At 41.9% G+C, this 71,247-nt stretch overlaps 4 protein-coding genes across 14 annotated transcripts in view; 2 read left to right on the top strand and 2 right to left on the bottom strand.

Moving 5' to 3' along the window:
- The window catches only part of LOC102311160 (signal-induced proliferation-associated 1-like protein 2), an 88,096-nt gene extending 65,838 nt beyond the window's left edge, over positions 1-22,258 (bottom strand). For 2 of the 6 annotated variants that reach the window (XM_005927157.3, XM_005927160.3), the window contains exon 1: positions 21,993-22,258. The gene's annotated coding sequence lies outside the window, so the exon portion shown is untranslated. Of the gene's footprint in view, positions 1-3,047; positions 3,130-4,429; positions 8,687-21,992 lie in introns of those variants that run through there. The other 4 variants (XM_042222887.1, XM_005927159.3, XM_005927161.3 and 1 more) reach the window with 4 other exon arrangements.
- A 395-nt stretch (positions 22,259-22,653) lies between these two features.
- Positions 22,654-25,525, top strand: map10 (microtubule associated protein 10). Its single transcript, XM_005927156.3, has one exon. The coding sequence runs from the start codon at positions 22,771-22,773 to the stop codon at positions 25,252-25,254; it is 2,484 nt and encodes an 827-aa protein (XP_005927218.1). The 5' UTR covers positions 22,654-22,770; the 3' UTR covers positions 25,255-25,525.
- Positions 25,526-26,957: 1,432 nt separating this feature from the next.
- Positions 26,958-31,557, top strand: ntpcr (nucleoside-triphosphatase, cancer-related). The gene is made up of 5 exons (XM_005927155.3): positions 26,958-27,040; positions 27,446-27,608; positions 27,695-27,800; positions 28,439-28,654; positions 29,150-31,557. Exons 1-5 carry the CDS (start codon positions 27,007-27,009, stop codon positions 29,225-29,227), a joined length of 597 nt encoding a protein of 198 aa, XP_005927217.1. The 5' UTR covers positions 26,958-27,006; the 3' UTR covers positions 29,228-31,557.
- Positions 31,558-36,839: 5,282 nt separating this feature from the next.
- On the bottom strand, positions 36,840-63,440 carry LOC102310029 (spectrin beta chain, non-erythrocytic 5). Of its 6 annotated transcripts, none has more exons than XM_042222882.1 (34): positions 62,779-63,440; positions 62,164-62,253; positions 60,786-60,929; positions 58,070-58,216; positions 57,403-57,594; positions 56,391-56,477; positions 56,053-56,171; positions 55,835-55,949; positions 55,676-55,753; positions 55,459-55,574; positions 54,260-54,422; positions 50,683-50,828; positions 50,498-50,594; positions 50,029-50,178; positions 49,626-49,775; positions 48,869-49,125; positions 47,671-47,806; positions 46,811-47,005; positions 46,177-46,329; positions 45,089-45,306; positions 44,574-44,757; positions 44,334-44,489; positions 43,792-44,148; positions 43,416-43,535; positions 39,731-41,671; positions 39,171-39,305; positions 38,994-39,068; positions 38,827-38,913; positions 38,630-38,721; positions 38,441-38,526; positions 38,298-38,361; positions 37,996-38,210; positions 37,392-37,538; positions 36,840-37,289 (listed from the first exon to the last, which is right to left on the bottom strand). In XM_042222882.1, exons 1-34 carry the CDS (start codon positions 63,268-63,270, stop codon positions 37,024-37,026), a joined length of 7,170 nt encoding a protein of 2,389 aa, XP_042078816.1. In that variant the 5' UTR covers positions 63,271-63,440; the 3' UTR covers positions 36,840-37,023. The 6 variants fall into 6 exon arrangements, with proteins under 6 accessions (XP_042078816.1, XP_042078818.1, XP_042078819.1 ...); XM_042222884.1 differs by having other exon boundaries at positions 50,498-50,591; XM_042222885.1 differs by having other exon boundaries at positions 54,260-54,377.
- Positions 63,441-71,247: the final 7,807 nt, after the last annotated feature.

Genomic DNA, 71,247 nt, shown 5'->3' with positions numbered 1-71,247 from the left:
TTTACCCATTGGGTCGCTGTGAAAAAGAATGTTCCACTTACTTTCTTGTTACATATTTAGACATGTTTCCATTTCCTTTAATGCACTATTATCACCTAGGCACTGGCATATATACACAGCTGGTACACTGTGTCACCCCAAGCTTTCTGGAACCAACAGTTGCTGTCGTTTCTATGGAAAATACACAACCTGCTATACCAGATTTTCTCAACTTGACATTTACAGTTGATTTCACCAGTGTTTTCAAACACAGAAGTTGTCTTGACAGGCCAGCTATACTAATAATGTCAGAGTGCTACTCTCTTTGGCAAGTGTCATTTTTTAAATATGCGCCAGAAAGAATGACACCATCCATGAAGTGATTTTCTGAAGGACAGTCCCTGGACTCCTATTTTTCCGTGATCTAGCTCCACATTTAGACTGAATTCAGTCCAAGATTGTTGACTCACTTGGTAACTAAACTTTTTGTAGAGGAAACCTGATATTTACCCTTTTAGGTCATATCAGCTTAGAAGAAATGCATCTAAAAACACACATACACACAAAAACGTTCATTTTGAATTTGGGCTTTTTACAGTGCAAACCATCTACAGAAACAAGGGCATCACCGCTGAAAAGTCTGACAAAATCCAATATGCCTGGCACTGCCCATAATTACACAACCACACAAACACATGCAGTGACCTCATGAGAGAGTGATGATTGGCATGACAGCAGCAGCGGAGATTAAAGACATAAAATGTTACAAAAGAGTGGAGCCTGAGTTCATATGGGTGTGTGCTTGTGGAGAGAGAGGCTCTGAAGCGAAGCAACTTCCACAGGAGCATGAGAGACAATTAGAGGTTTGTTTTCTTTTTTATATCTCAGCGCATCCAGACCTTAGCTGAACCAACAGAAGACGAACAAGTAGGAAAGATTTAAAAGAAGAAGAAAAAAAAAGGAGGTCAGACAGCACAGAGTAAACTATACTCTCACCCACTCACCCTTCACCCAGCCTGACAATGCACTGTGGGAAATGCCCACATTTACTAATGCCCAGTCAGTGCCGCAGGTGCACAGGTTTTAGGAGTGAAGAAGTTATTGGAAAGGGGAAAAAAAAAAGACCAAAAAGCACCCACCAAAGTATCTGCAGGAATCTAACCTCTGGCATAAGTGCAGCTTCAAAAGAAGTCTCTTTATGCTCTGTCTGCATTTTGATCTATATAAAACTCAAGTAAAAATCCTTTCACCTGTTTCCCTTCTGGATCAAGTGGACTAGATGGGAAGCTTTTCAAAGAGGAAGTTGCTTCATACCAGAATCAGACTTTTATACTTCCACAGCATCCTAAAATTGAACGGCTTTCCACAGACACAAGACGGAAAACGGCTGGAATACAAGTGGCAGTAGAGACATTTTCCGAGCTGAGCCGAATCTGATAATCTGCTTCTGTGGCTGCAGCTCTAACCCGAGGTGACGGTCCTCCAGCAGTTACCGAGCCACACCTCATCTGTCAACAGCTATGCTCTCACAATGTACAATTAAACAAAAGATAGCCGTTTGCTTCGCTGTGGAGTTTGCGGTTTGGGCCGGTGGTTATTTGTAGCCTTAGTCTTATCAGGGAGGCGGCTTACATGAACATGAACACGCAGTCCGTTTTCCTACACCAGCGCGCCCTGAAGCCTGCTCTGCTTTGTGTTGGCTGTAGCTCCATCTGGAATGTGCTGGCTACAGCTGAGTCTGAGGCTCAGGGGTCAACCACGATGTGACTCTATTTCACTTGGTTGAGGGAACAGTGAGTATTTACCTTACAGAAACTACAAAAAAAAAAAAAAAAAAAAAAAGGGAATTCTTTTCATTTCCTGCACACTTTCAAATCCCGTAATATCTACCATATGCTCCACTATAGACAAAGAAAAAGGCTCCACCAGAGCAAAGTGGCCTAAATAATTGTGAGTCTGTAGAGTGAACTTTGGCTAAGGGGTAAATACAAAGACAACACAATTACAGCTGACATAAATGGAGTCTTAACGCTTTGGAATTACCAGCATTTGACTCTTACAGTGTCGCCTGATTTTCATCTCAGTCACAATTAAAGATAAAAATAGCGACACTAACAACACCCAAGCTTTTTAATGTCAGCACGTCAAGTAACCGCTTACAACCTGGCTGGAAATTTTTTAATAAGTCTTCTCTAAGGAGATGACAAAGAATCGAGAGCTAAAAAGTTTTGGTAGTTACAAATTTGGCTTTCTCTCTTACTCGTGGTTAAAAACCAAACACCTGTAACTCACTTTAAAAGAAATGAAGCTGAGGGGAGGTTGGGTGATGAACAATACAAAGACATAGAGAGTAAAAGTAAATCAAGACGTGAATGGTTTAAATAATTAAAAAAAAATAAAAAAATAAAAGGCTCAATAGAGAGTTTGCAGAAATATACAATGCAAGAGTCAAAAAAACAAAAACAAACCATGACTGCGCATTGATTTTTTTCATATAAACATGGCTTTAAAGTCACTGTCTGCATTGCAAAGTTATAAAGCATGTTTTAAATTGATGTACGTTAAGAGCCTCTAAAACAATCACTTAGTGTTTTTATACGCTGTGGGCTCATTAAACATCAAAACACATCCTCTTAAAGCACTTCAAAAGCTCTGAAGCTTGGTTGCAACTAAGCTGACAGTTCAACCCTCAAGTAATTTGTCATATTTCCAGTGCAAGTATAAAATACCCCATATGAATTTGCTGCATGGCTTTAAATTCCACTGCCAAGTACTGCATTACGGATGACAGCCATTGATAAAATTACCACTGCAGCACTAGAATGATGACCTTTACATGCCAAGATTAACATAATTACTAACAGCAATCCATCAAGGGGTAGCTTAAGCGCATCACATCGACAAGGTGTGGAGCTGAGCTATGCGTCAAAGCTATGTTCTGGAAAAGAGCCCCAGTTGCTCGGACTAAAGCTCATATAGAAGGAGCACAATAATCATGGTGCTGGCTATAAGCAGTGCAGGAGAGGCAAGCCTCCTCTTGGTTCTGCTTGAAAATGGGAGTCTCCTACCCCGTCGCTCTGCCAGCTGGCCGTCTGCCCAGCGCCTGCCGGGCAGCACACTGCCATTGTCCTTTAGTTGTTTCAGGGTGATCTGAGAATTAAAATAGACAGGACAACAGATTCTCCCTGTTTATTCGCATGGAAACAAAGAACAAGAACTGCAGGAAAGTGACAGAAAGCTCACAATGCACCAATTAAAAGATTAAAGCAATGTTGCAAACTTGGCTACGGACAAAGACAAAGTGTCCCCCGTTCTCTCCTCTGTTGCAATACTAAAGAATACTGACTAATATGACTAATTGAATGCAGTGTTATTGGAAATCTGACTAGCAGCGCATTCACAAAGCACTTATTTAAAGGTCATTCAAAATTATCAGCGTCACAGTCACACTCCTAACACGCATGCAAAGTTTTAGATGTCACTTCCTGAATCCATTAGGTCTCACAGACCGAAGCTCCTGAATGTTCCCAACAGAAGGAGACCGTGTTTGTTCTTGGCTGCTCTGGTGGAGCCCCACGAACAGAGACCTCTGTGCTGTGGCTCTTCTCCAAAAGGGACCATCTGTCCCCCGCAAACTGGGCCTAACCACAGCGGCCCTCTCTGCTATGGGGCGACAGAAAGGGACATGCAGGGTTGATGTGGCCCAGCAAGTCTCCAGAATAAACCACCACCTATTTCCATCAGCACACATCATCCCCCACCCCGCCACTTCCCAGCAGCCTGCTGCTTTCTTAGCTACAGCCATACCAATGGCAGCCTGTTCAGAAAAGTACACTCTCTCTGGGAGAGGAGAAGAAAAACGGTGAGAGGAGAACTCTCAGTTTGCAAAAGGAAAGTGTTCAGCTCGAAAGCTCTCAGAAGATCTGTGCTTCTGCTGTCAGGTCAGGCAGAGTCCACGCTGTCACATTATCACAGGCGAGAGAGGGGAAGTAGGTGTTTGACGCGGTTAAGACAGTCAACACACTGACGCAAACACATTCACACGCATCAGCTGGGCAGCAGCACTTATGCAGCCTGACAGCAGGGCGACCTCAGCACGCGTCGCCGCCATAGACCGTCTTTCCCTCCTTGTACTCAGTGCAGCAGCTTTTTATTTCCTTTTCAAAGTTTCTTCCTCACCGTCAGCCCGGTGCTGCTGACACAAAACCATGTTTAGTCAATCAGTGGATGTGAACGAAAGACAGGAGCAAGCACGGATATACAGATGAATCACTCACCTCACAAGAACTGTCTGAAACACAGAAAGGCCGTACTCCACTTTTTATGAAGCTGATGCTGCTCAAACAAAAGTTCATGTTAACTAACGTGCATTATTTAGCCTTTACACCATTTTCTTGTGTGAGGCCATTAAATGAAAAAGCAACAGTAGATAAATAGTTGCCATGCTTACCTGATTAATAGAGTCCTTTTTCATCAGAGCCATAAATTCTAAGAACAGAGACCTGTGAGCTACTGTGGTAATGAGCTCACTGTGGAGATGCTATCCAAGTGCATTAAATCCATCAGCCACTTGTTGAGCACAAGCCACCCAAAAGCACACAAAGAAAGAGAGGAACCCGACACACTCCACGGCAGAAAGCCTCGAAAAATAAACTGCAGCACCTTCCTTTTGCTCCTTTACTAACAGCTAGCTTGGAAAGAAAAATGGAGAAAGGTATAAAGAAGAGAAGGAGAGAGTAAAATCAGGACAAGTCTGGCAGCTATTTGGAGTCAATTTAGTGAAATGCATACAGCTGCCCCTTAATGCACACAGCCCTCCCCCCTGTGACAAAGCCACCAACAGCTGAATGAGGCTGCAGCATTAGCATATGTAAGGGAAAGTAGGTGGCTGTGTTGGCTAAGAGTTGGGGTGGGGAGCAATGCTGAGTGTTGGTGTTGGTGGTTGGGGGCAGGGAATGGACCGTGACATTCAGAGCTTCTCGGGCTGACAGGAAGGACAAGAATGGAAGGGAAAAAAGAAGAAAAGAAAAATTGGGGGGGTTAGCTATTGTTCCCAGGAAAAGATCCCCAGATCAAGCCTGTGACCTTCCAAGTTCCTCATGATGGCTGACATTTGGAGTGATGGGAGATGCAGGAATCCACTTATCCATTCTCTCTTATGAACTACAGCTTGGTACAAAGGTCTGTCTGGCAGACAGAGCTAGCAGCAACCACGACCACCTTAAACACAGAGATAAGCGGAGAAAGGCCCAGGAGGAGGCATGGTTTTTTCTTTTTTTCCAAAAATGATAATCCCTCTATCCACATGCCATATGCTAAGCACTGCATACTTTTTCCCATCAGCAGCAGAGACTGCAGCAACCAGACACGAGGGGAGGCAGGGAGGGGTGAGGTTATGATGGTCTTCAGAGCAAGAAAGGAAGAGAAATGTATGAAAACAGAACTCTGCAGGACACCCCTCTCTGGTGTTTTGAAGCAAACAGCTGTGGTTTTAAGGTTTACACACTCTCCCGTGCACAAACACACACACACCAACCAACAAAGATTAACTTATGTGCTGCTTCATATCATCTCATAAAAGTTGCACAGTGAACACTACAGATGATCACTTCTCTGTGCCTGCCAAGTTGGTAGTCCATTAAAAAAAAAAGTTGCATATGGCACTGTAATTTTCACTTTCGACATTAGGCTGCCATTAAGTGTTTGTTGATGAGAGTCACCCGTGGTCAGCTTGCTGTGTCAAGGCTCTAATATGGATTTAGTGAAGGAGGCTGGTTGGAAATCTGTAAAGGAGTGGCTGAAATATGGGTGTGGAGAGCAATAACTGTGACCTACACCACTGAGGACAGTACTGCTGCAGAAGAGTGGCTTAAAAACTGAACTTGTGCCTTTTTAGTAACTACAACCGACTATTTGTAAATATGTTTATGTAACTGAAACTATTATTTCTCAAAAAGTCAGCCTTCCCGAGACACAGGAAGGCTACAGAAAGAGCATATAATGTTACATAATTAAGCTTCAGGGGATTTAATTGAAAGGACCCAAACATAGTGACAACTCTAGCCACTTCCTGATAACGGCTTTGCTCAGTTTATGGTTGGAGGTAGGAACGTGTTAATAGCAGGAAATGACAGACTTTAATCAAGTTGAATGAATGGCAGAGGGTACAAGTCTTTGTGCCACAGTCTTCCTTTGATCCAGCCTCTGCAGGCAGGTTCTCAGCTTTGATTTGAGTTGAGGGGAAGGAAAGAGTTTTATTTGAAGAGTGGGAAGCCCACAGGAGGTAACACTTAAGAGTTCTTGTCACTGCATCCCAGCAAACAGACAAACTATTCATCAGCCTACACACATGTGCAAGCAGGGCCTGTGGAGAAACGCACAATCCCACAAACGCTGCTCGTTTGCACACTGACGGACGCGTTTGATGGGTAATTTACATAGTGAAGGTAGTCATTACACAAGCGGATACGCATGCAGAACAGCATACATTCACAAAACACTAAAATAACATCTTTTCTAAGCTCATGTTTCAAACACTCCAGAAAGAATTTGGACTCATTTAAGGAAATATACTGAAAATTGGGGTCTAAGCTAGTGGCCATCTGGTCCATTCTGAATGAGCTGAAATATAACGAAATAATGTAGTTTTAGTGGCAGAAGAGACACTTTTTTTTCCATCAATAAGGTGCAATATATTTTATTCAAACACTAATTCCTGTAGAAAATTGCAATCTGGTCGAAACTGTTGATTTCCTGAGTTAATCTCATAAACTTTTTCAACTCTTTACGTAGATTTAAAGACAAGCGAAGCATTCTTCCACTTGTAGCTAATAACTTAATATATTACACACCTAATGAAGTTTTAAAGGAAATAATTTTGCTAGCTTTTTCTCCAGAGAAGCTAAGAAAAAAAGGTGTTTTCCAGGTGTTACCACAGTGGTTGGAGCTGCACATTTGATTTGAAACAAAACATCCGATTTATTAGGGCGAACACTTGGAACACACCAGCTTGTGTATCCTTGAGTCTGGGCTTGTGTTTCCTTCTGGTCTCAGACAGGGCATCTACACCATGTATGCCACTTTACATAAAAGAAAGTGAATAAAAGCCAACTAAAAAATAAAATAAAATTTAAATAAAATAAAACAGCCCAGACTATATCATACCTATGGCAGAGCAAGGGTAGGATTTGTTTTGTTAAGCTAGGCGTGGTTAAAAATAAACAAAAAAGGTTGGGCTAAATAAAGCTGTCTATACAGCAGCAGCACTAACAACTTAATATCAACCCTTTTCGTCATATTGATGTCAAAAGCTTTGGAGCGTTCATAAAACGACTCGATGGATAAAAATACTAATTCGACACTGAGATTATTTGTGTCTGTGAAGCATTTTGATTCTCAGTAACCTTGAGTGTGACTCGTGTCATTCCACAGCCAACTTGCAGCTTTCCTCAGCATGGCCGTGAGGAACCCATTGAGCCTTGCTATATAATTACAGTAAACAAGTTAACAAAGGGGTTTGCCTGATTGCTTCCACCAGGGAACATTTAATAACCCATAGAGAATCAAAGGTACCTGTATCTGCTGAGATTGAGCCTCTTTTCATGAGCGTGTGACGATAGCCAGGCATGTGATACACTTGCTTCTCAGTATTTTTAGTCTGGCTGATAACAGCAGGCTGTGGGAGCACAAGTTTCTCTTTTAGTTATGTACAGAGGGTACTGTAAGGAAAATGGCCAGTTTCCCCTGCTGAGAGGAAGGCAGGAATAGCAGCTGGCAGGCAACAGGCAGACACATCATCTCTTGAATGTCACTACTCCCCTACCATCTCCCCGCCTCCTCTCCTTTCCCTCGCTCCACCTTCTCTCAGTTTATTCTGTATCTGTTGTCCAAATTCACCAAAGAGCCAGAGGCTGCGCTGCCGCCTCCACCATCCATAACACTCCATCTATACAACAGGGGAAGACAGCGAAAGAGAAGGGGGTAGTGGGCACATGAGGTGAGCGGGTGGAGAGTAAACAGCAGCTCTGCATCCCTCTATGTTGTTGCTAGGCAACTTTTTCTGCACATGACAGCCTTGAGTGACAGCAGACCTCCCTTCTGAACAAAGATGGAAACTTGAGGGAGGGAAAGGAGAAAGGAGGAGAGAGGGGCACAGAGATCAGCAGTGAGTCAGAGAATTCAGGGAAACACGCATTATTGCTTCAGGCAGTTTGAGGCAAAACAAACACAAATGAAACACAAAGAGAAAATCAATAGTCTATAAAAAGAGGGGAGCCAAAAAGATGCCAGATGTGCAAGAGAATATCAATGTAGCTGTGATGGTTTCAAAGCTCTCAAACAGTTGTAAGATGATTAACAGAAGAGGTAAATAAAAAATACACTAAAACGCTATTTTTTTTCAAAATAACTAGACAACTTTGCCATTTGGATGTCTAAATGATTGAAATACATCGCTAGATGGTCAATACTATAAGCTGTATATAAAATATGGACGCAGTTGCCATGGCGTCATCTCTGGTTTGTGAAGACCCAATTTGAAGCATCGAATTTCACCTTATGGCTTTAACCACTTTTAAACAAGACGGTGGAGTGCTAGCACTTATTGCGTGCTAGTTGGGGTGGCTGTAGCTCAGGTGGCAGAGCAGGTCAGCCACTAATCAGAAGGTCGGTGGTTCGATCCCAGGCTGCCTCCTGCCTGCATGCCAAATATCCTTGGGCAAGATACTAACCCCATGTTTGCCTACTGGTGGTGGTCAGAGGGCCCGGTGGCGCCTGTGTCCGGCAGCTGTGGCTACAATGTAGCTTGCTATCGCCAGTGTGTGAATGTGTGTGTGAATGGGTGAATGACTGAATGTAGTGTAAAGCGCTTTGGGGTCCTTAAGGACTAGAAAAGCACTATACAAATACAGGCCATTTACCAGTTGTGGTTATTAGCTTGTAGAATGCATCTTGTTAGCCAAGCTAGCTAGCTTGGTTAAAAGAGGAAAACTAGAACTTCACTTACACACACAGACTTCTTTTGTCTGCTAGTATGATCAGCCACACAGCCATCCATCTTCTTGTCAGATAACTGTATTCAAATGCTCCAAACAACAAGACAAAGGTCCAGTTCAGTGACTCAAATTAGCCTAGCAGACAGCTAGCTGTGCAACCCCCCCGTTCCTTTGACTCCCCCGTCACTCAAAATGGCCACAACTTTAATAATCAACATTAAATTTGCCTTTTAAACTTTTTAAAAGGATGAGTCAGACAACAACACACCCCTCTACATGTTGTCATGAGGAGGGAAATGCTCAGTTCAGCTGTAAATTGAGTGGTCGAGTGGTTGTTCAGGGAACTTTTGTTTTCAGCCTCTTAGGCAGTCCTTACAGCCCAATACATGGGAGACAACAAATAATGCTTCATTTAAAATCTGAGCACCACATTTCCCAAATCATTTGCTTTGCAACCGTATCTCTGTTTATACCAGATGAAGAAGACTTCATTCCCTGCTGCTATAATCACACTGCTGAGCAAACCCATAGATTAATTTTTGAACAGTACAACATTGCCACTGGCTTGCTGAACATATCTTATCTGAGCAAGTTGTTTTCATTTTTTGCACACAGTATATCATTACCAATAAACATATGACTGGGATCTCCTGAGGCGAGCACTCATCCTAACTTTAGTTTGGTAAAAAAAATTGGCCAACACCAGTGGTTCAGGTTCAGTGCATTTTGTGTGCAGCACAGATGACGTCCTTCATCCATAAGGGACATAATAAGGGTTTGTGACGAGTGCAGTGGTTAAAATTAGCAGGTGAATGATAATCACTGGCCAGAGAGCTGCTTTTCATTGGAAGTTTGGCAGGGGAAAGAGCGCAGATGCCAAATCAGAGGTGCTGCGCTACGGACGTGTGCAGAGGCATTAAAGTAGCAAAGGAAAGCTGACACTGGCAACTTTGCCGTGTTAACGATATGGTTTCCAGTGTTTTTAGAGGACCGCAGAAGATGCCAGATGCCTGCTTCACAGCTGGCTAGAGAAGTTGGGTGTACGCTACAAACAAAACAACTGGTACAGCAAAAGCTAAGTGATCATATGAATCCAGCTGCTGGAAATGTCGTAGGTGCTGAAAATGAAAGTCTACTACCAACGAGATTGGAAGGAAAGAAACATGTAAGATAATCTAACTACAACACTAAGAAATAAAAGATTAACTTTTTTTTTTATAAAAGTGAAGTCTATGGCCATCTGGAGCATATGTTCCAGCAGAACAACTTCCTTCTGTAATTAATGAAGTTATCCAAAGGGAACAGGCTGATTAAGTGAGAACTCTGCTTATTCTCAACAGGCAGTGTTTCCAGGGCTCAGAGAGAAATGGCTCTGATAGAATTCCTGAGGACGAGGCGGCCCTAGTTTGTCATGCAGCTGGCATCTCTTTTATGGAGTCGCTTTCAAAGCTTTTCCCCCTACAAGTGGCACCAAAAACATCTGTTCCCAGGACAGCCACCCACATGAGAGTTTGCCCTGCGCTAGCAGGATGGCCGGTAGATGCAGGCAACAACCGACATGCAAATCTACATGTAAAACCCCAGACAGCAACATTGCGACAGTTAAGACAATAATATGCAAAGAGTCACAAAGGGGAAGGGAAAGATAAAGAGACAGGACAAAAAAGAATGGGCAGAGTGGGCATGGGAAATAATGACTGTATCAAAAAGTAAAAATTAACTTGAAAAAGCAAGAATGAAAGAAGGCAGAGAGACCCTTAATAACAAAAGATGATAGGTAATAGTGAAAGAGGAGCACAATAGCTTGTAATTCAGAGGCAGTGTCTCCTGGCTGTGTAGTGGTACTTCAAATCTCAGGCAGAAGACCAATTTGACCTCCATCCTGTTCAAAGCAGTCCTGTTAGTGGAGGGGCCTGGTAATGTCTGATCAAGCAGCAGTAGCACAGCTATATTAAGGCTGCAAAGACCAGGGTGTACGAGGTGCACTCTGCGAGTGCTCGGAGCTGTGTAAAACACTCGATATCATTAAAAGCAGTGTGTTTAGGTACTGTCCACAGCCCTGTAAAGAGACTGCAAGTGGGGGGAGGATGGATAGAAGGAGGAGATGGGAAATGGTCCGAGTTATTTCCATTCCCTCAGCCCCTTTATGGAAACATTATGGGAGCAAGGTTCAGTTCTCACGGAGGAGGAAAAGATTTGGAGAGTGAGCGGGTAAGAGCGAGAGACATGAGAAAAGTGAAGGAGTGAGTGAAAGCGAGGGAAAGGAGGAGGGACTGTAGAAATGCTGCTTTTAACCATTTTCTCTGGAAAAGACCTCGCTCTGTGTGTGTCCTGCATTGTGCAGTTCTCCCTCTGGCAAAGGCCACAAAAGCCTCCATTTATCTCTCCTGAGCATCTAGCCTTATTGAGAAAAGGCCCTGAAAGGCAGGCAGCCATCACATGTGCCAGGGTGACATGGCTTTTCCCTTGTTAACACTTTAGTCTTGCACCCAGAGTGCACCCAACACAATTTCCACCAGAGTGAGAGATTACTCCTGCCGACAAACGGGGGAGGAAGAAAAGAAGTAGTACATCTGTTCTATATATTTGCATTTCTTTGGTTGAGATCACAATGCACCACTTGACTCTGTGGAAAGCGAACATTCCCAGTCAGGCATGAGAAACCCACCCTATCAATGAGGCCTTTTTCCACCCTTTGGTTTCTTTAACCGGGTAACGGCACATCACAAGGAGCAGCTCGCACAAAACACAATCTGTCAACTCGGAGGCAGACGGGGCCAGTTTATTCGCGATTCGCTCTCATCGCTTTCTATTTACTCAGAGTTCTCGGGAGCAAGAAAGGAGAGCAAGAGCAATTTTAGGACATTGCAATGTGTGCTATTCAGCAATCTCCAGCTCTAATTGCAGAGGGAGAGGAATTTTGTACATCTCCAGCATTGAGGCACAACAGCTGCAGCTGGCATGGCATGTGGTGGGTGTGTTTAAGGGAGGTGTGGTGGCTACAAGTGTGTCCCAAAAAAAAAAAAAAAAACACCCCAGAAAAAAGCCACCCACACGCTCACACCTTTGCATAAATTTGCAAAAATGCATCTTTGTCACATCATGCCTCTGCACTTTTTGTCTTTAATACTGTGCACACCTTACCATACTCGAGGGAAATTACTTTGCTCTAAATCTGTTACGCTCTTTTCTGCCGCCCGTCAGCACCACGCTTGATCTCACTGATTTAGACGGGAGTCAGCTGCCGTAAACAATTACTGCCTAGAAGTCGTATACGTTAACTAACCAGTGAAACCAGCAGGTCAGATCCATGCATGTCTGACTTTTATAAAATGTCATCACTTCATCATCTTATCCTATTAGACATGTGAGAGTGCTTTTGTCACAATCAGTAAATGAACTCTTGACTTATGGGCAAAAACATTTTTATTTTAAAACAGCGAAGCATCACAAAATCCCCTCAGGCTTTATTGTGTTATCAAGAAAGGATGTGCATGAGGTCACAGACACCTTGATCTTTCACCAAACCTAATCAGTCCTTCCTTTAGTCTGAGTGATGAAAAACGCACTCCAGCGCATATCTACATATCGTTTTTGCAAGCCATCATCAACCTCTACTAATTGTCTGGATTTATATGTTCACATAACTTATAAAACGTTAAAAACAAAAAGTGTGGAGAGGAGGTTGGGAAATTATTGCTTTTACTTTATTCGGCTTCCACACAGTCTGCTTTTTTTTTGTTTTGTTTTGGGGTTTTTTGAATGGTAAATGAAGAAAAGTGTCCAAGGAGATGAAAACAGATGAATTAATTCCTCCTACCAGGAGCCAGGTTTACTGATAGGACCTGACGTGTGGGTCCTTGGTGATTGAGTGACCTTTGAGCTTTAGAACAGATTGAGGCCAACGATCTGATGAGGTGCCCTTATGAAGGAAGGGAGGGAGTGAACAAAGAGTGGAAATAAAATCCCAACAGTCATAAGGAGTACGATTCTACCCCACACCGCAGCTTCTCTTCCGCTAGTGAATGCACGTCTTTTGACATCAATATTTATGCAATATCGGATTGACATACACAGAGCCGGAGCTAGAGTCTTTAATGTACTTGACCTCAGTCGTGCAGAGATCAGTCACAAGATGAAGATTGCGCACAGGAAGGTGACTGTCCTTAATCACAGCACTGGACAGACTTTACTATTCCTCACTTCCTTATCTCTAAACTGCAGCAGGCTCCCAAGAATGTCACCAAGATGGCAGCATTTGGAGAAATCACCAGGCGCTGGCATCAGTATAAGTTACACCGACTCAGTGGAACAGAGGAAAGCCTTGCTTTTATTTTGGTAGATTGCTGGACTATTTCCAGCAAGGGCTGATAAGATGAATGACTCCCACAAGCTGTTCCTACACACCAAATCTGCCTGGTTAATAAGAGATACACATACTTTAGCACTTTGTTGGAGTCTGTTGGGTAACGTTTGCATCTGACCTTGAAATATTTGATTTCTTAGCATTACTATCATCCCTGAGAAACCACAGACACTAACACTATTCGGTTCAATATTAAATCAATAATAAGCACAGCCCACAATGAGACTCCTGGGGCAAAATCCTATCATGCTTCTTTTCAGCACTGATAGCCCTATTCCCACAGAATTTGTACAACCGGGGGAGCTCATTTGATTTTGAAATGACAAACCCCACGTCTATATTTCGTGCACCACATTCATACGGGATAGTGGTGTTTATGTTTTACTGGAATTAACAGACATTACCCATTGGATATGATGTCAGAATAAATGTTGAGCGTACTGAAGAAAGACAGCTAAATGTTCCTTACCGCATGCTGCCTCACATCCATTTCATCATCCTTTGAGATTTCGCTCTTCTAATGGATTTGAGCAGGCTCTTTCTGCGAATGGGTCTCCATGCTGTGTAACAACCTGAGCCCCGTGAATGTGAATGTGCACTCAAAAAGCCAGTGCAGCCTTTAAAAGATGGAAACAGGCCGAAGAAAGATGCTGAGAACAAACACACACACACACACACACACACACAGACACACACACACACACACACACACACACACACACACGGCAAAAAGAGAGAAAGCAATAATAAAAAGGTACTGATTTGCACCACTGACATTATTACATTGTTTGGATGTGGTTGGTAGCAGAGCAGGGGATTTTTTACTTTAAAATCATGGATGTGGCCGAGTCACATGGGATTAAGGTCACAGAAGACCCTCACAGTTATTACAAAGAGGCTATTACACAGTTATTACACTAGCCTGATAGTATGGAACCTTTGTCATTTGTAATGATTACTGTGTCATCTGTGATCTTGCTCCCATGTGTATAATTTATAATGGAAAAAAACCCACACATGTAACCTAACCTGTACTCTGTGTGTGTGTGTGTGTGTGTGTGTGTGTGTGTGTGTGTGTGTGTGTGTGTGTGTGTGTGTGTGTGTATATCTATCTATATATAAAAATTCTCCTGTGCAAATGAATATCTTGTTGTTGTTGTTTTTGTTCCCTTTGGTCCTTCATTCAGTCTCTTTCCCAAACAACAACTGTTGAGTTTCCAGTGAAAATTTGAAGCCTATACAAAGAAAGAGCAAGCTCATATGCATAAGAAGAGCAGACAATTTTCACACATAATCTTTGGTGAATGAGGCCTTACTGTACACCACCTTGCCATGGGCACGTTGTCTATTCTGCAGGACAACAGCAAATATATAACAAACAAGTCAGCATTGACTAAATAAGAAAACGTCTCTGTGTGAGGAAAGGGAAAAGCAAGACCTTTCCTCAGGGACCCTCGGGCTCAGACCGCCTTTCAGTGGAAATTAAGCAAAATGACAGGAAATAATTAACTGACACTAATTTCTCTCGTTATGGACCCCCAGGATATGTCAAATGTCATCACCTGAGAGATCTGCGTGTGTGACCTGATGACTAGCCGTGTAGCTAGCTTAGCTTTCTGTGAGGATATTGAAGTAAATGCACTGCAAACTATCCATCAAAGGTTGGCAGATTCCTCTGACCTCTGTCCTTTGGTATTTGTGTTTTCTTCCCAAACACAGATCATCTTGAGACAGATGAGAACAATGTAATTATACAGCTGCTCCTGCGGTCAGATATACAGCACCTGGCTGTGCATCTAGCATTTGTGTGTTCATTGGTTCGTTGTGTTTTGGCTTGAGCTCATGCAGCTTAGCACTGAACTGCCTGTGGCCCTACAGTCCTGTTTACATTTCAGAGAGCTTCCAAAGGCTTCCAGTAAACATGGCCTGGGGAAGGTAAGCACTGAATGAACACACAGCTGTGGAGCTATGTAAGAATTACAAATACACAAATCTCCTGTCGGGGTCCTAGCATAGTGTCTGAGACACTGTTTGTCCTGATTGTGTTATGTAATCTTATTTTCCTCTTCTTTTAAAGGCAGTAAACCCATATAAAGACTAGCACTCAGTGCTTTCCCTCTAGCTCTGCATTCTGCATCTTGCCACCCCCTGTGGCTAACCTCCAAACATCCACAGCAGCTTTCAATACACTCCGCTGCAGAGGAGGAGGAGGGGGCAGTTGATCTCCTTCACAGTGACAAACAGTGCGATTACAGAAGAAAGAAAAAGGAAAAAAGAAAATCAGGCCACTGTCACTCAAGATCATTATCCTCTATCAATAATCTCTACAAATCCCATAGAAGCAGGGCTAGACAAAGAAATAAATAGGAAGGGAAAAAAAGAGATGGAATATAATGTTCTAGCATATTAGATCTGCTTGGCTGGGCCGGTGCTCCTTAAACATATCATACCGCTGCTGCCCCAAGAACAAGGAAAGGCCAAGCTGACTGTTCAGCTTCTTTCTGCTTTAGCCTTCCCATCTACTTTGTGTAAAAGGTTTCCCTGTATTATCTCAGGCGTGTCTAAAATATTCAGACTATACCAACTTACAAGAATAGGCCAAAAGCAACATCACGTACAGCCATTTCTGTGCTGTAAATGACTTTCTTTTAAAAAAAAAAAAAAAAAAAAAAAAGCTTCACAGTAATGTCCCAGTAATGTCATCCCCATGAATGAGAAAGTATCTAAACTGAACTCCAAGAAACCAAATATTTATATTTAAAGGATTTTGAAGACACTATGATGTTTATGTGCACCAAATGGAGCTTGGAAGAACAGCTCTGACCTCTTCGAGCCAACACTTAAGATTTTAATAGCTTTCCGCTTGAGTCGAAAGAAATTACACAATCACAATAACGCATTGCATCACACCACTTCAAAATTCGCAGTGACAATAAAAGTACAAATGGCCACATTTGTTTTAGTTTTGGTGATTCCCAGGGTAGCTAAACTCATTATCATCTGATTTATGGAGCAGTGGAAGCACAAACAAGAATAACATCCTCCTCCCAATATGTCTCATCAGTACTTTTAAAAACACAATGACAGGCTACAGACCATGACTAGACTTTCTAATTTGTCTCATGTCATTGATCTGGGAACATGAAAGGAACCGGCTATAAAAGGAAAAAAAAAAAAGCAACACTCTCTCACAATTGACAAAGGGCTGTTTAGGAGAAAGTTCCTTCCTTTTGAAAAAGGCTGAACACAACAGAAATCCTGCACATACCACTCTGCAAACAAGGCACAACAGGGCAACACACAGAAAAACAAAATAATCCCATCATATAGCGAAAAGGAGTTAAAATTCTGCATCGCTGTCTAGACATACATTTTATATTTCTAATATTAAAACTTGAGCCTTTTGTTACCGCTTAAGCTCTACAGTGCGATATTCATTGAAGCCACCCTCCTACCAATGTAGATTATAATGATTTTTGTCATAACCTTGTGCTCAACAACAGTGTAGAAGCACTGCAGTGTGCTCACGAGGTTAAGTGAAGGATACTGGCCCCAGCAGCAATGCCTCAGTGATTCTCTCACACACACACACACACACACACACACACACACACACACACACACACACACTAAAGCCCGAGCACTTTATGGCACATCTGTCACAGATCTGCTCCATTTCAGTTGTTAATTACAATCATCCTCTATCAGAAACCAGTCGTGCACTTTTAACGCTTAAAATGCCTTAGCTTATCCCAGGTCGATCTGACAGTCAAGGACACTGATGCATGCACGGGAGGGGCTTTGTGTCACTTTGGCCCACATTTTAAGACTACAGGAGCAGTTTTCTGTACTTTCAAGGAATACCATGATGACTATTATATACATTTGTATCAGGGAAAACACAATATCTTGAGTAATATGGGAAAACAACAGGGAAACGCTGATTCTGGATCTCTGGGCTGATACAATAGGTGTGCGTGCATGCAAGACAGAGAGATCAGATTCCAAGTGGACAGCACTAAATACAAAATCATATGCATCTTTCCTACAGTTGGAATAAGCCTTACTTGCATATCACTGCAGTTGATTGGTCTCTGCCAATCAAATTTGACTGATGATAGGTGGAAGAAGCAACTGTTTACGGGGGCCTTTGACTTTCTATTAGAAGTAGTCAAATGACACATGACAGACACAGGTGAAAAAACTACAACCAATTTGTGATCCAATCAAATTAGACACACATTTAATCAAACAGAGTAAAAGCAACATTCCTAACAAGTAACCGGTTCCACTTCCTGTGTGTGACACATGTGATATACTGAGGTTCCAATAAACAGACGAAGATAGAAAAGTGTACAGAAATGACATCCTGTCTGGACTCTGTCTGCATCATCTTCACCCAGTCATGTCCATTTACTTAAACAGGGCTATTCTTTTCCACTACGGTAGGGAGGAGGTATGCACAGGGGCACCAAATCCTCCTTATCTCCCAAAGGGGGCTGGCTGCAACAACAGAGGTCAGCTGTCCCGATTGTGCGGGCCTGTCGGGGGAAACACAGACTGACTTAACCTATGGGTCACTGCCGGTCTTGGCTCCCATCAAGTCAGTGACTAGCCAGGACTTATCCTCTCCATTGCAGACCAGCGACAAAACATTTAGACAAAGCACATAAATAACTTTCACTGGCATTTCTCCAGCCTTTATGGTACAAACACAGTGAGTGTGAGCATAGCTCATTGGGGCAGGAAGAAGCATTCGCCCACATGCTTCTCAGCTGCAAATCTATAATGTACGGGACTTTTTTAATTTTCGTTTTTAAAAAGTCAATGTTAAATATGAGTCTGGTGAAACAACAACCCTCACAACTCTAACAAACCACCATACTGACTGTATGGATAAACCTGTGATTTGAGGTGAGGGAATGGCTAATAAGTATGGCAATGATATTCCTTCTATATTAAATTATTAAGTCTTTTATTTAAACAGGCAGCCTCACCGAGACCAAGAAGCCCCATATTTCACAATTCTGTCTGGCATGTGGACAATTAACAATTTTCTTTCAGACAAAGCATTGTTGTACAGTCTGCTGTCTGTAAACCACTGCCATGTAGTCAACATCACATCTGTCTGTCATGCAAACAGGATACAGCCTGGTTTTGAAAATTATGTGGGGGTCATGTTAAACGGTAAGGTCAACGCTGGTTAAGCTGGTCTTCATGACAAGCAACAGTAATGTGTTAAGCATATAAAATGCAACATGCCATTCCTTAGTCACTGTCTGACTTAGAGCCAAGGAGCTTCAAAACATTGTATAGCATCCTTCACTCCTGCTGACGCTATCAGATGCCAAAGTAAGGTCAACAAAGATTAACAAAGGATACATGTCCCAGACACCAAGGCTATTACCATGTTCCCAGGATACAAACCGCAAGCCATAACGTCTCAATTGCCCATCTTGCATAAGGAGTGGAAATATGGAACTAGGAAGGCCTGTTCTCACAGTGATTTCCTGAGATGAATACTGGCACAAACCACACAAACCAGTGACTAAGCAAGAAAATTAGCATCTTAATACTATTACAATGATTGCACATTAAGAAACCATACTGTGCACAGTGCAGACAAAATTGATGAATAACCCAATAGGAAAATCACCATGCTGATCAGCAGCGAGAACAAGATATCTCAATACTCCTCTGAGAACCATGTGGAAGGTTTATTGTTTACCACATAAATGAGGGGTACTGATGATAGTTCTGGTGCTTTTACCCGATCATCAGCGATACAAATTTCATAATCCCAAATTAAAAAGGAAGCTTTTGTCTACTCTGGGCACATTATGAACAGTGCTTAGTGAATCACCCACATCCATCACAAACAGACCCCAAGTGGAGCAAAGACTAAATTCACAAAAAACGACAACAACATTATCCTAATGACTTCATCTATGCTGTCCTGACAGCGGTGAGTTGACTTAAATCCTTCCATAAATCCAGACCGCAATCAAAACAAAGGCTGGCAAAAAAGGTGGAGAGAAAGAGTGGCTCTCACAACATGAGCAGGCAGCATGTGATCCCCTGTCTGCTGGTTGGTTGGTTTTGAAGCAACAGGATTTGGTTGGGGAGACCCATTGTGACTCCTAGCTAGCCAGCCAGCCAGTCAGCTGGCACGCACCAGACGAGGTTTCTGATCCTCATCACATGAAAGGGGTGTGGGACTGGTTGGAAATGGTTGCAAGAGAATCCTTCAATGGCGAGAAATGCATCATCATTATTTAAAAAAAAAAACAAAAAACCCTGGCTTAAACACAAGACCTTTAGCAGTTTTGTTTCACTTCTGCTGTTTTCCAAATTATGACTTGTCAGCATGCTGGTAAGAAAGCACCGTGGGAACAGAAACAACAGAAAGAACAGAAACATCCCAAGCAAGCAACTGATGTGAGAAGACTGATATCCGCCAACACTGTTAAATAATCGATGTGTTACAGTAACATCTTCACAGACAATTTCTGTGACACAACCCAAGGATAATGGATGTAATTCTAGTTAGGCGACTCCAGGCCCAGTAGCCCGGAAGACATCCTAAACAGCTCTGCAATGATAACAACTGGATATGGCCCACGGGCATGTCACAGGAAGCCGTTTCTCTGCCAGACCTGACAGGTGCCTTATTGTTCAGCTGCGCACATAACTTTATTTTGAAAGACATATCTATCTGGCTCAATTACCCATTGTCTGGTTAGTCATGCAGAAGGCGCTGTTAGAAATAGATGAGCACATATTTCTTCTTTGGGGCCCTCTCAGCAACCTATTGATGGCAGAACACAACAGATCCCTATTCAAATTAAGATTGAAGGAGTTACCACGGCACTGTCATTATTGTGGCTGCTGAGCAAGTCTTGCTCCAGGAGTGTGCCAATGACAGGGGGTGAGATGGGGTACCCAGGACCCTTAATCTCATCTACATTATCTTTCATCTTTTATCATCTGAAAAAAAAAACCCCTACATTTGCTTCTACAACGTAACTTTCAAATGTAAAACTCAGCAGCCAGAAATTAACAAAAGACAAAAGACATTAATCCAACCTAGAAAGGTAGCCTAATAGAAATATGTGCATGATGATAGCGAGAATGAGAAGATAAAAGGGATTAGGGTTCCATTATGTACAAAGAATAATAACAATTGACTATTATGCATAATATTGCTTAATATTCCACACATCATTACAGACATCTTTGCACCCGTTCAGGTTGCTTCCCTAACATGCAGACCTATGACAGCTGCAGTTAAGCCAAGCATTTTTAGTGTTAAAAGTAAAGAAAGAAAAAGTTAAACATTAAAGCAGGCCATGAACATACCATCTTAAAACACTTCTCTGCCTACTTAGTTCGGCAAATCCCCTGGAAAACTAATCTTTCCCAGACTCAAAACCCTGTGAAAAATAATGGTGCCTTATTGATTTTAAGCGCTCCGGGAGCAGAGAACTATGTATGCTTGATGTGGTCAGATGTAAGCTGCAAAGACAAAAGGAAACGCATGCAGAGGACTGTAAATTAAGCAATAGAAACTCAGGATTTACACTCCTAGCACCTAGTCGTATCTGTAGCCTTCCATCAGCAGAGAATTGGGCCTATTTATTTTCCTTTATTGGGGATTTAGTTACCGCGGAGGCTCAACTTCCTGCAGGAAGGATACGGTGCTTAAGGACAAACAACACTGGACTTACTTTCCCAGTGGAGTATACAGTGCAGTGTATGTTGAATAGGTCACAGAAGCGGCCAGCAACCAAACAAGATTGAATATGCTGTGTAGAAGCTGGCTGCCAGATATTATTTATGAAGAAACCAAACAACCGGGACTGTTGGAGGGGGCAACTGTCTTTTGTCTGCTCATAATAACAACCTGCTGCAAAGTAAAACCACAAAAAGGACACAAAACACAACAGCAAATTGTTTACATTAAAAAAAACCAAAACATATCCCACTCAGGTTCTCGGAGGAAAATATTAAATATGGTTGGTGAGAGCATATGGGCTGGTAAGCAAGTGAAGGCTTTATTACACACGGCCAGTTGGACAAAGCTGCCTTTATCGCCCCCCACCGTTTTAATGGAAGCACGCCACTCAAAATAGATTCATTCAAAAATACTCCAGTCCACTGTGCCCCCACGTCCCCCCATCACAAACCATCACCACTACCATAAGTAAACGTTATCAAACACACAGTTCCTTCAAAATCCCACCGAAATAAGAAGCTTGCACTCTGTCTCCAAGAATGTTAAAATAAAGATGTTTTACGCTGAAACTGCTTTATTTGTAAAGCTTGCAATGTCCTGAGTAAACAAACAGGAATCCAGTTAAACTGACCAGTAGCATAAGCCATAAGGAACAGAGACAAATATAGGTTATATATATACATAAAGTCCACTCCTGAAACATCATAACCTCCACCCCTCGCTCGGACTGCACCACCATCGGTGATTGAAATCAACTTTATCCTTTGTGTTCACCATTACCATCGACGTGCCAGCTGAGTTTGTACGCCTCTGCCACTCTGCCCGTGTGCAGCGGTCCCCGCTTTTAGTTCCCCAGCTTCACTTTTTTACTTTGTTGCTACCTTCAGAGGTAGAACGAAAAAGGGCGTGCAAGCCTTACCTTCAAATCCGAGCCGGTGTCCTGTCCCGGTTGTTAACGGCGTTAGTTATCCGTAAAAGGTAAAACCAGCTGAAGCTGCCGTAGTCGCTCTCACATCTCCCCCTTTCAGTCTCCGGCAGACTGAAGTAGCACGGACCATAGCGATACCCATCCAGCACCTTTCTGCGTGATGACGACACGCAGCGAGGCTCCGCCCACCGCTATTCCGCTCCCCTGTGATGACCTATACATATAGGTTTGTAGGTTAATATTGAAGGAAGACTACCAGATAAACCCTAACCCCCCACACGAACCTAAAGGCGTCTAATGAAACTGTCCTGCAAACTAAGTCTGGTGGCTTTCTTGCTATTTGCCACGAGTTTATTTTAGGGTATAAGTCCAATAAGCCCCACAGTGGCACCATCTGGTGAACTGCAGGAAAGTTACTCCCTCGAACTACCTGAATATCGCTTTTCTTTCCGTGTCTATCGGTTTTTGTGCTTTCTATGCTTCTCGATTTAAACTTGTGAACAAGCGCTCCAAATTTAAGTAATAGCTATTTTATTAAAAAATAAATAAAACGCGCAAAAAAAACACCTCCCCCGAAATTGTCGACTGGGTAATTAATTAAGTCCGTATGTAGAGAAACATCATTTCCCACAAATCTCGCGCTCTGACGTAAAACCCTTGCGACAGCTGTTTCCATGGAAGCCGATGGAAGCTAAAACCGCTTGTTAGCAGATTATCTGACATCTTGATAGTTAGCCCTTTGGTTCTCTGTGGCCAAACAGCTTTCGGGATGTCGGGACAACTAAACAGCGATAATCCGGAGACTCTGTTTTCATTGGAGCTTTTAGTGGAATACATTCGAGTAGAGAAAAATTGTAAAATCCTTAACGAGTTGGCTCTGGGAGTCACACTCCTGAACTTTCCGACGCTGCTAATTTATCAGTCACAGCAGCAACAGCAGCAGATCAGCGGGAGCAGTAACAACCCCGGGCACAATGAAAAGGAGAAACCTGGAATGTTCGCCTTTAACAGAGGAAAGTGTTGTTTCTTCAAAATGGACTTAAACTCACTGCACGTACAGCTGTCCAACACCCCGCTGTATGGTATGGTGCTGGATGTTACAGAGGAGAGTCCCAAGTTAGTCGGCTCCTGTATGATATCACTGGCTAAAGCGATGGACAGAATCAGGCAGGATGTGACTGAACGGGGGGTTTCTAGTCCCTCCTATCACATAGAAAGGGGGCTTGTTGTCTCTATATGCAACCTCGCGGGGGAGAAAGTCGGAGCAATGTCCCTGAGTTATAAACTGTTATGTCTAGGAGCGAGTCTGCTGCCACACATCACAGAGAGGGAGAGAGTGCCTGGAGGGCAGCAGGGACAAGAACATGTCAAGGAGACAAACAAGTCTACATCGCAGCCTCCTGACTCTGGAAATGTCTGCTCACCAACCCCACAGTGTAGCGGAAAAGCCCAAAGCAAAGGGGAGGTAAATGCAGAAGTTTTGATAAGTAAAGATAGAAAGGAGGAGGAAGACGATGACGTGTTTGATGGTACTGAACACAGACCACAAGACGAAGCTGAAAATGATTCTGAGGAGGATTTAACTGTATTCTGTCCCCCACATCTTTACTATTCTGCAGAGGAAAAAGGAGTAAATGAACAAGGTGATTACAAATCATGGACTCTGGATTCAGAAGCTCCTGTTTTTGAAGATTCATGTTCAGAGGAAGAAGTGGATGAAAAGGAAGTGGAAAGTCCAAGTTCTCCAGCGATGCATTCAGAAGTGAGACATGATGCGAAAATAAGAAACCAAGAAACAAGCACAATGCCTCCAAATGTCCTCGGGGAAGCCTTACAGCGGATGCCTTTGCTAAACGCTCTGCTCGTCGAACTGTCACAGCTAAACAGCAACCAGCCCTTGACTGTTCACCCCAGTCTCGCTTGGATATACAGGCCTGCTTCTGCAGAGCTCTCAGCTAAAAACACACCACAGAAGGCACAAACCAAATCCCTGAAGAAAACCAAACAGGAAACTTTTCCTCATCTGAGAAGCTTTCATTCCTCCAGAAATGTTTCCACACATATAGTTAGACCTGATTCTGTAAAACTAAAGGACATAAAAGAAAATATGTTGCTTGAGAACAAAAGCTCATGTAAATCACCCAGGAAGAAGCTTGTGTGTGGAACAACTAAAACGTTTAATCTAAGGCTGAAGCAGATTTCTCCTCTCAGAGTAAACCGTCGTGAATGTGAGGAGTTAAAACACAATAAAACACAAGTAAACGAAAAGACTGGGTTAGGTCATAAAACCATTAAGTCTGGAAAAAGGAAGTCAGTAATAAAGAGGAGCTCTGATTTTAATGAAAATATTGAGACGGTGATGCAGAGCATCAGCCGGGATTCTGCGCTACAGGAAACAGTCACACTAAAACAGAAAAAACAGCATGTGAAAGTCGAGGGTAAACAATGCAGAGGCTCTCCGACAACTTCAGAAAAGGCTCTTCTTTCTGAAAGACTCTCGAAATGTATTCACATCCCCAGCGTGGATACTGACAGTGTTCCCCAAAGCAAAGACAAGAGCAAGCATCACAGCGAATCAGATCAATCACAGTCTGAATCTGACAGGCGCGGAGATAAAATTGAATCTTCAAGAAGCCGCAGACGCAGCAGCTCAAAGTCTTCATTTTCAGACTCCAGCTGGGCTGGAAATGAGGAAGCAGACTATGTTGATGACTTTAACAGTCTCGAGCCCAGTGATGCCTACTCTCCTGACCCTTTGAGCAGCCCCGAGCCCTCCAGAGCAAAGACTCCAAAGTCTCCAGTTCGCTTTTGGAACTCTGATTCGGAATCCGACAGCGTCCAGAGAAGATCAGTCCCCCTTCCTGTGCCCATCAAAGCCCCCAGCTCTCCAAAGCATACTCTGAGGGGTACACACATCATCCGACCTCGTACCCAAACCTCTGCCCTCAGCTGTTCATCTGATGAGTGTGACAGAGACAGGTCAGCCTCCCTGCAAAGTAGAAAGCAGATGTCAGCGAGTGGCAGAGTGGAAATGACTCCCTGCACTGAGAGTTTGATGTCATCGAGAGGTCAGACGAGCGTGTTAGCCAACCACAGCATCCCCAGTCGAGGATTGTCTGCAGACTCTGTGTCCTCCGTTGAACCCCAGGAGGTAGAGGAACTGGAGGATGAACTGGGATCTCTGGATTTCAGGAAAGAGTATCAGCATATCTCTGAGCTAGTGGCCAGCAAACTCCCTGGGTACACTATGTAAAGGGGAAAAAAGCATATAAATATACCCTATGGTAACATCAAGAATTGTAGTATTGTATGTAGCAAAGAAATCAACTTGTATATTTAATTCCTTTTCATAATGTCTGCAAATGCTCTTGAATAAAGACGTTTTTGGAAATTTTGTAGTCATTTTTTATCTTAATCACTCAGTTAATACTGGAGCTACTAGATAATTGCATTAAGCTTTGGGCCATGAGTCTTTAGATAACATATAAGAGGATGAAAAATCTCTATAAGCGTGCCATTTATGCAAATCATTTAGCATAAAAGCGCCAAATCAGCAGATTTAGTCACAAGCTGAAAATCTCCAGGTCCTGTAGCAGCTCCTGATTTCAGGGCATTTAAATTCCACCTGCTACTTTCCATTTATCCCCTCATATCATTTGACAAGGAAAACAAAGACTGTATGGAAATAATATTTATATGTATACAGATAAATAAATTATCAGGCATGATACAACCTCATACCACTTTCAATTATGTCTTTTAAATTACTATCTGTTTAAATTTCTTTGTTCATACGTATTTAAGTATTATTTTTCTTTGTATGTGTCATCCTATCTAGAAGTTGGTTTATTTCAATATTTTCTTTCTACATTTCATTATGTGTTTCTGTTTTCGTGTTCAGAGGGCAGGCTGTCAAAGTGTGTTGTGAAGTCAAATTTTTAAATATTAATCCATTGTTGTCAGATCCACAATTGAAATGGCTGTCCTAACATATCTGAAGATAATCACAAACACACGAATGCATACTTAAACTAATAACTTTGCAATGGATAAAACTGAAAAATTGGAACGTTATCAATAGGGGAATGAATACAAAGGCAAAGAAATGCAACACAAGTTCAAACAAATAGTAATCTATATCACATTTTAGACTTAAATACACGTTTTACTTAAATTGTGTTTTTGATGGATTTCAAGCAATATTATTTATATAAGATTTGGGCAGTCTTGGCATTTCACAAGGCATCTTGCATAAAAGAGTTAACCAGCTGCACCTTAATAATTCGGAAAATGTTAGTTTTATTCAACCGTATACTTCACTAACTTTTACTTGGAAATGTTGGACTTGTTGATCCACTACATTTGTTTGACCTCTTCAATTTATTGTTCTTTCACATTAAATTTCACATTAAAATTCACATTAAATGGGGCGATCGTGGCTCAAGAGTTGGGAGTTCGCCTTGTAATCGGAAGGTTGCCGGTTCGAGCCCCGGCTTGGACAGTCTCGGTTGTTGTGTCCTTGGGCAAGATACTTCACCCGTTGCCTACTGGTGGTGGTCAGAGGGCCCGGTGGCGCCAGTGTCCGGCAGCCTCGCCTCTGTCAGTGCGCCCCAGGGTGGCTGTGGCTACAATGTAGCTTGCCATCACCAGTGTGTGAATGTGTGCGTGAATGGGTGGATGACTGGATATGTAAAGCGCTTTGGGGTCCTTAGGGACTAGTAAAGCGCTATATAAATACAGGCCATTTACCATTTAAATTGTTAAACTCTATATTAAAGTTGTATAAAACCTAAGTTTTATTTTTTAAAGAAAAATAAGTTGTTTATGGCAAACATTTTCTTTTATAAATGTACCCATTTAACTTGTCTTTTATAGGTGATTTGGTTTTTAAAAAATCATTTAAAAAATCGTTAAATGTGCCGTCCCAAGTTTTACCTCTTACTGCGCATGCGTCAACTCTGTGTCCGGAAAAGCTGCAGGAACACGTTGGACGGTGGAAACCACAATGTTCAAGCACGTATTTCTGACAGGACCTCCAGGTAACAGTCAGCAGTGAGTGCACCCAGCGCTGCTGAAGCTAAAGTCGCTGTAAATCTAAAGCGGTCAGTCAGCTGTTTTAAGTCCCAGCGAAGAAAAAGTCAGTCTTAACGTTGATTTGAATGAAGGTTAGCTTATTCCAGTTACTCTTATTCGGGTAACAAACCCAATTAACGTTTCAGCCTTTTTTGTTTAGTTTAGTTTGTGTTTATTATTCTTAGTATTATTATAACGATGGAGTGACGCCATATTTTTGATGATTTACATAAATATATTATGCTACCTAATCGTCTGAGAGCTGTAAGGATTAAATACATTGTTTTACCATAGTAATACTTAAGGCAGGATCCCTCCGCTTGAAACGGTGATATTTCAGTTGTTTGACAGTTTGTCTGTTTTGCCTTCAGGTGTGGGGAAAACCACCCTGGTCCAGAAAGCCTGCGAGGCTTTAGTGTCATCAGGAGTGGGAGCTGAAGGCTTTTACACGGAGGAGGTCAGGGAAGGGGGCCGGAGAGTCGGCTTTGATGTGGTCACCCTGACAGGAGCGAGGGGCCACCTGTCCAGAATCAGGTAGTGGTGTTGTCATGCAGTCTCACTCAAACTGCCTGCTCTCTTTTTCTCACTTTGTTTTGACTCACGTCTTTTTTAACTTGCAGAGACAGTAGAGACAGCCAGCCTCACGGCAGGCGGGAGTACACAGTTGGCCAGTATGTGGTCGACTTGCCTTCATTTGAAAATCTGGCTCTCCCCCTCTTCAGAAATGTAAGTAAGCAGCACATGGGCTTTTTTTAAAGCCACCCTCATCAGTAGATCACAGCAAGCGAAAGACTCCCTTCTCCCCTCCACTTTGATTTTTTTTTCTGAAAACTGATGGAATAATTGGAAGCTTGCAAACACGTAAATTCCACAGTGACATTTTTAGTGTTCGTGGTGCCGTCTGGCTGTCACTGACCGTGATTAATCCGGCATGTAAAGTGAACCTGGAGTGACGCCTACACATGCGCTGTAAAGAAAGATGTCTGTGCCTCGGCAGCGCGTGGTTCACTTTCATCTCACTCTCTCTGTAATCACAGCAGATCTGCAGTGTAGCATCACACAAAACGCTTTCGGTGTCAGTCATACGTGAAATATTAAAACGACGAGCGTCTGCCTGTAAAAGATGTTTCCCTTAACTAACCAAACTAAGCATCCAAAATAGTCTTTAGTGCTTAAATGAATAGATATCTCCTCCGATGGATTGTGCTTGATTTTAAGCAACTAGGAAATTTCTCTTTTCTTTTTTCTGGTGTTTTACAGACCAAAGGATTTGCTGACATTATAATTAAAGATCAATTGATGACAAAGTAATCGTTAGCTTGAGCCCCACTACTCCATGTAATGTCTGCATCGTTCATCTCCAGATTGGTTCGGCGGATGGAAGCAGCAGCAGCAGGAAGGTGTTTGTCATCGATGAGATTGGGAAAATGGAGCTCTTCAGCCAGTCTTTCATCAGGGCAGTGAGACAGACCTTAGATAGCTCTTCCTGCACCATCCTGGGCACCATCCCCATCCCTAAAGGTAAACCCCTGGGGCTGGTCGAAGAGGTGCGGAACAGGAGGGACGTCAAGGTGTTCACTGTGAGTAAATAATCCTAGTATGCTTCCCCTGCTATTTTAAAACAGATTTTGATAGCTATAGGATTCTGCTTAGACTGCATCCACTTGGCCTTAGGAAGCAGTCTGTTCACTAACATACAGGGGCCATGCCCTGCATTATCCCTCCTCTACGGCAGGATTAACTCTAAATCATGCGTGACTGATTTAACAACAAAGGGAGGGCTCAAATGTCAAAATAATTCATCACGGAAGACTCAGTTATGGATTTTGTCATGCAAACTACTCACTGTACTCCCTCTCAGGCTGGGGGAGTTATTACATGAGGCAGAATGAACTTAAAGACATACCATTGGTAATTTTACTTGTATTACAGCAAGTCAGATTAGGCATTGGACATTATATTCTATATTTATTTCATATTAATCTTTGTATTTAATGCATGGCTGTATATTCTGCTCACACAGGCTACAAACACTTTCTAAATTCTTTGTTTACTTGTTTCTTTTTCCCATTTAGGTGTCTAAGGAGAACAGAAATGCTATTCTACAAGACATCTTAGAGACACTGCAGGAATGTTTAAAGTCAAAAGCCTAATATTGAGCTTCGTATGGAGCCACTAAAAAGGAAAAAACCCTGCAGCTCGCGTGTGGCTCTTTGCTGACTACAAGTTTTCTAAGTGTCAGCGCTGGAACAGTTCAAACAGCCAGAGACGATTAAAAGGATCTACCCGCGCTTTGCAACTGGGGTTGCGACCTGAGCTTAGAGGCATCCCTGGCTGCTGGGGGAGTTGGTGTGTCGCATGCATTTATTTATGTTAACAATTAATTTTTTTCCCCCCTTTCTCATACAGCCTCAGACTGGTGTGCATGCTGAATAATTGATTGAGTGATGGAAGACAGCGGGGAAATAGTTCAGTTTCTGGGTGAATATGTCAAAGCCTCAAAAACAGGTCTTTATTGTTTAACTGATTTATAGAGACATCAGAAGGCATTTTTCTTCTGTTAGTATAAAATATCATTTTATTTCCCCCACAAAGTCAGGTGGTGCTGCCGTTTTTAATAAAGGGGCGAACGAAGCCGTGCCCCTGTTGACTCATTTAGCTCTTTGCTATGCGAGCCTCCGTTTGTCTCATCAACCTGAGGCTGTTCTCATTGAAAGTCGATCAATATTTAACGATGCAGCCCATCCTTTCATGGTTTATTCATCGTCTAATGTGAACAGAAAATGATTTAAAAATAAACAGTTTGTTTTTCTCGGGTATTTATTGTTCATTTTCTTTACTGGCAAGTGTTTTCGTGTTCTCCGGCGCAAATAAATATGTTGCACTTTGCGTGGATTCCACACTCGGTCATGCGATATTCATCAATATCAGTGCGTAGTCAGATTAAAGTGAAGGATAAACAGCATCAGTGGATTTAAGGTTTTTGAGATGTTGGCGTGCTTTCACAAAAAAGCTTCAAAGTGGTTTATGAAGGCTTGCAAAGGTAAAATGCATATTTTGATTACAAGTAAACAGATATTAAAAGAATTTGGTGAGCTGTGCCAGTGGCTATGAGTGAGGTGAAGTAGCTCAAGTACATTCAAAGTTCCCGAGTTTGCTGATTGTTTGCATCAGCTCGCTGCAAGTGGAATCTCTCCCTCTCTCTGCGTGAGCTCCACAGTCTGGCAGTCGCATAAAGGTTTTTAATAGAAACCCTCTGGCAAAGCTGTTTGTCTCAAAACCAAAGCATCTTTGGGTCGTTTCAAAGTGAAAATACTTTTTTCCCCCCCCTTTAAAAAATAAATAAATAAAAACAACGCTTGTATAACTGATGTAACCTGTCAGGCTGGCTGCAGAAAGAGCTGCCAGCTGTGATGTGCGTCAGACACGCTGCTGCGCCAGCATCTGTTTTGTGGGCTCCGCTGACGTACGGCTGGATCCGCTGGCACCAGCAGCAGTCGCTGAAACTGCTTCAAAGTCAACATTTCACTGGTCGCATCTTTCAGCAAACATGGCAACATGATGTTGCTGTAGCTGCTGCAGAGTGGACGGTGCGGTTCAGGGCAGGGCAAGGCAAAGCATAGCGTAGCGCCGAGGGAGGCGGCTCTCCTGACTGGAAGGTGATTGTCAGCACCCTGCAGCAAGACAGCAGATGGATTATGTAACAGTAGCCAAGGCCTTGCCAGTTGTACCAAATCAAGGGTGTGTGTGGATGCATTCGATGCGTTATGATGTAATTAGCAACCATGCTGTCCAAACTGTCATGTTGTGGGCATATCATTGACAGAAGTGATTCCCAGCCGGTGGCACTTGCTGGCAGGGAAAGCACAGAAAGACTGTGGGTTACTTTAACAAAGCTCAGCTGTAACACCTGAACACCATGTGCTGAGAGCACAAGAGCATGAATACAGAGCTAAAAATGGATAAGCAGTGCAAACAATGAAGTGAATGCAAGGCACAGTAGTGATAACTCGGTTAAAGCAGCGAATAAATGGTAAAATAGTTTGGTAAGGTTGGTGGTTTAAAATAATGATGGAATGGTTGAAAGAGCTGAAAGTACTCGACAATAAAGAACGCAAATCACCCAATAACAGGATCAATATGTTCTGTGTGAATGTAACTCCAATGTATGACTATGTATAAGGGTAAAAATGTGTCAAAATACACACACACAAACCAACTATGTTTTGTTCCCAGTCTTATGGTAATGTTATGATATATGGTTATTGTGGTTTTCTGTAAACACCATGATTTTGTTCATATACAACCACTGTGCAACTGGAACAATAGACATATTGCCAGGGGGCTTGAAGGTACTGTATTAATGTGTACTGTGAGGATTGTTCCATCAAAGGCAATATACAGGGTGGGCCATTTATATGGATACACGGTAATAACATGGGAATGGTTGGTGATATTAAAGTCCTGTTTGTGGCACATTAGTATATGTGAGGGGGCAAACTCCTCAAGATGGGTGGTCATTTAGAAGTCGGCCATCTTGGATACAACTTTTGTTTTTTCAATAGGAAGAGGGTCATGTGACACATTAAACTTATTGGTAATGTCACAAGAAAAACAATGGCGTGCTTGGTTTCAACGTAACTTTATTCTTTCATGAGTTATTTACAAGTTTCTGACCACTTATAAAATGTGTTCAATGTGCTGCCCATTGTGTTGGATTGTCAATGCAACCCTCTTCTCCAACTCTTCACACACTGATAGCAACACCGCAGGAGAAATGCCAGCACGGCATCCAGTATCCGTAGTTTCAGGTGCTGCACATCTCGTATCTTCACACCATAGACAATTGCCTTCAGATGACCCCAAAGATAAGAGTCTAAGGGGGTCAGATCGGGAGATCTTGGGGGCCATTCAACTGTCCCACGACGACCAATCCACTTTCCAGGAAACTGTTCATCTAGGAATGCTCGGACCTGGCACCCATAATGTGGCGGTGCACCATCTTGCTGGAAAAACTCAGGGAACGTGCCAGCTTCAGTGCATAAAGAGGGAAACACATCATCATGTAGCAATTTCAAATATCCAGTGGCCTTGAGGTTTCCACTGATGAAGAATGAACCCACTATCCTTGTACCCCACATACCACACCAAACCATCACTTTTGTTGTTCCAACAGTCTTGGAGGGATCCATCGAATGTGGGTTAGTGTCAGACCAATAGCTGTGGTTTTGTTTGTTAACTTCACCATTCACATAAAAGTTTGCCTCATCACTGAACAAAATTTTCTGCGTGACCTGAGGGTCCTGTTCCAATTTTTGTTTTGTCCATTCTGCAAATTCTGTGCGCCGATCTGGGTCGTCCGCGGTGAGATGCTGCAGTAGCTGAAGTTTGTAAGGGTGCCATTTGTGAATAGCTAATATCCGCCGAAGGGATGTTCGACTGATGCTACTCTCCAGTGTCATGCGGCGAGTGCTACGCTGTGGGCTCTTGCTGAATGAAGCTAGGACAGCCACTGATGTTTCTTCATTAGTGACAGTTTTCTTGCGTCCACATTTTGGCAAATCCAACACTGAACCAGTTTCACGAAACTTAGCAAGCAGTTTGCTAACTTTAGCATGGGAGATGGGTGGTCTCGTAGGGTGTCTTGCATTGAAATCTGCTGCAATGAAGAAACTTGTAAATAACTCATGAAAGAATAAAGTTACGTTGAAACCAAGCACACCATTGTTTTTCTTGTGACATTACCAATAAGTTTGATGTGTCACATGGCCCTCTTCCTATTGAAAAAACAAAAGTTGTATCCAAGATGGCCGACTTCTAAATGGCCACCATGGTCACCACCCATCTTGAGGAGTTTGCCCCCTCACATATACTAATGTGCCACAAATGTGACTTTAATATCACCAACCATTCCCATGTTATTACCGTGTATCCATATAAATGGCCCACCCTGTAGAACAATTTGAATGAATATGAAGTGAACTAATCCATAATCCATATCGCAGAGATGCATTCTCACCATATCTCTGTGACAGATGTCTGTGTGACACCCTCCACCCTTTATCCAGCACATGGAGGGCACAGAAATGCAAAGAGCTTACAAACAATCCAGGACAAAAGGGAGCTTTCTGGTTGGAGGGAAGGGTTGGGGCTGTGTGAGTGAGAGTGGGGGAGCTGGGGGCTTAGATGAGGAAATTTCTCCCCACTTATTGCACTATGTGGCACCAGCCCAGGAGGCACATTGACAGCTGTAGAGGCGGGGGTGTATGATGTATTGTCCGAGAAGCCCTTGGCCAAAAGGCCAAGAACTACTGATAAGAATCTAACATATTGTTCAAAGACCATGTGGGAGATAAACAACAAGTCCAACTTTCTCCCAAAAAAAGAAAACAAAAAACAGATCTCAAATTCACTATTTATTTCCCAAGATGACTATGATTTATTGTAAGATGTGAGGCTAAAGCTTCTTAACATCTGTGATGTCAGATTTCTCTGTGCCAAAGCCTGCACATGGTAAGTACTTAGAAATACTCCCCTTAAATCAAGGTCATTTGTCAGTGTAGCCTGGGTATGTGAGCTTTAATATTTTTCACTGGGTTTTTTTGCCACTAGGTTTCACCTGGCCCCCCCAGAGTATTACAACCAGACTTTGCAATTTCAGATATATTCCCAGAAAGCTATCTGAGCTTTAATTCACCTTGCAGAAAGCCTTCTGGCAGCGTGCTCATTAACAAGCCAAATATTCACATAGCAACGGCCAAACAGGCTCCACAAATATCTGTGCCATGCAGTTCACTCAGTCGGTTGTTTACCCAAATAAACCTGAAAGGCTCTGTGCACAGATAGCAGAAGTGGACTTCTTTAAAATTAGTTTCTACTTCTGCCACGAGTGAGGAGCCTTAGGTGCTATAACTCAGCTGCATGGGGATTATCATTAGACTGATTAGAGATTTGTGTAAAAATCCACACACACTAACTACTGAAACTACTTTACTACTACTGCTACTGTTCTATCCATCTCCACAGCCTTGTATTGTGACAGGATGGATAATACCAAAAAGCTATCGTGTCTGTGTATAATGCCTTAAACCCAGCAGTAATCCAAGTCACAATGGGTAATCCAAGTCCACTGTCCCCACACCACATAGTGGTAAAAAAAAAATCCTGAGTCAGTCCACACCTCACTGTGCTAATAAGTATGGCAAAAGTCTGCGGATCCTGACAGGTGGGCAGTTAATGTCAGAAAGGATCCAAAGCCAGTGGAAATTACGCTGTTTGATCCGGGCTCCTAACCATTATTCCACCCTGCTGCCCACCGCAGATAGCTCCTAAACCATTCTTCCCATTACCTCACCTTCATGGGCTCCCCGGGGCTGCTGGAGGCAGACAGTGTTGGATTTCAAAGCCTGTGCCTGAGCTGCCAGCATACCTTTCCTGCAAAAGCTCTCTTTACAGAATGAAAGACAAATATAAAAGAAAACATGAAATAATGGCATAAACAAATCCTTCCACGATCTCAGAAATGCACATTTTCCCCCTTTACTATTCATACAATGGGTTGCACAGCTGTATATTTATTTCAATGTAACAGTTCTGTGTTGTTCAAGAGAAACCACTAACCTATTTCCTGTGGGAATGTGTCATGTGTGAGGAGTCATACATCCTGTAAGAGGAACATGGCCAGTTTTGCATCAGCAGGCTTCACCTTGGGCTGGATATATCTTGTGGTCAGTATCTAGTGGTTAGATAGAGGAAACGTATCAAACAAAGAGCGGAGGTGCATGCGTGTGAGTTGGTGTCCATTGCTCCGCTACATGATCCTAAACTCAAAGCCTCCAGAAGCATCACTGTGTCTTCAGAGGAGGGTTAAAATAGCCCCTAGGAGCTGTGGAGGAAGGAGCAGGAGCTGTCAGTGGATGATACGTAAGGTCAGAGGGCAAAGAGGACACAATGATCTGGGTTATGGTGAGCCATTGATTGGCTGGTACTGCTCCCCTCAGGGCCGCTGAGCTGATGTGTCCGTCATTCCAAAACTTTACAAAAGAGAAAAAATATATAGAGAGAGTAAAACCCTCAAACGTTTCTACTCAGTGTACATCAAGAAAATAGCTGCCATATGTACATGCAGCAGCTTTATGCCATATCAAGAATGTCACTGTGGATCATTAACTCCTCCACCGCAGAGTGCTCTAATGACATATAGATTATCGCAGCGTTACATAAACTGAACAAATATATGGAGAGCTTTGCAGGATATTGAAAGGGTCGAGTCAAGAGGTATTCATCTCTACAGCGTGTGGATAATGATTCACAGATTGTCGACCTGCTGTGATTAATGCCTCTGTTGGGTGCTTCTGACAAATTTACACCACAAATGCAAAACTGTTCAAACTTTTTTCCATTGCACACGCTACTGTAGCTGCTCTGTGCATGTGTGTATGTATAGGTATGTGCCAAGACCACAGTGTGACTTTTGGCAGCATGGTCTGACTTAAAAGTTCACAACTGTTTTGTTTTGGGGGGTTTAAAGTCAGTGATAGTGTTACTCAACACAAATTTTATTTAGTGGTTGCAGGGTAAAATGATATAGTTTAATGTGTATGTGCAGGCCTAATGGTACAATCATAGTATGTTATGAAGGTCTGCATATAACTAGTGCATGTTGAAAGTTATCAAGGACAGAGACTTCAAGCTCAGCTCAGCTAATGTTTCCACAGCTTAAACTGCTCCCAAAAACAGTTCAGCCATGGTAGTCTCTTCCACTTGAATTAACAGTTCAGCAATTTTTAGCCTTTGCATGAAGTGTGAGGACTTTCAAATTTGAAATTAAAATTTCAGACACAGCATTTGCACCTCAGCTGATATGAGCTGATCTTATAGATCAAACACAGCCCATGCTCATACTTATGTAGGTCCTATAGGTCATCACACATGGAAATAATTAGCATTTTAAGATATTTTTTGACTTTGCAGTTTTCAGTGTATTTTCATGCGCACTCTGTGTTCAAAGCCATCTGTTTGAGGCATCTTTTAGGGAATCAGTAGATATTTTGTAATGCTAAACAGTGTTGCAAATGCTTTATGCATGACTAATTATGCAGCCATGTCTGCAGAGTTCCCGGATCTGGTGCTTCTGAATGATGTCAGGTTTACATATGCAAAAATAAGACTAATGATCTGAGGATAATTTTAGCCTAGCTTGGCCTTTAATCTCTCTATTCATCTAATCCCTTTTCTCTTCAAAGCCTCCCGAGATGACAACAAAGCTCCAGCAACAGAAATTTTCAGCAAAACTGTCTTAGAAATGATTTCTTTTAATCATAACCACAGCAAGTTTTTTTTATGTTTTATTATTAATAGTCTCTGCTACATTAGTATCTGTATCAAACAAGCTCGGCAGTATCAAACTGCTGATCTGTGGTTAAGTAAATTATTTTGGTGCACCACACACACACAAACTCATACACACACGCGCACACACATGAAACATGTGAAACAGAGGAGCTGTAAAGATGTAATAGTACAACGAGCATCGTGAGTTGAGGATATGGTGAATACTTGGTCATAACCAGGTCAAGATGATACCACTGGGATTCTAAACAGACCGTCTGCTGAGCAGGTGGGTTTCTATACAAAGATTACCAAAAAAAGAGAAATACTACTCAAACAAAAAGAAGGAATACAGATTTAAATCTGCAACTACACAGTGCACACATACACTTTTCTTCTTTTTGCTTGAACAAGAAAAGCGAAAAAGAATATAAACACTCATAAAAATGATTTATTATAAGGACTTTCAAGCCAGCTAAGTGATTTCTATAAAATCCGTCAAAAATAAAACTGTGGTATGTCTTTTAATCATAAATATGGTCAGTAGTAACTGTTTTTAATATGTGCACTGCACATTCGAAACTATTTTTTCAATCTCTATAAATCGTCATCGATAAACTCAGAGGTCCCTTTTCCCAAAGAACTTTTTGAAGACAGACTTGTTGCGTGGCCGCGGCAGGCTCACGTAGCTCCTCAGAGCTGCGTCCTGATATTTGTCCTGCTCCCACCCAGCCAAAGCCAGCAGTGGAGGCTCAGAGCTTCTGCTTGCTGATGCGCTGTCTGTTGACTTGTCTCCCACCACCAGAGTCACACAGTAGTTGGAGCCTGTTTCCAGGCCTTTGCCTCCAGGGGTGCGCAACATGGGTTTGATCTTTTGGTAAGTTGCTGCAAAAAACACCAAACAGAAAACATTAGAAGACAAAAAGGAATAACACAGATATTATAGATTATAAATGCTAAAATGTATTTTACTAGTTGCATACTAACATGAAGTAAAGGAGTGGGAGCGACGCTTGCTACTTAGCCAGTCCTGACCGCTGCATAAAGGGGAGTGGGGAGAGGAAGAGGCGTTGTCTTTGAAGCCTCCAGAGAGTCTGTGAGTCATCATCTGCTTTAAGCTGCCTTTATCAACATCTAGGAGGGGTCGGAGAGAACATTAAAAGTAGGACTAAAGTGACAGAGGAGAGGAGCGAGGAAAAGCAAAATCCTTTATTGTATTAACACCAGTCTTAGTTATGTTGTTTTAATATGCAAGTAGACAATACTTTAGCTCCCCCTAGTGGTACCAACTGTACCTGCAACAACCATTCACTAGTTCTTTGGTTATCCAAAGCCGTGAAATTAAATCTTTTATACTACATTAGCTGATAAAATCATTGCACTTAAAATAAATCAAATGTAAATTGTACGTAAAACAATAAGTAACAGAGTGCATCCTCTAACCACCAGCCCAGTGGGACTAATCAGAAGCCGGCGGTGGAGAATGGTGTCTATTTTATTCTGTATTGCCGTGTGCGAAAGTGGGGCAGAGGTATTTGTTAAACTGGTCCCAGATAAATGCAGCTTTTGTCTGCACAGCAGAGGCTCTCACCGCAGCAGCCCGCATCTGAGGATGAGATTAAATGTTCATCCAAACGCTTGAAGTGACTCTGTGTCATGTGATTTAACTCTCTGGTGAGGACAACAATTTCTTTGGTCTGGGTGGTACCCGGTGGGTTGTGCCTGGGAAACAGTTGGGTGACATCATGTTGAGAGGAACAGTGGCAACCGTCTGGATCATGACATCCAAAACAGAAGGGGGGCTTTCTGTGGACAAAAGAATTGCAAGCTATTATTTTACAGAAATTAATATCAAAGATTTTGTGGAATTCAAATTATATGAAAGCATCTTACAAGGAACTGGGGAGATCTTCATTAAAAGCGACACCTAATATTGAAGACCTACACACTGTCTGACCTTTAAAAACACACACAAATGAATTAGAATAATAATACTGAACATTAATTCAGTGTGAGCTGTGAAATAACTAGTTTACCTGTGCTTGCTTGTATCTTCATCATCCATTTCTTCATCATAAAGCGTGAAGATGCATTAAGCAGATATTCAGACCCATCACGGAGCCTAAAGATCAGAAAACACGATTTTTACCGTTCCAGCTGCTGGAAAGGCATCACTGCCTTTAAATCAGTATATTTCTATTAAACAGCAGCTGCTACAATCTGACCTTAATCGAAAGCAGTTGGGTTTTTTGGTGTATTCTGGGAAAGGTAAACACTCTGCTCCCATGAGGTTCAGTGGCAGGCCACATGCAGAACTCTGCAGCACAACACAGTGTAATCATCAGTGACCACATTCTATTTACTTCAATTATTAATCCTCACTTTTCTCTTGGGCTCCTTTTGTCGTGATTTCTTGGCTTACCCTCAGAGTCTCCTTTCTATCCTGGTAGAAGCACAAGGTGTGTCTATATAGGACAGCGTGGTAGGAGTTCCAACCTCTGGAGGGTGCCTGTGAAAATAAGATAAGAGTGTGTAGTGCTGACTGCACGCTTTACATTTGCTGACTGTGCTGGCTTAAACATTTCTTACTTTCTTCCCTCCCAGCTGCAGCTTGTGCTTCCTCTCAAGCATCCCCTCCATAGACTGCAGCTCAGGTTTTCCACTCTGAAGGGAAGTGAATTAGTAAAAAAAAATCAATGAAAAAAGAAAACTCATAGAAGAGCCCAGATTTCCAGTTGGCTAAGAGCTACACAGACTAACACTCACTGAGGTGAAACAGTGCCACCCTGAGGCCACACGCTCCTCAGGTTTCTCCAAGTCCTCTTGGCTCTGTGAGGCTTTCCTTTGCTGACAGATCCCATCCAAACCCATATGAACTGACAGGAGACTCACTGACGGGTCCTGTTCAGGGTGAGAAGATATAACTTTTTAATGTAGCTATACTGCCTTGAATACCTACAATGCAACTGGGGTGAGAGCAGTATACATGCACACAGTAACTACACATAATGTGCAAGCCATATTGACATACGAAAGTATATAAAGTATATGCCATGTTTCTACTACATCTACTACCATAAAATCTACTATCCTGCCTAGCACTAAGTCTCTAGAACTGCATATACTTCTGCTTTGATTTACTTTGGCTTTGAATTCATTTGTCTTTGTCTTTTCTTTTACATAATGAAAAAGTAATTAAATCTATTCCGTTAAAAACTGTTGACACACTTGTCTGTCTGACCACCCACCACAATGTGTGAGAAAAAATTCTTTTTGTAATTTCAGTATAATCTCAGTCATGTGGGATCATCACACCCTGACCTCACCTTCAAGCAACCTGTGTGCTCGTCTGCCTCCGCCCCCACCTTTGCCTTCTCTACCTCCTCTTCCTCCTCCTCATCCTCTTTGTACTGATAAATGTATCTCTGATTGTCCCCTACATCAGGTAGCTTCACTGGATCCGAAGCAGTCTCGTTCACTGTCACTGAAGTTTTGCTGGCTGGCTCCCTGTTAGGAAAAGCTGCCCAGGACCTTCTGTCTCCTATAGACAGTGGAGGAAGGTGATCTTTGGGACTCTGGCCCTTTTCATAACCCAGCAGGTTCTGAATGTGGGTGGGCAGTTTGAATTCAGCCACAAGAAGGTTGGGTGCCGAGGCAGTGACGAGGTTTCTGTAGAGCACAGTCGGGGTTGTATCTGAAGGTGTCTCTTTGGCTTTGTCTAAAGGTAAGGACTCTTCCTCATTGGGCTGGTACATGATGTCTGAGCAAATGCTCTGCCTGTAGTTAGTAGTCTGGTTCCAGATGTCCTCTAGCTCTTCCTCCTCTTCCTCAAACTGCTGGTGATCAAGGTGGACAGGCTCTGTTTCTATCACTGCTGAGCGTGAAGGTGGACCTGTTGAATCATTTTCTCTTATTTTAGTGCACTCTGTACCTCCCACTTCAAGAGATATAAGCTTCCTCACCACCCCTTTAGGCTGCATGCTATCAGAACGTGGAGCATCATCTTTGCAAAGCTTGAGACTGCTGGAGGTGGAGATGCCAGAGTCCACAGAGTCCTGTCGAACACTCTTTGTTGACTTCAGATTGACTCTCATGAAGGAAGCTTGGCTTGACTGCAGTCCAGGACTCTCTTCATGAAAACTGTGGGGTCTTGCACATTTGTGGTACTGATGTCCATTTAAGTCTCTAATGAGTGTATGAACACTAAGACACTCGTGTTTATGTATAGCTGTAGTGGAGGTGGAGGTTTGGTTCACATAAATATGCAACTGTGAAGGCTGGACAGTCCCATCCTTCTCAGCTGTGCTGGTTTTAATCTCTGACAATGTTTTGTCCCACTCCTGTTTTTCCTCCTCACAAAGAGCCACCTGGGTTTTAGATAAATCATTACATTGTACAGTCTGATCCTCATCTTCCTCCACAGAAGGAGAAGGTGGAGGTTGTAAACCGCTGTCCACACCAGGAAGATGTTTCCCAAGAGATGTAGATAGCTGTGTCTCAGCAAAGCTGCTTTCAGCTGAAGTGTCATGCGTGACAGTGGGAGTGGGTCTAGTCTGTCTGAAAGAGCTCAGGAATGTTTGTTTGTGCGAGTGAGGGTCTGGATCAGTCCCGGCTACTTTTTTTGATTCTGGAGGGGCAATAGTAATGATGTCCTGAATGCTGGGAATGAGAGTCATATCTTTAGGTAGATCAAAACTCAATACAGAACCCAAGGAGAGGAACCTGCAGTGGCTTTTCACCTGACCTGCTGTGGGTGTAGTGGTGGGTCCTGCTGAAACAGCATATGGAGTAATGCTGTATTCCCCTGAACACTCTGTATCAATGTCCTTCAGCAAAGGATTCTTCATATAGGCAATGGCTTCTACTCCATCCCCATTCTTCTTCTTCCTTCGACGTTCCTTCAGTGGCCATGTATGTGTGTCGTATGTGATTGTCTCAGAGGTACAATGAGGCATCCCATCTGTTTGCTCCTCAACTCCCATGATTTTCTGGATAGTGTGTCTACGCGCGTCTCTCTTCCTCTTCCGCTTCTTGCCCATTCTCTTGATGCTGCTGAAGATGGAGCTGCCTCCGTTCCCTGTCGTGTTGTGGAAAGTTACGTTGGTTCCCTGAAGTGCAGGTGCTGAGGAGGATGGCAAAGAGGAGGATGGCAAGAAAGTCGGGGAGGCTGAGGCTGTGGAGCGGCTTTTTTGGCGGGGCAAGGTGATGCTCTCATACACAGGGGCCGCAGCCAGGTTGTTATCCTTGACATGCAAGTAGGTACTTACCTATTAAAAAGAGAAAAAAGTATATTAGGTATGTGTGGAAGCTCTTATATTAGTGAGATTACTGTACTAAAAATGGTTAACCATAGACTCATGCGTGCTGCAGGCTGAAGCCTTGCAGCCCTCTGTGAGAACAAGAGCTGTTTTATGTGTTACAGATGGACGATGACATGAGAGCAAAATTGACTAAGACAATGATCGCACACATCCAAGAATACAACGGATTCAGGAATGCATGAATCTGACACAACAATGTAAATGTATTAAAAAATTATCGAAGACAAAAACATTAGATGTAAGGACAAAGAACATGAACATTATTGCAACTGCACACTTACAGGACTTAATCAGAATCATATGTGGCTTCACATGCCGTCATACGCAGCTGTAATGTCTTGACCTTTCAACTCTGTGACTAATCTCTTGTTTCTGTGGAAACCCCAGACTATAAATCATGGTGTGCAGTCTGGGGGCTTTTCTTCGAAGTTCAGCAACAGTTCTCTGTCTAATGACTGAACCTCTGCTGGCACTTGAGAGAGCACTCATGGTGCGAGTCATTTTGGAGCATGATTTTCATATGAAGAGAGGATGAGGTCACTGCTTTCAAACAACTTTAGCACAGCCGCGCAGTCAAACACGACCAGGTTTATATCAGGCTTGTAGTGAAATGACAGCAAAGAAGAGAGAGCTTCTGTCAACGTTCACTGTAGGTAGAAGACTGATTGTGCTCTTCTTACTCATCACCCTCATTCTGTCTCTGTCAGCAAATCTTTTCAGTTTTAAATCCTGGCTCATTTAACAAGTTGTGGCCCAAAGAAGTTTAACAGTAAGAAAAAGCTCAGGTTTTATTGTGTGATTTTCTGGTGGGAACTTAACAATTCATCTGAGTTTATACAAGATGAGCTGAAAAGGCACGATGACTGCTGACAGATTACTGCAAAGACAGACTTGCCAAAATACACAGATTTGTTTTCAGTGCATCAAGATTACTGAGATCATTCCTCTTGCTTTTAAGGCTGGAATGCATGATGGAGAGCAAAACTGCTTTAAATATGGTAGTGAATACTGCAAAGATAACAGTTTATTTTCGGTGTAAATTCCCAAGAAATGTAAATCAACTGAAAAACTTTTTATACACAGATTTTGTACAACTTGTGGTTTGGGGTGTATTGTTATAAATCTATTGCAAGCATTAAAGTCAATTATAAAAGTTACGTAAATACAATATTTTTTTCCTGAAAACAGAACATTATTGTTCACCTATTGAATGTCAGGTAGATCACTTTATTCATTACGTTTATATTTTTACAAATGGATTGTAAAAGTAGCACCTTTCTTTTCACATCCCATTAAAAATCATAACAGAAAGGACTACATTAAAAACAGAATTTATTTGGTTTTAGATTTTCATTTACGACTCTAGTTAAGTGGGGAAACTCTGAGTTTTAATAGTAAAACAGTTTGTTTTCTTTTCTCACTTTTCTCATGTTAACTATAAATTTTCCAGCCACAGCGACTTTGGAGATGGTGTCAGTATGAATATGATAGCACCTCGGCCTGACTTATTTCCCGTTACTCTTATGTCTCACTTACAGCGAAGGAAACAAGCCAGGGAAGCTGCAGACTGGCTGTGTCTTGTAACAGATTAGTAGAGCATGCTGCCTTAAGAAAAGAGCTACACACGGCATGCAGTCCCAGTACACTTCGAGATGCAGCATGCAATGCCAGTTCACACCGCGCAGTTTACCTCATTTGCACTCTGCCGATAAATCTTTCTCTTTCGCTTTAAACTACCCAAAGTATTTTCCAAAAGCCCCTGGCAGCGCCTCCAAAAGTTTTTATAGGCAGAAGATTGAGGCACAGTGGGCTGAGGGAGAAAACGGGGAAAAAGGAAGATGTGAAGGCCAAAGGAGAGAGGGGAATGAACAGCAAGACAGTCAAGAAGGGAGATCCCATGCAGTGTGGTTTCAGGGAATGCGTGTTACTGCATTAACCTTCAGGAACAGTAACAAATATCATCTGTTTCAGTGCTTCTGGGAGAGAAGTGAATGTGGGCATTAATAGCGACGCCCCATATTACTGTGTAGCTGCTTATAGTGTGAAATGATGAGTGCGTCTCTCACCCTGTGGACAGGCTCAGAGGTCTCCTCCACTACCTCTTTTGTCCCAGCAGGCAGGTCAAGTACCTGAACCTGGCTGTCCCCTGTGTTACCAAAGCTAAGGATGAGGTTGACTGTTCCCCCTACAGGAGGGCTGCTGCCCTCTTTAAGCACCAGCACGTTGGCTTTAGGAGGATCATCCTGGGGTCCAATGCTGTTCATGATCTCATACCCATCTTCTGATGGCTCCTCTTTATGTTTCTCAGCATGACTGGGCACCAAACACAATGGCTGGCTATTTCTTGCCTTTGTTGTGTCTTCAGTAGAGGTGACAACTGGGGATTGATGAGAATGGAAGGGCTCTGGCTCAGGAGCTGAATTCTATGTATCATGGAAAGAGAACATAAAAACACAATGGTTTAGAAACACTTTGAACTACAAATATTTGTCATTTTATATTACAATTTCCACTTGTCAAAAACATACATGCACTGGTGCTATATTGTTCTCCCCAGCCTTCATTCACTCATTCTGTCTCTACAGTAAGTGTCCCTCTGCTCATTTACCTCTGTTGATGGCGGGCCCATTGTCGCCTCAAAGTAAATGTTGTCCTGTGAAGGCTCCTGTCTGCTCTTCTTGTGGAGCCACTGTTGCTTTTGAGCCCTCCAGTGTACCAAGATCCACCCGAGCATACTCCTCAGTTCCTCCATACGCTCTCTTACCTGTAAGACATTAGAGTTCGTAAAGTAGAACCAAATAAAAACCAAAATATATTCAAAGAAAGTCACGTGTGAAACCCTGCTCACCATTTGTGTGAGGTGGTGCTCCTTGTCTAAAAGATTTTTGCCTGTGGCGGCCAGCTCATCAAACTCCTCAAACTTTTGCTCAATTTGCATATCCAGCTCTGCAACCAGTGATGTCTGCCCATCTTTCCCAAAATGCAAGGTGGTATCTGAGAAAATGCATGACCTGGTGTCTTCTGTCCATGAGCTATTCAGAGATCAGGTTGGGGTGGGAGGTAGTGGAGGAGACAAGCAACAGGGCTGTGAGAAAAACCATACATTCACAAAGCATGAGAATGACCAGGCTCTCCCTGATAGGACAGACATTCATTGCCCTGTCACACTCAGCCCAGGAAACTTGCTCTGACCTTCTCAGCACATCTTAAATTATACACTTCCCCAGGGACCTGTGCTTGACAATGAGAACATCCTGTTCTTTCCTTGATAGATGTTGTAAGGGGCAGATGTTCTCACAAAAGTTGATTACGAAATAACTTGAGGCCCAGAAAAGGGTCACAACATCCTCACGCCCTGCTTACATCATGGCGAGGTAGCTCCTGAAGAAGTCCTGGAGCTGCGCAAACTCTTTCAGACGTGATTTGTTCTCTGTCACGCTCTTTCCCAGCTCGTTCCAGGCCTGCAGTGTAGCCTGAATTTTTGCATCCAGTACGTGCACTCTCTCTGGGCACAGATCCTTCAGTCGAGAAGCCTGGTCCTGCAACTCCTTTACCTCCTCCCTGATGATTTCGTAGTCAATCTGTGGAGAATCACAGTAAGAATCTATCATCTCCCATCAAATCCACTGACTCAAACAGCCTGTACCAATTGTATCTCTGACTATGACCTCATCTCCATAGCTTAATGCATATTATTCAGTTAGAGGCCCATATGGTCTACATATGGGCTGCCACGCTATAGCTAGCTTGCAGTCGGAATTTTTTTGTCCTCCTTTTGACGAGGCAGTAATTAATAGTGTTGAGGGTTCTCTGGGACCACTACTTCATAACGTTTCTCAGCTACAGTAAGCCACAAGAACACTGAGTTGTAGATGCTTGTCTGCTGACGGCACAGTTATTTCAGTTTGGGAGATTAGGTCATTTCTGCTTTTCAAAGGTATCAAGTACAGACAGCTGTGTGTGCGTGTGATAAACATAACACTGCCCAGAAAATGACTCACACAGAACTTTACCATCCCCAACTTCACATCTCCAACCCTGTGAACCGTGGACACTCATACACACCCTACCAGATTTGCTCATAAACACACACATACACTTTGAGAGCTAACACAACAGTGACTCATGCAAGCACAAATAAATATCCCACGGGAATAACAAACTTTTGCTTGCTCTATGTAGCTTGCTCATGGCACAAAGGAGAAAAGGCAGGCTTTTTTTGTTGTTGTTGTGAAAAAATATGTCACAACAGGAAACAGACTGTGGAACAATGTGTTGGAGGTGACTATAAGACAGTCGGGGTTGGGGGGACTTCCCTTTTTTTAAATACACAGGGCAAACTGTCCATAATCCAACATCAGTGTAATGGAATACTGGACTGCATTACCAGAAATGAATCATTTCAGATGTTTACAGCATAATCACAACATGTGCCGGCATCTTTCTCTCACCTCCAGGTGGTCCTGCTCCTCCCGCAGAGCCTCTAGGCCACAGCGATCTGGCTCACACTGGATGGCCATGTCTGTCTCCTTCTCCAGGATGTCCAGGCTCAGATCCTTGCTGAAGCACACGCACTCCTCCACGCGCACTGCCAAGCTGGCATGCTGGCGATGCACCAAGTCATCATGAGTACTCATAGGATGTTATTAAGTCATTATACTTCAGTGTACATTATTTGTTTTCCAATGAGAGCCACATTGCAAATTAGTTTAAAATGGTGTCATGGATTCCCCTCCAGCCATCTGCGTATGTGCTTTTTTAAAATGTGTACTCTTTTTTTTTTTTTTCTTAAACCAAGAGTAAATTGAAATAACACAAAAAAACACATGTGAGGGGGAGTGGTGGCCTGTCTTGGGCCTATTAATGTGCACAGCTACAGGAAAAAGGAAACCAGATGCAACTCTATTAGAGATGGGGGACTTTAAAACCCATTCAGCACCTTCTAATATTGTTATATGTTAATACTACATCAAACAGTAAATCTGAGCCACTGCATCACTCGTGTACATGCATTTTCTGAACAGACTATATGTAATCAGTGCGTGTGATATATATATATATATATCTAAAATCTCCTCTTCTTACCTTGCTCATCAGCTCCTGGATAGCCTGGTCGTGGCTTTGTGACCGACCTCTTTCTCTCACTGTGTCATTCAGCATCTCTACAGCCTCTCGTAGCTCTTCCACGGGGTCTCCCATGGTTTCTAACAGAGGCTCACCACTGCCGCTGTTCTGAAGTGTCAGCAAAGTAGGAGCTGGGGAATTTTCACTGTGGAGAGGCTGTTAGGTACAAAAAGAGTTACTATTCATTTGCCAAGTTCAACTGAATTAAATTGGTAGTAATGTGAATGAGAAAAAGTAGTAGTGCATTGCAATACTGCCACTCCTGAATTTATAATTTAATCTAAAAATTCTTATACTATATTATTTTGATTAATTCATAGAACACTGTCAACAGTTTTGATAAGGACTGCTTTTAGTTTAAAGCTGTTGTAGAGTTCATAAAATGGATTTATATTGTGTTTGCAGTGTGGCTGTAACTCAGGTGGTGGAGCAGGTCACATACTAATGGGAAGGTTGGTGGTTTGATCCCTGTCTGCTCCAGTCTGTTGCTCTCCAATAAATCCCTCAGAGTTTGAATGTGTATGAATGTTAGATAAAAGCACCTACATAGAAAGAGCTTAGAAAAAGTGCTTGTGCGAATGAGTGAATGAGGGAATTTGTGTAAAGTGCTTTGAGTGCTCAGATAGAGTAGAAAAGTATATTTAAGAACCAGCGTACTTACCATTTAAACTACAGATTTTCAGGTAGAATGCAAAATTTGGCAACAAACTAAAGCTACCTGTAATGCTAAAACTGGCTACACATGCACAACAATATATTTTTTTTATTGAAACTTTTTACAAGCTTATCCTTTAAATGCCACTATTGAAAAATTTACCTACCTGCCCTAATCTGTACTGACTGCCACTGAGATCCTGGCTTTCCTCCAGCTCCACACGTTCCAGGAACTCGGTCAGCATGCGCGTGTCCTGCAGCTCAGAGCTCTGCTGGGTCAGGGCACTCTGGACACGGTGGTACCTGGGAAACACAAACACCAGCAGGGATGTTATAACCAAAAGTTACACCTAAATGGTAAACCACATCCACATATACAACCTTGCATCCTTCAGCAGAACCACATTACAGAGACCGCAAGCATCTTACTAGGTGACTCGTACCGTGCTAGAGCACTGCTTATGTTATCATATATCATGTGTCACATAAACATATCCTGTACTTTAGTGCACTGAGGTACCTCCACTGTGCAGAGTTTATATAGGAAATGGTAAAGGGATCTTTTTGAAAGGGTATTTTTCCAGAATAAATGACCCTTACATTGCTTGTGTGCACTGTTAAATAATGACATCATAACAAGTGTCTTTCAGCTGCTTAGCGAGAGCCTCCTGCATCAACAGGACCTCAGACTACACAAGTGGTCATCCCTGCCCCATCTAACACCCCCACCCTGGAAACACTTAAACTGAGACCTTTCCACATCTGTATTTTCTTTGGTCAGCTTGGTGTTCTTTACAGAGTCTGAACTTCTGTTTATAGACACAGGTATGTTGGGTAAACCAGCCAGCATCATAAGTTTTAGTGAGAGTCCATGGCAACAACCTGTCTTTCAAGGGCCAACCAAAAAGAGAGGCGTCATCTTGCAAACACGGAATGGGTGACTCTGACACACACTGACAAGCTGTGGGTGAAGTGCATGTCAAAACTCTGGGGTAGACCTCACTAAGTGCTGCATGAATCACAAATGAATAAACTTTGGCCGTGAAATGATGAGCACATGGAGAGATATTTTTGCCAACTTAGAGAAAAATCTATGGATATATTTATATATATATATTTGTGGTTTATGGGGTGAAACTGTTTGTCTTAAATAAGAACTGGGGAGCTTTATGAACAAACTCTTCCATGTTGGATTACAAACATGGCAAGCCCAAACCTGTGACCTCTTGGAAACACTGACTTCCTTTATTTCCTGACCACAGTGATGAGAAAAACCACCAGAGTCTCATTGCTCAGATCCATAACATGAACTTTCCATGATGACAAATATCAAAGGGCTACCCTTGACCTATCTTTCTAACATACTTTTTCTCCACCTCCTCCATGCGTGCCGGTAGCCCTCGTGTACGTGGGTGGCTGTGACTATGAAGGCGGTCCACCTCCTGCCTCAGAGCACTGAGTTCCAGGCTACGGGATGCCACCTCTTTCTCCAGCAAACGGCTTTCCCTCTCAGCCATGCTCATTGTTTCAGGGTCACCGGCTAAGACAGATTCCTTCATGGAAAGCTCCACAGACTCCAGCCAGGCCTCCAAGCTGCCAAGGGCCTGGAGCACTTTCACAACCTGTACAGAACAGACATGGAGAGGTTGGGGGAGTGCAATTTATGTCTCATGTTATAGAAGTTTTCCTGCTTTAATTTCAAGGTGATTTAATGCACAGTTTAAACTACCAAAGGCACTGTTCAAAGACAACAATAATACGTGGAAGTAGTTGCTAAGACTTACATGACTCATGGTTTCCAACTAGGTCATCAATCTGGATTTGCAGCCTCTTTCCAAGTCATAATCAAATTATATCTGAGCACATTTTATATTCCTTGGATTAGCCTTCATAAAATGTTGTGACTACATCTCAACAACTCAGCCAATTAAGGTGATAAAGTAAACAAGTTTCTAACCATGAGTGCATGCATACAGCTCAGGATCTGGCTGAACAGAAAGCTTTTAGTAGGGATAAAAAGGATCCAGGATAATTTGTCATAATCATAAATTTCAACAGAGAAGAGAGAACAGCCTGTGAACTATTTTCTTTTCTTTAAAAAAAAAAAAAAAAAGAATGTTACCCTAAAACCCAGCTCTTCTGAGGCCTGGAGAAAGACAGCATTCCTTTGGTGTCTCTTCCTCAGTTCTTCCCACAGGACTTCCAGCTGGCCAAGGAACTCCTCGATCTTTGTGCTTCCCGGGTGCTGTGCCCGGACCAGCCCGTGGCCCTCCTAAGGAAGGTTCATTAAAGTGATGAGAGAAAATTATGAATAAGAAATGAAATGGATTTTATATTGTAACTATAGACTAATCTAAAGCTTTGGGTAAGTAAAGTTGTCTCAGACGTGATGTCAGCTCATTGATTAATAAACCAGACCTGCCAAGAAACCCAAGTTGCAAAATGTGGGGAGATTTTTTTAAAGGAATTCATTCAGTGCTTTATTTTAAGAGAAACTGTGAATGTGACAGTGTGCTTCAGTTTACCTTTTTGACCACCTCTATCCTGGCTCGGTTGTTAAGGATTTCCTGCTCAACGGTTTGCTGACACCTCTTTGCTGCTTCCAGCCCCTCAAAACTGGCTATTGAACACACCTGTGTAGCCATGGACACGTTGTCTTTGAGCCATGACAAAGTCTGAGATGGAAAAAAAGCAAAGAGAGTAATGAGGAACAGTTTACACATATGATTTAGCTGCTGAGGCTACAGGAAACCACATAAACAACTTCTAAGTGATAGATATGAGTTAATGCAAAAATACATGGCCATATTGCGGAATACAAATGCTATGCTGACAATTAACAGCAATCACTTCTGATGTTGAAGGCACAGCCCTTACTGCCAGCTAACCTGTTTTTGTACTTTTATTTGTATGTGTGGAGCATGGAAACAGTTTTGCAAATTGATTTCTATTGTCGGGAGAATAGTGGGTGTGACTGGCAGGGGAAGTAGTCACCTTGTCAGCAGACACAGTGAACCTCTGAAGCTGTATGTGAAGCTGTGGGTGGCCTGGAGAGGGGGTGGCAATCTTGGGTTCTGTTCTGGGCTTCCTGCTGCAAAGAAAACATAGACTCCAATTATGACTTACATAAAGACCTTTCATTATGTAAGATGGCGAGAGAAGCCAGGCAGAAACGTCACCTTTCCCCCTTCAATTGATTTCCGACGATAGCATCATCAATGCAGACAGGGCTGTCTCTCATTGGTAAAGAGGTGTGGTTCACTGATTGCTGCTCCTGGCTTTGGCAGCTCTGTGTTCGTCTACCACTCCCACCGTCAGCAGTACTCTGTGGACAAAGGAGTAAATGTCTGTAGGAAAATCCAAAAGATCAGCAACATGGTGTGTGAGTAATGCTTGGCCTTTGCTGAATTAATGCTGACAGGATGATTAAATGTCTCAGAAAAGAGGATTTCATGCTGTGAACAGTCACTAGACAATGAGGCGTTGCTGTAGCTCAGTACTAATGTGAATGTTACAATGTGGCTGGACGCTGGACAACATGGACAGCTGCCCGGAGTTTCTCCTGTAAATGACACAAAACATACTCACAAAGGTTCGCTATTTTTAGTGAAACAGCCCAGACCAGTCTCAGGGTAGAAGCTATTTCTGTTTGACAGCATCAACCTTTTTCAATACTAAAGATGGCAAGAAAGGTTTAAAAATGTGAAATTACAAAATGAATGAGCACAACGTTACTAACATATGTTAAACCACTCTGATCATAAAAAGAGCCATTGTAGATAGAAATATAACCCTCAAACTCCCATGCCCCTGCTCCCATTTAAAGCAGCAGTGTTGTTTCAGCTTTAGACAGTGATTTCCATGGTCATCCACCCCGACTCTGTTGAGAACTTTGGAGTTTTTAGAAAGGTCAATGCCACAGCGATCAACCTTGTCTATGGGCAGAAATATATTAAAGACGTCAACAGCCACTAAGCTACTTTTACAACCATATGAGTATTTTAAAGGTTGGCCAAAGGGCTCTACTGAAGAGTTTCCAATGAGAGCCACAAGTATCTGAACTGCTACATTGGACTATCCTGAGTGCAGGTCTTTTACCTTCTTCATCCTGCTGCGAGCAGCTGTGTACTACAACAACATATTTTCTTTTAAACTGATGTTTTCATAATTATGTATATGTATGTATACAAATATTTAATTCAAGTGTTTTAGGCTGTTTTTTATTGCTTTATTCGGTAATTACTTCTTGATGTTGGTGCTGTTTCTAACTATACAGTGCTATACATGTAAGTTTTTGATTGCTTCTCTTAACTAAACCAGATGATATATACTGAATATGAAATTATAAAGTTATGGAAGCACTTAGCAATGTGCCATAGCAATTATACAAAAAATACAAAAAATCCATTTATAACAGTGTTTTATGGAGGGCCCTTAATTTAATCATATTATTTTCTGACTGGGCTTATAGAAAAAGTGAGGCAGGGAGCAAAGAAAAGTGTCGCCTCCAAAATTATGCAAAGTGCAGTAAATTGTAGGGGTCTAACATCATTTACCAACATGCCAGTCATTTTATAGGCCAGGCTGAGTTTCATAGAGGCAAATTATAGGCCCATTTATGTGCTAAAGCAGTAGAGCTAAAAACCTCGTGTCAAAGAATTTATAATCATTGCTAAGGTCTCCTCTGCAGACAGGCATTTGCTTCTGTCTTTCATTTTTGCAGGGCACTCCACTGTAAACATGTCGTGTCGTTTCACTTTGGCAGAATATCAGCTACAGAAAAAATAGCCGTTTAACAATTTGGTATGTCATATTTAATGGTATTCTGTGCTTTACCGTCTTATCCAATCATTAACCATTTCAGCATACTGTTCACTCTTCCTTCCTATCCCTTTTCTGCTGATCTCCTCTCACCCTGTGTGTCTTTCTGTAGTGTGCTATGATGTCAGCCAAGAACTATCACTTAGCAGCAGACCCATCTGGTCTCCAGCAGTAGCATCTGGCTACAATTAGCCAGAGAAACAGACGATAGCCATGTTTACCTTCAGAAACAAGAGGCTATATACGGCTAACACAGACATGGATGCATATATTGAAGCACGTACAGACACTAAAACCTTTACAGCTAATTGACTGAATTATTGCAACAGAGAGAATAAATACATTGTGTATGTGCACATGAACACATGCAAATGTGCTGACAATGCTGTCTACCAGCAAATATGCAAATAATTCACAGTCACTATTAACCTAAAGATCCATGTAACTGCGTCATTGCACCCTTAAAAGTAATGGGCTCAATTCCATACACTAGGGTGCTGTGAAACTATGTGACAAATTACTTTTACTGTTTTAACAGGTACCTGTGCTTGTGCTTAGCACTGCGTTTGGCCTTTAAGGCTCCAAGCTTTTTCATGGAGTGTCTTTTTAACCCTTCTATAAAACAGTGACAAGTAAAGCTCCCATAGTCAGTGTACCCAGGCAACTACTAACTCCTAGTGCAATAAAGACCATTCTAACCATTCACTCAAGGTCGTCCTGCATGCCATGGCAACAAGATCAGTGTTTGTAGAGCAACAACTGAGTCAGGTTTGCTGCCCTGATGGGCTCCTGTCACAGATGGTGAGATGCGAGAAAACATGAGTAGAGAAATTTACTGAAATAGTAACATGAGAAGAATGGAAAGAATGAAGTTTGCTTTCTCAAGCATCTGTACTTTCTGGCTTGACAAAGTTAGGACATGGGCCCAGCAGGGATCAGAAGTGCTCAAGGTCAGCGATACAAGAACAGCTTTGCTCTAGGCTAAACTCAAACAGCCACTGTAATCAAAGAAATGTAATGCGCTAAGTTTAAAGACTAAATATTCACATAATTACTGGTTTTAACCACACTTACATTTCTGGATAATCAGACTTTCTGTCAGGTTTATGGGCAGTGCGGTAACTATAGGAGGACCCGCGAGTTCAATAAAGTTCCTGTAGGCCTCCAAGACAAGGAATGTCAAGTCCAAGGAATAAACATACTCTCTAGAATATTCACCCTGGACTGAACTATGGACCCTCTGTTAATATAGTATTAATTCAATGAATGTACTTTTGTTAGAATGGTTGAAAGCCAAGATATTTTTCTACCATGAAGTGAAATTTTGGAGGGAAAGGCTTATTTGCTCTGGCGCACTGTTCAACCATGTTGTGCAGTCAGGACTTGACATTTTTCATGGAAACTTATGTAATTCTTGTGCCAGCACAAATAACACCTCTAAAAGCTCTTCCTGTGTCTCCTACAGGGCAATATTTGCAACATTTGAAGACTGGGGTTCTTGTTAGATGATACAGAAGGTGATTGGCAAAAAATAGAAAACACAGTTACATATTGCTTTTTTCTCTATAGCACTGATTTAAGGACAAAATTGGTATTTTTGCAAACCATCTTATCACGGAATTCTCCAAAACTGGGACATCCGATGATATAATTAAGTAGAGGGAAGATGGAAAACAGTATTTTGGGTGCCAAGAGTAGAAGCCACTGCTTTACAGCACATCTGTCAAATTCTATTTTGGAAAACTGTGCTTTAGCTGTATATCAGGCAGTTTCCAAACCAAAGGACGAAGTGCGTCACTTTCTGAGGCCACAGATTTTGTAGGACTGAATGGGGCTGGTGTCATCTTTTGCCAGCACTGATGGAGTTGTTCTCTCCTACTTGGGAACCACAATGTGGTTTCTCCAGTATTACAGTGAAATACAAAAGCAACTTACAGCACAGCCTTTCAGATGATTCTTCTCCTCCTTCACCTCCTTTCCCATGATACAATTTGCCTCCATTCCCATGTTGCACTGGGGTTCTTGGGCCAGTGTCAGGAGGTCAGAATCTTCCCTGGTGAAAGTGGAGCCAGAGAGAGAGAGCGTGGTCTTGTCACTCCTGCAGGGTGAGCAGACCAGGAGGTTACTGTAGTACTGACAGCAGGGCTTCAGAGGCCAGTGATTCTTTCCAATTATGGCTCTGAAGTTTCATGCCAGTGTTTGTGTTGTTTGATTAAAATAGTCTTGAAAAGCAGCTGATAAGGACGGCATGATGTAATATTTGGATCTAAAGATAGGCTACTAACATGAGAAAGTTTTTGCACATGGATGTCAGAAGCTCTGACTCGCACAATTTACAGATTTTGCAATATTATGATTATAATCATTATTATTATGATTATTTCACCAAACGGAGTAATCCATCTGTTTAACCTAATGGCCTTCTGATACAAAAATTGGGAACTTGAAACAAAATAACAATGATTTTGGTTGTAATCATTAATTTGATACAGCTTCTAGCACCCTAATCAGTCTAAGGATGCAAAAGTCTGGATAGTTAATAAAAAGAAAAAAAAGTCTGGCTACATAGTGCTTGTAGTTACAGTAACAATAAATGTATTTTACACATTCTATAAAAAAATAACTAAATATGCTTGTAAAGAAGTTCTACTCAGATTTAGCAGACTGTTTCAGATGACATCAGGATTTTAATAGTAACAGGTGAACAAACCACGTTTTCAACTTGCAGTTTTGCCAATACATTATTCATGTTGTACACCTCTCCAAATTCCAAATCAGCACAGAAAACTTCATATTCTAAACTGAGAGGTAAATGGTAAATGATAATCTGTGTGCTAACTGGTCAACAGACACGGCAGACTTTTTCTTTGCTTGTAATTTTTCACAGATTTAAACCAAAATTAGACGCGGATAATCAGAATGAAGAGAAAACTCTTCAGGCAGAGCTAATTTTCATTTGGAAAACTGTTTGGTTCTCCCAGTGCATACGTCTGACGTCAGTAACAGTAGGGTAATGACAGAAAAAACAAAGTTCTAACTCACTGGGTAGTTGTAAAGGACCAATTATTGAGTGAAATGGTCCACATATTTAAGGCCACCAAAGTTGTTAGGGTATCCTTGGCCTGTTGGCGTACCTGAAAAGCTTCTGAAGAAGTGCCCAGCAATCCTTCACCTCACTCTGCTTCCGTGTGACACTGGCAGCCAGGGTGGGACGGAGATTCGACAGCTGGGATACACTCACATCAAGCATCTACCACACACAGGCCTGCAGGTTAGGTAGAGAAGGCTTCTGCAACACACTTTCAAGATCTGACAAAGCAGTGCTGCTTTAAGTGAAAAGACACAGCTTACCATGATCTGACTGGCGATCTCACGCATTTCTCTATCTCCAAAGCTGTCCACGTCTTTCAATACAGACATGTTTTTCCTCTAAAAGAAGGGACACTGTGAGTGGAAGAGCCTCTCAGATCTAATATATGATAATATAATTAGGTTTTCAGGAAGTTTTACCATGCTGTTTATAGCAAATAATATATTATCAGCCTGCTGGTAAAATGAGGACACTTCCAGGGCCAGATGAAGATTTTCATGGTAGTTTTTCAGATGCGACTGCATCTTCAGCCACCTACACAAACAGACAGACAGCAGCATAGAGAAACTCAGTCTTCAATTAATCTTTAGATTGGAGGTGTTTCATGCAATTTTTCAGTCAAATGTAAGTGACAAACATTTTATTGATGTGTTTCCTCCTGCTGGATATGTTTTTGCTATCTGTCTTCCCTTGTTTCTCCAGTTTCAGTGCCAAGTTGTTGATTTCCTCATGGAGATTTCTGTGTAGCTGCTCATCCTGCAGGGGAACAGGAGAACACAATCCAACTATGACCTCAGCTGTCTTTACCATACACTGATGGAGACAAATTACAGGCAGCCATAGATAAATTACTGGAAAACCTCTACAAAACTGTAAAGGAAGCTATTAACATATGGAAATGCATATATTTTTACCACAGGAATGTTGTTTATAACACTTTTATCAGTGTTTGGGTAATTATTAGTAGTAGCTCACCTGTTTCAGATCTAAAATTCTTCTAGTCAACTGCATTTTGTCAACATTTTCCCCCAGGACATTCACCAGACACTGTTCCTCTTCCTGCTGGCACACATAAAAGTCAGTGTTTATAGCCCCCATTTGTTAGGAACCCAACCATTATTTTTTTTCCAGAGGCACCAGGATTAAACCACATTACCTCTGCTACCAAGCAAGATGCTAAACAGAAATAGCCTTCAGCATGCAGTGAGGAACTTTGAACTTGATACTAAGGGACAGAGGAAAGGATGAGTGGAACGTAATGGAGAATACATCTCCTAGGGTGGATGTTTTATAGACTTCATAACCAGCATCCTCCATTACAATCCCACAGGTCCATTATCAATCATCAGTTCCCTTGTGCCAGACACGGACATGAACAGAGAGATAAACATAGGCCTAAAATGAATTAGATGATTGCTTTTTGATAATGACAGGCAGATGTTTTACACCGGTGAACATACACAAACCAGAGATGTCTTCAGGATACTGAGCTAATTTCCTGTATTGGAAAGTGCTGTTTTTGTGACTAATATCTTGACAAATGTTGATTGGAGCTGCCTGCAGACTCAGATTTGCCTCTGGGCCAACTGTTTTGGCATAATTGTTGAAGTTGGAGAGCATTATTAACTGCCGTTTTTTTAATATGTGGATTGCCTGCTTTGATAAATACGAAGGGGAAAGAGAAATGTAGGGAGATTACAAAGGTGATGTGAACAGGATAAGAAAAATGAAACATGTTCAGGAATTAACAGTGAAATACAAAACATTGCAAAAAAAAAAAGAAAACGTAAATTACATTTCACCCTGTTGGTGTTGAATTTAAGAAAATAAGACATATTGAAGGAAACACCTGCATCGTAAAGACAACCAATATTACAAAATACTTTGAGTTTACCCAGTAACCCACAAAGGTTGGCTCCTTCCTCCTGAATTGAAAATTTTAGTTGTATGTAGTATAAAAGTAGAGAAAGACTGATATGTTCCTTACCTTCTCTTTAATCCATGCCTCCAGCTTGTCCACCTTTTTGTTGAATTCCTGCAGGTTCTTGGCTCCTCCTAGGGCCCTCATCTGATTTGCAGCCATCTGTTTGAGGGTCTGCCACTGGTCCCTGAGCTGACTGAGCTGCTTCTTTACCAAATCAGATGTGGGATTCCGTTTACAGATCAGTTGCTCACCCATCTTTTAAAACACACAGAAACACAAAGACATCGTTCATTTGAATTGTCACCCAGAGCAGAGGCAACACATCTGTCATTCGTGTTTTGGATATACTCCTGAAAACTCTCAGAGTTCTGCTTCTGCCCTTGCCGGCCTGTCTGACTGCCGAGCAATGTTAATTATGACCAATGCACAATTTCCAAACATTTCTCCTGTGGGAGAAAGTATAAACTGGCTTGACAGAGTCGCCTGGAATACTGAGGTTTCCTCTTTTCTCTTGCCTGGAAGTGCCTACCATTATGTTATGTGTTATATGATTTGACAGGCTCTTTTAACACCAAACACAGTGATTAATGGTTACATTCAGATGCCCATTATGTGTTAAAAAGTTAAAATAAACATTTAATTTTGGACATAGGGTGCTCAGATGTGCTTGTTTTGGTAACTCTGTGATATTTCAGTTAGTGTCCAGTCTCATCTTGAATAACTTTCCCACCTGGTTGAGTTGAATCAGGGTGTTCTCAAAGTCTTTAAGATCTCTCTGAAGCATTTGTGAGGCGTCTTCCCAATCCTCCAGGGGGCAGCACTGAATATTACATCCATCCTTCAAATCCTGTAGCTTGCCTTTGATCCACGCCTCAGCCTACATCCAAATTACAAACACAGTCAAAAACGTCTCAGTCATGCTTCACATTGTTATTCACTAATATGTTTGCTGACCTGAATCTGAGAGTGTGTGAGACTGCTTTACACACTTCATGCTGGTTTAGGGAGCATGTATTCAGTGCTGTTTGGCCAAATTTTCACAACAATTTGGTGATTTTTTGTGACAGTGACAAAGTACAGACATGACAAAAACTGATTTTGGACCAAACTCTATTGTGCACATTTGAGCCCATAAAAGTGATGCAATGCTTCCATGTGAAAATCAATGGTGAAGACTGATTTGTACATTTGGACCAACAGTATATTCTATTTTTTTCTTTTGCAGCGAGTCATTTCACACCTTAAGCTCATCTAGAGCTTGGATTGTGAGATATCATCTGCATGAAAGTACACTAGACAAAAGCAGTCATCATTTTACATATCTAGCAAAGACCGAATTTTTTCCCCCGTCTTATTGTAATACAGCATACAGCACATCAAGCACATCAAGACCAGCTCTTTGTTCTCCAGTGTCATGTTATACAGAGCAGAAGTTTCTCTTGGCAAGGGCCTCGACTCCATTGCATAAGACTTTGTCTTGCAGAGCAGCCTTTTCTGGCAGCCTTCTGTATGGAGTGAGAAGGCCAAACCAGGTGGCCAAAATCAGAAAGCGTTGGAAAGTACGTGTTTGTTTTCTGCAAAGAACACAGCATGGAAGTCAGTGGCCCGCCTAAGTTACAAAAACTAATAAATCAGCTCAGGTTCTTCTACTTGTCAGACTGATCCGGACTTTTCTTTTTTTCACAGCGCTGCTTTTGTGTACGTCAACTGACAGTTACACACACAAATAAGTCATCATACCTTGACATTACATCAGAGCATTATTTCCCAAGGAATTCGGTGCGACTGACATTGAATAATAAACTCTGTAGCAACTCCACTTTAAAATCAATGAAACATCAAGACCGCACATGACACATCCACCAAACAGCTTTTTGCTCTAGATTAAAATATGATGTCACTGCTCCCCAGAGGAGCAAGTCATTAACTTTACAAGGCCCCCAGGGTAACGGGCGTATTTCTGGTTTCAACAGAAGGAAAAGAGCTTGACAAAACAGGCCTGCCCCTATCTTCTCACACTGGCTCCCATGGCATTATAATGACCTCATACAGGAAGTCTATGATTCCCTTGTTTCTTCCTGTCCACTCTGCACAACAATGGTCTGTTCAAATCATACAGTTGGGCCTTAGTCTAGCCACAAAGAATAGAACGACTGCAGTTTAAAAAAAATATGGCCACATAAATAAACATTGCAGTTAATACATAACAAATTTTAAAATAAATATAAAAAGTTGAAAGAAATCTGATTTTGGAATTTATAGAGAAAACAAGGACAGTTGATTGACAGTTATAAAATATCTATTAACGGGCCACATTTTTTACCTCTTTTGTAATGCAACTTGGCCCAGAGAACATTGTGGGGGTTGAAGTTTCTCTATTTCTCTATCTTGGAAATGAAATGGTGAAAGGCAAGATATGTTGCAGAGCAGCCTGGGAGACAGATGGCTCTACACAAAGTCCTGCTGCGCCATGTTGTGACCCGCTCCGATCCCCTAGCTCGAACCATCGGGGGCCATTAAAAGTCTCTCCCTGGAAGGCTCACTTCCACTTTGACAGAAATGTAATACTATAATAATACATTTTCATCAGCAATAGCAGTCAACCAAATCGCTGTAAAACATGCAGGTCCCCAGGTACCTAAACTTCCACTTTTATAAAGCCAATTGTCAAAAACCGTAAACATACAAAAGCGTCCTCCACTGTGTCCAATGGGTCTAGTAAGCTTGTTAATGTGCTACAAAGCTTTTAACACATACATACATCATACTCAAATGTAATTCTTTTTTTTCTCGCCTATCACTTGGATGGTTGCTCGACAGAGGTCTGATGGCAAAGCCAACTGCTGGACAAAAATGTCCCTCAGCCGAACTCGCTGAAAAATGTCCTTGTGTGTGCTGGGGTAAACGCAGCAGTGAGATAACACAACCAGTTGTGCTGCTTGGCTGAGTCTGTCTGAGCAATAGGCGTGAAGGGATGGAGCCAAACAATGATCTCATCCCCAAATAATTGCTTGTGGCGGTTTCCCCTCCCTCTCTTCCCTCAGCCGAACACAGCTCATACAGTTCTTAGGGACAAAATAAGAATCAGTACATATTTTGTTCTCCTCTGAGGGTCATACAACAGGCAATTTCCTTTCTGATTTTAACTGAACAGCATAACATGTTTCTTTTGGGATCAGCCCACTGTAGCTTGTGGTCTTTGTAGAATTTATAGATTAAAACAGATTCTGATTAATTAACTGTAAAATAAGAGGCTGCAAATTTACGAGAAGCTCCATAGAAAAAGTATCTCTTCAAATCTTTCCTTATTTATTAGACATTAGAAACAGACGGAGAGCAGGAAAATAAAGCTTGTATGTCAAAGAGTGAAAAACAAATGATAAACCCACTGAAATACCACGAGGAGCTACTGATGCTAATACGCTGGTATGCCTTCCTTGTGTTACCTGCAGTACTTCCTTGCTGAAGAGTGAGTTGCGCTGAGTGAAGCAGTCACTTGGGGGTGTAACAGCTGCCGACCCTTCAATCGGTGTGCGTGGATGGCTTTCTTTCCTCTGAGGCTCATCCTCCTGCGGTTCAGGTACTGATATCTGTGTGAGCATGCAACACAGAGAAAGTGTTGAAAACACAAGAGCAGTTTGTCTCCAACGTAAACCTTTTTTTTTTAAACAGATAAAACCATACACCAGATGATGATTGCTTCTGACAAACCTTTAAGAAAGAGGCACAGCTCTCCAGCAATATCACTTCACAATCAGAGGATGTCTAAGTGTCCGCTTACGTTGATTATACCTATGTTCGCCATCCAGGCACATTAGAAACACATGGCAGACTGGCCCCAAGGTCTCTCTTAACAAAAACCTACTGTCAGCACCACGTAGGATGAAATGAACACGACTGGCACAAGTTCACTAATGGACAAGCATTCCTGCTGGTCCCCAATCAGGAAACATCTGGGCACAAGAGGGAAGCAGGAACAGGCAGATCCTCCAATGTTTTTCAGGCTTATGTGTAAACATGTCATCTTTAAAGAGCCTTGACAGATCACGTTCGCTCATTATTACCTGCACAGGTACAGGCACCAAAGCCACTTTATCTCTTGTAATAAGAACATTTTGACAACGTGGATGAATAATACATGAGCAGAGTAAACTCAAAGTATTGTTGTGGTAACAAAATAGGAAATTATGTGAAAAATTACTCCTTGTTTTGTTCTCGAAGGGGAATTAAGGCCATGGCAGTCTGTGTATTATTACAACCAGCCTCCACAAGTACTTCAGCTAGCCTTTTCTTTTGTTAACATCTACTCCTGACTTCATGTTTTCCAGTGGGCCCTGCCTCTGCAAGCTCTGCTGTTAACACAGCACTTCATCCGCAAGACGCAATGACTTCAGCTTGGAACCGGCCAAATCCAGCAGCCCACTAGCTTTACACAACATCCTACAAATATACTTTTAGTGTTTATTTGTTCTGTATAACGTGTCTTAAATACACGACAGCAAAATCAAGAGGAAACAACGAGTATTCTGGGTAGCATTCAACCAAAACACACTGTTCTTATAACTGGTTTTCCACCCCTGTGTCACTTCGCTTTAAATTTATAATATAAAAGCAGCTAGCTATAAAGAAACCCCCAACAAGGGCTAGCTTTCCTTTAGTCTAAATAAAACACTAAAGACAGCTGCTCACAGTAGCACAGTAAGTAATAAAAAAATATTTTAGCCTCAAAATTCCACTTCTTTTACCACTTCTTTTACTCTAAAACATGTCTTTTAAATAATGCTAACTATTTGACATTAATTTAGCAGTTAGCTTGCATCTTACCTGTTGTAGGGATTTCTCTCTGTTCGCTTTCGGTCTGGTTTGTCCCTGCATGGGCTGAAATTCATCGCTGCTCTCTTTTTTGAGTAAAACCTAAAATATTAGGATAAAATATGCAACCGGGAGGGACGAGAAATGTCAGTAATGAATGAAAAAAAAAGAAAGAAAGCTAGACAAAAATGAACGCTGGTAATTAACGTTTTACACGATGTGAAAGCGCACGTGCTTGTGACTAATTCCAACAGGCCTTTTCGGTTGGAGCTAGTAAAACAAATATATCTTCGATTAACAGCCATTTCTTTAATAACTTTCTGTTTTTAAAAGATCATGTTTAGATCATTTCCATATTGTAATGGAAATGTTATAATTAAAGCAGAACAGTGTTGGAAAACTGGCCTCTTCAAGTTTAAGGTTATTATTTTGAAACTCTTTAAAATAGCCAATTTATCAAATATCCTTTATGTAACTAAAGGTATGCTACACATATATTTGACAAAAAATATTTATCTATATTTAGACTTTTTTTTACCTTAACAACAGTTTTAATGCACTGCCATATTTTTTGAGTCATAGTTTTTTTTTATTGTTAGAATTCTATGTGTGCATGCAGTCTTGTACCTTAAATTGAGAAGTGGGCTTATTCTCACAGCTCACACCCACTATCCTTGGCAGATGTACTTCTGATGTGCTGCTGATGTTGTTGTTGTTATTGTTGTTTTCAGATGTGCACCGTGTAATTGCAGGCTCTGCTGTCATCTTGTTCTCTGGCCTGTCTTTGTTCCCAGAGATTGTGATCTTCTTTATTGATCTGGAGACAGCAGAGGCAGAGGCAACATTCTGGTTCAGCTGGTCCTCCGCTGCCATCCGGTCTTGGTTGTGTTTCACGGGGGCTACCTGCTTGACAATCGGCGAGACGAGACAGGGTCCATGTGCACACACCTGTGATCCACTGAGGTAGAGCGAGTTCAGATTGTGCTGCAGCACACAGTTATCCAGAGTCTCGCCAGGCAGATAACTCTGTGTAAAATCCTGACATTTTGCCACAGCAGGAGCTGACAGCCTTGTCCCAATGGTAAAGGGCTGCACCTTCCTCACAATGCTCTCAGACATGACTAGTGTCCCAATAAGAAAAACAAAACAAAACAAAATTGCTTAGGTCCAAATGAGCTCTGAAAAAAAAGTCTGTTTCATCCCTTTGTGCGCTCTCCTGACTAAACAGTTGTCCAGTCTCGGTTCAGCAGTCAAGTGGAGGGTGGAACCGAAAGTGGAGAGAGGGAGAGAGAGAGCTCAATTCTCCACCTTCTTGTGCATGTTGAGAATGCACAGCACACAGCCCAGGATGGCTTCCTTGGACTCCTGGGATCGAACACGGTCCCAGATGTGGCGCAGTGCTGTTCCAAGGTGCGTAGCTCCTGTTGAGAGGATTCTCCTGAGATATTGTGCCACTGAGCCTACCAGTCTGCTACTGAGGAGCCTGATAACCAGGGACCGCAGCAAGATGAAAACTGCTGGCATGCTGCCTGACTGTGCTGCACTAAAGTCTTGGAAAAAAAAAAAGAAAGCTCAGAAAAGGAGGGGGAAGAAGGAGGGTTGGTTAAGAGAAGGGATGAAGTCACCACCTCTTCTCTCTCGCTTTCTTTCTGACAGGAGCAACAGGGGGGGCTGTAAAGCCTGGCTGTCAAAACTTCCCCTCTGAACCCTAACAGAAAATCTAGCAAGATAAGAGACCCAGAGTAATGGAGTCAGAGGGAGAGACCTCTGTTGGACCTTTTCAATCACAGCTTATCCTCTATGAGGTAATATCCTCGGCTGAGTCACACTCACACACACCCACACTGCCTCTCCCTTACCTCCACTTTGAAGTGCAGAAGAACTCATTCAGCTGTAAGGCATTGGGATCTGTCCCAACACAAGAATTACAAGACAAAAAAAAGTCTTAAAAATAAGAAGGATCACTTTCAGAGACTCAACTTTATGCTGTCTGTCCAGGAGCGAGAATGATTCCCTCAGGTCTAAGTTGAGCCTCCTCTTTCTCCATCAGAGGGGAGCAGTTGCCACACGGGTTACAGCTGAATGAAACAGACCAAATCTGTCGCTCTGCTCCTTAAACCTCAGAGCTGCTGACATAACAAGTGTGTAAAGGAGGAGGGGTGCATACGGAAGTCAAGCAGATGATGGCCCCCACCACTCCTTGATGGTGGCAAAAGGTTCAGCAGAACAAATGTTGGGATGACTGATTGGAATGCCAGGACTGGCGTGCTTATGTCAGGGTTGGTGGGGGGGAGAGCAGACAGCAGAGAAAACATTTGCAGAGGAGCAGAGGGGAGAAAATGCTTTCACTGCTGAAAGCTTTTCCCTTACAAGGAACTCTCGCTCTTCTGCTGCCCACTGACTTGACCCCTGCACCTGGTCCAGTGACTCTCCAGTGCGGTTCAGCTCCTTATAACAAAACTCAGGCAGTGTTATGAAACTCATGTTACTGCATGCTTCATTTACAGCACAGCGCTTGTGGAGTCAGTGTTCTCTAATATTTGACCCATGCGGTGGTATTATGTAACGTTTAGAAATAGAAACATAAAAAGAAAAAAACCCAAACATTATTGCACATGCTGTGAAGTCTCCAGTGTTACTGAGTTTGTCTGAGAAGGGTCAAAACAGCCAGCAGTGGGACAGCGTTCACTCAGCGGGGCTCCGTATGACAAATGTATCCCCAGAGTCGTCATGGTTAATAATGCTTTTAAAAGAGCTCTAGTTTCATGATGAAGTCATCTAAGGCAGAGTTTTTAATGTGTTGCAGCTTGAAATCAGAGATAAATTCTGCACAGGCTGAATGGGTGGAGTTCAAGGGGGTTTGGCTAACTTTAAAATGACATTTCTTCATATTGCCGTGTGAGCGGCTCTTAAAGTCTGCAATTTATGTGCGCAGTGGTTAAACCGTGTGACTGTGAACCCGGCAAATGATAAAAATGTGATGTGTGTTCACTTAGAAGTTGCAGTCATTAACAAAATTAAGTGATTCTTTTCAATTTAAGACTATTTTATATACAATTTAAGACTATTTTATTTCATCATGCTCACAGCTGTCTAAAGTCAAATGATTTACTCCAGTAAGGCCTCAGTCACACAGACATAGAGACAGTCAGGGGGATCAGGCAACCACTGGTCGCTAGGGAAAAAAATGTGTGTTTCGTGACGAGCTGGTGAGTGGTTGCTGCTGGTTATTGGTTACTGCAAGGTGACGTCAGTCACAAAGAGGGTGCTGTACCACAAACCTCTGGTGATTGCTTTGGTCACTTGTAATCTGCTGCAATGGCCCGTAGATTGCATTGAACTCGCCTGCAAACACTCATCATTTGCTCTCTAAGCTGTAGCAAAATTTGAAAAAGCGCAGAACAAACTGGCAACGGAGAACGTTTGCCTTCAAAGTAAAAGCTGCACCTTTTGTGAACAACTAAGAGTGCGAGGGGGCTGCTCAGGTTTCTATAGTGTGATCCAGGCAAATAATTAGCATTAAAATGTACATGTTTTATATTTTATGAGTGAGATCATTTCACTAGAGATTCCTTAAAAATTCTTTCTTTTGACCTTTAAAAATTTTTGTCTATCTTTTGCCTCTTTTCCACTTAGACTATAAACATTTATAAAGGACGGAGAGTTGTTTGCTCAGAGAGTTACCATCTGATTAGATTTGAACCAGGTGTCCCACCTCTGCCAACCGAGTCAGATTAGGCTACTGTAACACCTTCCTTATGTTGTTTACCCTGGAAGTGCTCCCTTGCTCACCACAGCCTGCATTCGCGTCTTGTGTGTAACATTTAAGCGCTCTCACCGCATCCATTACAAATATTTTATATGTCAGCCTTGATGTGATTGCCCTCTCTATGTCTTTGTGCACACCTTTGAGGATGGATATTAAAAGACAAGCTGGTTCTGGCCTGATGGCTGATATCATTGCCTCCCAAGACGATAATAAAAACCTGATGTTTTCTCACCACAGGCCCTGGTTAGTGATTGCCCTTGTTAGATATCTTCCATTTAGTTAGAGTCAGTAAATACAACTCAGAGGACTTGTTCAAGGGGTGATGTCACCGAGTCTGTCCGCATGAAAGGAGGTTGATAGCTGCGGCGGAGGAGAGAATATACATGTGGGCAAGAGGGGGGGTCTGTACTTTTCCACTTGGTGTATGTCATCACAAAGGCATGATTGGCCTCCTGGTCAAGTTTCAGTGCAGATAAGACTGAGTTTTTGCTCTAAATCCAAAAAAAGATTAGGTTTTAGAAATTGTTGCTATGAAAGGAATAGAAAAATTAGGTGCTATGTCAGCCCTGCTTGGCCAAAACTGGACTTAAGATTACATAAAAAGTAACCTTTAGAGAAGCCCAATTTTAATCAAAAGCCACATGTTAAGTGATCAGAACCACCAAAGTTTTAGTTATGTCTAAACTGTGATGATAGTGTTTGTAAAGTTTTAAACCAACACAGTCATGTTTAAACCGGTTCACTTTTTTGTTTAAATGGAATTAAAACAACAGACTACAAAGAGGGTGGTTTGTCTGAATGACAGTGAAATAAAATCAAAATGGCAGGGAGACAGTTCCAGTGAAACGGTGAACTCCTATTTCTGCTAATGCTTATCACTGTCAATTCATTTGTACTTCACACACAGCTTTGAAGCTACATCTCGTCAGTGACCTGGCTCGTCTCAGTTGGGTCGCCTGCGGGATTTTTGTACATCATCTGCTGAGTGAAAGTGAAATGATTTGTGCTTCAAAGGAACAATGCAGCATCTGCAGTTTATGGACAGTGCGTAATATAAACACATTATAGAAGACACATTTTCAGCGTTTACTACATGGCGCCCACATGGGATTTACCCACCCCAGATCTCTTGGAGTGGGTTGCAATGTAGTTTTTAATTTCAATTAAGTCTTCTTGAAAACAGAAAAGCTGCAGGCTGGAAAGCCAAAAGCTGAAGTTCCAAACCCTTTAGTCATCGATTTAATAATGAAATGATTGTGAAAACCACCTGAGGCAATATCTGACCTGGTGAGACTGCATGCTTATCATCTGACGCTCCCGCACACCTGTGGTACTTCATGCCAGGAGTCCTGTTTCTCACTTTTTTGAACATGTCCACGCTTATCACAGATATAAAAAGGCTAAGCAAATTAAAGTGTTGGATGACATCGCTTGCAATAAAGTGCCAAGTTTGTCACAGTATAAGGAGGCGCAAGCAAAACAATGAAACTTAACTGTCTGCCATGACGCATATCGGGAGCATTTTAAACTGAAGCAGCAATCTTCCATGCACATATGTAACCTGTCATATTTATAATATTTAAACACCAGCTTTGGTGGCACTGTAGTATTGAGTGAAAAAAAATATGTTGATGTCTGTTAGTAAGTGCAGTTTGTAAAACTATACAGGCAGGAGTCAGACCTGGTTTTAAAATAAGAGAGTCTCCTAACATCTTAGCATAACAATTGATCATGACATTAGAAAAATACATCAGACAAAGGAGCTGGGGATGTTTTATAGCTGGGGAGGTTTGTAGTTAAGTTTGTTCCCAACAAAAAGCTTTGTCCACCTAATCAATCAAACGATTTGAAAGGAAGTTTTCAGATGATCAGCTGCATCCCATTAGTGTTTGTGTTTAAACTTCTGATTTGTGTTTTAACTCAAAATAGACTTGCATTCATGGACTCATTAGCTGTCACGACATAATGTTCACTGGAAATCTGGCTGGATTAGAACATTTCTGGATATAAATGAAAAGATTGAAGTTTTACCCAACATGCCTCTGTGATGGCCGATCCATCTCCCTGGTTTTGGCGCATTGTTATTAGTAAAGTCAAAGGGAAAACAGGTTTGTACCTGTTAGTATTATTAGAGTTAGCATGCTAGCATGCACGTGTTAGCTTATAGCAATGTAATTTTAGCCTTTGAATCAAATCTAATAATCTACGAAGATCATCTGAACATTTCCATGTTTTAGTGTAAGTGTAGGGTTCAATAACCTTTACTGTCAGTTATAATAATAGTTACACATCTTATTAAATACAAATTAGCCCTTCAACATAACTAATAAAAAGAATTAAGGTATACATGCAAATAATTAAAATCTTTGACTAGTCTGAAGTGGCCTATTAACGATGATTGTATGACACTTTCACATTGCATTTTCAGTACAATATCACTATGACTTTATTGTATTTATAAAATTATAGAGAATTGAAACAATGATTTGTTTAGCCTATTTTTTGTTCAGGAAAATTAACCAAATTAACAGTAGGCAGCTTTGATAATAAATTTTGTATTTATTTATTTTTTAATTATTTATTTGATTAGCATTCAAATATCTCAGTGAATACAGAATAAAGATCTACCACAAAGCAAGAAAGCACGAGACAAGGCTAATTAAAAGGTATTGGCTGAAGCACATGCTTATTATGCCAACCCTTTTAACAAAAGATCTTTAGCATGCAGAAATGCATTATCTGTGCCATTTTATATTAAACTAAATCATAAAATTTCAGGGTATTCAAATTAATAAACAAAATGTTAGTTGGCTCTATATAGTTTGATTGATTTATACTTCTTATAGCTCTTTTTTGTAACAATAAGTCATATATGGAAGCAACAGAGAGCAATAAATACAATACAAAGCTGCCTAATAGCTTTAAAAATAGTAAAAGTTAAAATAAGAAATAAGAAAAAGGTAGTGCTACTTTCTAGTGACACTGCTAATATGAGATATTGCTAGTGCTGTTGTTCATGGGTATTGCCACCTGATGCAAAGTGTAGCTAATTCGCTTCAGTAAATCTTGCTACTTCCCAGGGTGAAAGTATTACTATTCAGTACCTGCAATAGCTACAGTACAGTATTGCTACTGCAGGGAACCTAACAAGCAGTGACTGCACTTTAATCCAGGACTTTGAGGGAACGTAAACATAGTAGTTAACAGGCTTATGTGAGAAGAAGAAGCTGGCTATTTAGAGAACTGTGGTTATATCGATAACATTAAGCTCCAATGAAAATTTTAGCTGAAAAAATATTAACAATTTTTAAATGTAAATAGAGAATAAAAAGCAATGATAAATATGAATATGTAAAAAAAACCCCACTACTGTTAATTTCCATATTTATATTCACATAGTCTTTTTTAATCAAAGCCACATGGGCAGGGATAGCTCAGTAGGTAGAGTGGTGGCCCCGTGATCGGAAGGTCGGGGGTTCGACTCCACTGAACAGCTACCCTGAGGTACCCCTGAGCAAGGTACCGTCCCTACACACTGCTCCCCGGGCGCTGCACTGGCGGCTGCCCACTGCTTCACTGGGTGAATGGGTTAAATGCAGAGGAACTATTTCCCTATGGGGACTAACACGCACACTTTACACTTTACACTTTACACAGACGCTGGGTAAATGGCAGCACCGTGTCCCAGCAGTTCTCACTGTTTCCTCATAGCAAGGACTGTTTTGTGTGGAATTTGCAGTCTGCTTGTGCCTGTGCACAAAAACATGCTAGGTTAATGTTGCCTATATCAACCTGGACAAGCTTGCAAAGAGGATTTTTAATCTCAGTGGTTTCACTTCCTGTTTAAATTAAAAAAATAATAATAAGGAACCTCGTGTGGCTGCAGGGCTGCAGGTTCAAGACTCCCCCAGGACAAGAAGATGGACACACTGTATCAGACAGACTGCACCTTCAGGTAGCAGTCATACTGAAAGCTGGGATCAGGTCCCATTATGTGACATCATCAGTTGACTAGGCATCTGTGCTCCAACAGCAGGAAGCAATTTTCCCATATCAAAGGTTGAATAACAGGAAAAAAGCTTTAGCTTATTTTTGCCCTCTCCGAAAGTATCAATCACCTTGAGAGGGACGCTTAACATCTGACCCCTGATGTCATTTCAGTGCCAAGCTGGGTGCCTTTAAGCTTTTATTTTGAAGCTCAGTTGACTTGGCGGTGTGATTTATTAATCAAATGCAAGAACTTTAATCATGTGATGCAGCTTGCTTAGAGTATACTGACAACATGTGTACTTGACATCTGAATAGGCAACTGTTGCTAAGTGGACAGGTTTGTTAAAGTCTGTCAGCACAGAGGGAGTAAATAAGGAGACATCAGCCTTTATACTGACATTTTGGAATAAATGTTTATACATACAATCATTCAGTGGATCTGTAATCATCATGCACATTAAAAAAAAGTAAAACAGCAGAAAAAAAGTCAATTTAATCCAAGTGTTTTAGGAAAACTGTGAAATATAGACAGGGAAAAGAAGATATTGAATTATCCTATGAATCCCTGTTGCAGATTAGTTTAATGCTTCAGTAAGGGTAATTATTTTTGTCAGTTTTTTTATTGGATCCATACATCAATAAACACACAGACAACTTGGAAAATGTCTCATTTGTTTTTTTAATCTTCTTGAAAACTAGTTAGGGCAACACTCATTCAGTCTTACTTTGAAAACGTCATTACACTTCACCTCAGGAGTCTGGGTTTAACATAGGAAAGCCAAATGCGACCCCCCACTCCTGCTTTGACAAACAAGGTGGCCTTGAGGCCTTCACATAACAAGCTGGACCTACCTCAAAGTTCTGCGTTATTGTTTGCCTCACTCATGTCACCTCCTGTTAGAGGAATGAATGAGCTCATTGCTGACACCAGTCTAAGTTATGCATGACTTGTTGATGATAAAAAATCAACTGACATATGAAAGCACTGCATTGTGGTATATTTTGACAAATAAAGCAGAGTGACAAGACATGGGTTGTGGGTTCCCAGATTGTACAGACAATTTACAATACATAAAAGGACAAAAAGGATTTTAACCAACCGTTATAAAATTCTGAAAATTCAGTCACAATTTGTAAGCCACGGCAAAACGTTTGTGTGGACACGATAACACGAGAACCCAGATTATGAGCCTCTTTTGGCATATTTGTTGCATGGATGTCAAGACTCACACATATTTTTATATTATTCTAGGTCACCTGTCCCTTAAAGAAACAGTAAATGACTAAGTTTCAAAAGACCGCAGCACCAAACTATTTTTAAGCATCAAATGAGGATG

This window comes from Haplochromis burtoni, unplaced genomic scaffold (assembly GCF_018398535.1).
Source record: "Haplochromis burtoni strain Fernald_Lab_line unplaced genomic scaffold, NCSU_Asbu1 Contig_96, whole genome shotgun sequence".
NCBI lineage: Eukaryota > Metazoa > Chordata > Actinopteri > Cichliformes > Cichlidae > Haplochromis > Haplochromis burtoni.
This window is presented reverse-complemented; position numbering and strand designations above follow the sequence as displayed.

Bases quoted from the DNA above. Each gene is read 5' to 3' on its own strand.
- map10 (XM_005927156.3), top strand. From the start codon at position 22,771: ATGTCGGGACAACTAAACAGCGATAATCCGGAGACTCTGTTTTCATTG.
- ntpcr (XM_005927155.3), top strand. From the start codon at position 27,007: ATGTTCAAGCACGTATTTCTGACAGGACCTCCAG. The intron at 27,041-27,445 runs GTAACAGTCAGC...TTTTGCCTTCAG, and splicing joins ATTTCTGACAGGACCTCCAG to GTGTGGGGAAAACCACCCTG. The intron at 27,609-27,694 runs GTAGTGGTGTTG...TTTAACTTGCAG, and splicing joins GGCCACCTGTCCAGAATCAG to AGACAGTAGAGACAGCCAGC.
- LOC102310029 (XM_042222882.1), bottom strand. From the start codon at position 63,270: ATGTCTGAGAGCATTGTGAGGAAGGTGCAGCCCTTTACCATTGGGACA. The intron at 41,672-43,415 runs GTAAACTGCGCG...TCTTTTTAATAG, and splicing joins ATCGGCAGAGTGCAAATGAG to GTAAGTACCTACTTGCATGT. The intron at 38,722-38,826 runs GTAAGCCAAGAA...GTTGTGCTGCAG, and splicing joins ATAGAAAGGAGACTCTGAGG to AGTTCTGCATGTGGCCTGCC.